At 40.1% G+C, this 70,244-nt stretch overlaps 5 protein-coding genes, 1 long non-coding RNA gene and 1 other non-coding gene across 9 annotated transcripts; 3 read left to right on the forward strand and 4 right to left on the reverse strand.

The window, feature by feature from the left end:
- The first annotated feature begins 4,950 nt into the window (after positions 1 to 4,950).
- Positions 4,951 to 7,084, forward strand: LOC124861272. Its single transcript, XR_007036575.1, has 3 exons — positions 4,951 to 5,057; positions 5,445 to 5,563; positions 7,069 to 7,084. It is a non-coding gene; the product is annotated as an uncharacterized LOC124861272 (long non-coding RNA).
- A 12,258-nt stretch (positions 7,085 to 19,342) lies between these two features.
- LOC124861714 (small integral membrane protein 11-like) lies at positions 19,343 to 22,301 on the reverse strand. 2 transcript variants are annotated; one of them, XM_047355640.1, is made up of 3 exons: positions 22,199 to 22,301; positions 21,533 to 21,739; positions 19,343 to 19,633 (listed from the first exon to the last, which is right to left on the reverse strand). In XM_047355640.1, exons 1-2 carry the CDS (start codon positions 22,211 to 22,213, stop codon positions 21,551 to 21,553), a joined length of 204 nt encoding a protein of 67 aa, XP_047211596.1. In that variant the 5' UTR covers positions 22,214 to 22,301; the 3' UTR covers positions 19,343 to 19,633; positions 21,533 to 21,550. The 2 variants fall into 2 exon arrangements, with proteins under 2 accessions (XP_047211596.1, XP_047211595.1); XM_047355639.1 differs by lacking the exon at positions 22,199 to 22,301 and adding an exon at positions 21,863 to 22,019.
- A 588-nt stretch (positions 22,302 to 22,889) lies between these two features.
- trnas-cga lies at positions 22,890 to 22,971 on the forward strand. Its single transcript has one exon. It is a non-coding gene; the product is annotated as a tRNA-Ser (tRNA).
- A 2,558-nt stretch (positions 22,972 to 25,529) lies between these two features.
- gpr180 (G protein-coupled receptor 180) lies at positions 25,530 to 31,667 on the reverse strand. Its single transcript, XM_047354751.1, has 10 exons — positions 31,427 to 31,667; positions 30,329 to 30,472; positions 30,146 to 30,240; positions 29,943 to 30,048; positions 28,974 to 29,154; positions 27,794 to 27,843; positions 27,500 to 27,657; positions 27,168 to 27,362; positions 27,016 to 27,093; positions 25,530 to 26,928 (listed from the first exon to the last, which is right to left on the reverse strand). Exons 1-10 carry the CDS (start codon positions 31,563 to 31,565, stop codon positions 26,773 to 26,775), a joined length of 1,302 nt encoding a protein of 433 aa, XP_047210707.1. The 5' UTR covers positions 31,566 to 31,667; the 3' UTR covers positions 25,530 to 26,772.
- A 1,062-nt stretch (positions 31,668 to 32,729) lies between these two features.
- Positions 32,730 to 37,511, forward strand: LOC124861887 (dTDP-D-glucose 4,6-dehydratase-like). Its single transcript, XM_047355839.1, has 12 exons — positions 32,730 to 32,963; positions 33,128 to 33,194; positions 35,473 to 35,541; positions 35,644 to 35,734; positions 35,815 to 35,963; positions 36,045 to 36,143; positions 36,224 to 36,283; positions 36,363 to 36,406; positions 36,492 to 36,657; positions 36,740 to 36,795; positions 36,894 to 36,991; positions 37,198 to 37,511. The coding sequence occupies exons 1-12, from the start codon at positions 32,917 to 32,919 to the stop codon at positions 37,284 to 37,286; spliced, it is 1,035 nt and encodes a 344-aa protein (XP_047211795.1). The 5' UTR covers positions 32,730 to 32,916; the 3' UTR covers positions 37,287 to 37,511.
- A 135-nt stretch (positions 37,512 to 37,646) lies between these two features.
- ddx3xb (DEAD-box helicase 3 X-linked b) lies at positions 37,647 to 55,445 on the reverse strand. Of its 2 annotated transcripts, XM_047355837.1 has the most exons (20): positions 54,888 to 55,444; positions 53,184 to 53,226; positions 52,369 to 52,416; positions 52,210 to 52,269; positions 51,745 to 51,930; positions 51,498 to 51,600; positions 51,292 to 51,408; positions 50,287 to 50,386; positions 50,068 to 50,203; positions 49,886 to 49,983; positions 48,994 to 49,092; positions 48,752 to 48,912; positions 48,524 to 48,668; positions 48,262 to 48,406; positions 47,671 to 47,721; positions 46,220 to 46,401; positions 46,004 to 46,121; positions 45,764 to 45,917; positions 45,503 to 45,627; positions 37,647 to 44,396 (listed from the first exon to the last, which is right to left on the reverse strand). In XM_047355837.1, the coding sequence occupies exons 1-20, from the start codon at positions 54,930 to 54,932 to the stop codon at positions 44,317 to 44,319; spliced, it is 2,196 nt and encodes a 731-aa protein (XP_047211793.1). In that variant the 5' UTR covers positions 54,933 to 55,444; the 3' UTR covers positions 37,647 to 44,316. The 2 variants fall into 2 exon arrangements, with proteins under 2 accessions (XP_047211793.1, XP_047211794.1); XM_047355838.1 differs by lacking the exon at positions 47,671 to 47,721 and having other exon boundaries at positions 54,888 to 55,445.
- Positions 55,446 to 62,613: 7,168 nt separating this feature from the next.
- Positions 62,614 to 66,263, reverse strand: LOC124861324 (sodium/myo-inositol cotransporter-like). Its single transcript, XM_047354926.1, has 4 exons — positions 65,430 to 66,263; positions 65,149 to 65,344; positions 64,900 to 65,027; positions 62,614 to 64,818 (listed from the first exon to the last, which is right to left on the reverse strand). Exons 1-4 carry the CDS (start codon positions 66,067 to 66,069, stop codon positions 63,584 to 63,586), a joined length of 2,199 nt encoding a protein of 732 aa, XP_047210882.1. The 5' UTR covers positions 66,070 to 66,263; the 3' UTR covers positions 62,614 to 63,583.
- Between the last annotated feature and the right edge of the window lie 3,981 nt (positions 66,264 to 70,244).

Genomic DNA, 70,244 nt, shown 5'->3' on the forward strand with positions numbered 1-70,244 from the left:
TATGTGCTACTAAATATGAATTTATTATTCCACAAATATCAAAAGCAAAGAGAACAGGCCATGAAAGTGTTTCTTTTACTTACTTTTTGGTAGATGTTTATGGATGTGTTTTTTCTCTTTCAGATATTAGATTAAAAGACAAAAGCAAAATTACCCGCACCAAGAACTACTTCCAAATTCAGCTCACACAGGTTTAAACCAAATGAATTAATTTACATAGATTACCACCTAAACATTTTGCATTGATTTCACTCACTACCTGTAGTCTAGAATATCGTAACGCACTTTTCAGTTGTAACAACAAACCAGCTCATAATCGCCTTGAGTTGGTCCAAAACTCTCCCACAAGATTCCTAGCTGGAACGAGCAGAAGAGCTCACATCACTCTTGTTTTTATGTCTATGTTCTGGTAACCTGCTCATTTTAGGACTCATTTTAAAATCACGGATTTAACGTTCAGGGCCTTGCATGGTCAAGCTCCTTCCTATAGTCTTAATGAACTGTTAAAACCTCATTCTCCACATGAAGGTAGTAGAGCAGTAAGGGAGGAGGACAAAAAGAAAAGCATGAATCAAAATCTTGTTTAAAACAGAGTTAGCAAAAACCAGTTTCTGACCCCACTTCTTCTTGGTAACAAAGTGTTGGACCACTTGTTTGCTGAATATTGGACCATGTGCATGTTGTCAGACGTCACTATGCCTTTCCAACGGCATCGGCCATTTTGTATCCAGGACAGTCCGCTCCGACATATCCCGTCGAACACTACGACTGATATGACGGGGCGTCCCAAGTCTGACGTCACAAGACGCTATATAACAGGGCCTCTATTTTAAACCCCCGCCTCCAGCTGGAGATCGTGACGCAATCACCAACATCTGAAGCATCACCTGGAGAAGAGTCCCAAGTGGATTTCATTTATTCTCTCTCGTTGGTCAATGAACAATTCATAACTGAGTTTTCTGGACTAAGAAGGCCAGAAATCTCACTTTGCCAATTGAAGACGTGAGTTTAACACGTAAATAAAAACACGGAGTTTCGAGGAGACGAACTGCCACCGTGTTTCATCCTAAGTCGACTTTGATGGTTAGATCACGTTTTTCCCTTTCGCCAAGGAGGCCAGAGGACGAAGATTGACCGCTTTTCCTGAAGTTAATTGTGGACGCACAGTAACTTCCAACTTTCCCCTTCCTCTCTCAGCCCCGCTCAGAAGAAAGCCGACAACAAGTAATACCCATCCTTTATTTTCTTTCTTTCTTAGAAGCCCGGGCAGGGTAGAGGAGATTTTTAGTGCAGTTAGAATCTAATGTGTTCTGAATGATATGTGCATGTAACCTTGTTATTGAAACTTTCATGTGCTGTGTTGACATCTGGAAGCCGCTGCGCTCCCAGCTCTGTGCGTGTTTGTGGGGTATTGAACACCTGAGAGTAAGGGCAGGTGCGCTGTGAGACTGGACTGTTAAAATAACCTCAGGGTGAAATTCACCATTTTCTTTGTCTTCAAACTCACTGCTTGCTAGCTTGCCGCCAAAAGTTTTATAACTCTTTGTCTGCTCAGGAGTTGGAGGAGGTTTTATGACTGAGTATAACTGAGTTACAGTGGAGCTGCGCCCCACCCTCCACTCACCACCACACCCCTTTGTCATATTAGCATTTTTGCCATAACTGCTGGTTTAATCCCATTCGCACCCACTGCTGTTTTGCTTTATTTTTGCTTAGTTAGATATTTTACCCCTTTTGTGTAGAACTTTGCATGTTGAGTAGGTGAAAATTATTAAATCGGAAGAACGGATTGTATCAGGCTGTGATTTAATAAATATTCACATAGATAAAGAGAAGGCGTTCTGTGTTTATTTTGTACAAGAGTGATTCGTCAGTCAAGATAAGGTTAAAAGTTACACACGTTTTGGCAGAAACGGTCGATTAAACAGTGACATCTCTGGTAATAGTTATTAATTATTCCAGAGTACTTAACGGTTGTAATTATCAAAGTTGTTGAGCCACAATTACAACACCAGAAACATCTCTGGTCTCGATTCATACATGGCGATTTTGGTTAAGAAATTAATTTTGTCAAATTGTGATTTTTAATTGTAATTATTGATCAAGATTAATCAATCAATAATCATAACTCCCAGCAAAAGCAAGTTGTCTCCTCATCTTTGGGGGAGCAACGTTGCGTCACTTCACCTTAAAGCAAATCAACCAAACATGAAGGTAGTAAAGTATTAAGGGAAACAATTTATATCTGTCTGTATAAAAGCAGAAATTTTTAAGTCAGGATTTTCTCCTATTGTTGTCCGCTAACCAAAGGGGCGTCACCAACAGGATGAACTTAGTCATTCCACAGAGCTGTCAATTAGTCAGCCAATTAGGTCCAATCAGCATCGTTGTGATGCCTTGATTGGCTCTGATCAGACATCAGCAGGTCAAATATAGAAAAACAATGGTTAGATTAATGATCCTTTAATCCTATAATAAAGGTTACCCTTGATGTATGAAATGGTGTGATCTACTTCTAATCCTGCAGCTGAGGCAAGACCAGGTCTTCTCCACCTTCCTACCAGCAGGAACCATGCAGTAATACAGTGGTGGTCCCATAAATCAGTTAGCTCTACCACATGGACACTGAGAAAAATCTACTTTCAGCATATTTATATGAAATTACTACAGATTTTAATTGTTTTAAAATCTGTACTGATGAAAATGTTTCTTAAAATTCTTGAACACAAACATCTGTCTAGTTCGGTGCAGTCGTATCGCTTGAGTTGCTCTAATTTCTCTGTCAGAACATTTTTAATAGTTTTCTTTCAACAGGGAACCATGAAGACCCAGATAGTGGCCGTCCTGCTCCTCGCCCTCTCTGCAACAGAGATCTCTGGGGCTCTGGACTTCTTTCAGAAACATGTTGTCAAAGAAATGGAGCCTGGCGATTGTAATGACAACATGAGAGCAATCAATACAGATATAAGAAGATGCTAAATGATAAATATATTCTTCTTGGACCCTAAAAGAACCCTAGACCAAATATGTACGTCTGCTAAGAATCACCAACACTGAATATAAATCTTCGTTATATTGACTGTCACCATTGTCAAGACAACTACCATGCTGTTGGTCAAGCAATTAGAGTTACAGTCTAATGTAATGAAAAGTGTAAGCCTGATCACTTCGCTGAAGTAGTGAAGGTTGAAAAAAATGACTGCTAATTTTCCACTTTGCTGTGTTAAATGCTGCATATCATTCCTGTACAAGCAGCTACAACTGAGATCTGTAACATTTTGACTGTTTTGTTGTCTGTAGCACATTGTCTTTGACATGAACTTATTACTGTTGAAAAGAACCCATTTGCTGCATTTTGAAAAAAACATTGATAAACAATAAACAAAAGTGGAAAAGAAAAGTAACCACCAGATTGGTCTTTGATGTTCACTTATACATTTTAATGAATTTATCACAGTCGCCTCACAACTGAAAACTGCCAGCAGGTTTTTAGTGGCTTTCAATTGAATCTGATTAAAATGTGTTCCAATGATAAGACTCAGTACAATATTTATTTTTTTGTTGTTTTGCAACCACCGAATCTGAATAAAGCTTCTGGTGAATTTGGTTATTATATCAAATGTTGTCACTAAGATCTACCAACTATTTATTTCCATAAAGCACTTGTTTGTATTGATATGCTAATTAAGTGGGTATAGTGGACTATGAATTTACCTGAACAGAACTGAACATCTAGGTCTTTAGGGTAAACAGCATTGGTTTTGAGGTTAGAAAGGTCACACAGAGTTAATGTCAGGAGGGAGAAACCGAACCATGAAAACAATAACAGAAGCTGCTGTCTTTGCAAGAGAAAATTTACATTTTAAATGTATTTAAATATAATTCTATGCAGGAGAAAAAGCTCTGGCATGTTTAGCATCGACAGGTGCTTTTATTTAACAGTATTTACCACCTTCTATGTGTCAAATGTAAGGTGAAAGTGTTATATGGGTGTTTTTCAATATTTTCAGGTAATAGTGAACCTCTGATCAAAATTTCTTGTTAATGCAATGTTTTATTATCAGTAGGTTCTAAATCTCATGTTAGACAAACAAATGCATTCATTGTTAATTGCTTTTCTTCTTTTGCAAGTAGAAAACATAACTTAATATACAGAAAGAAGGTTTAAACAGCGATAAGAGATTGGGACACAATTATTAAAGGACCCCAAGTTAAACCAGAGACATCTACAGCTACTATTTTCCAGAAAAAGAGTTTCACTGTTAAAAACCATGACAGCTACAACTAATTTCAAGCTTTTGTCACAGGTTAATGCATCATTTAGTGTCCTTGCACAGTCTATGTAGGTTATACATGTGTGTCTGCTGTTGCATCTGTGGCTTTGTGGGCTTCTCAGTCTCAATCATTTGTCCACAAGACGCATTAGAAAACTGTCCTCTATGCATCAGTTTAAACTAGTTCTGCTGTTATAAATGTTAACAGCAGGAACTATAATTCTTTATAAGCATTGAATAAGTCACATCTGGTAATAAACCTAAAGTTTTTTCTAAAGAAAACTATTAAATCAGGTTTGGAGATACATTTTTCTTTTCTCTCTACGTGTGAACAGGCACAGCACCTCGTCTTTGTGGCCAACCACGTTTGTTTCCCCTTTACCTTCTCGGAACGGTAACATACTTTTAGCTGCAGTGTTCCTGCATGGGGGGTTAGCAAATATTACGAGGCGTTTTCTCTTACACTGACATCAAGTTATTCACCCATCGGACCTATTGCATGTTCTTATGACAATTATGGATTATGAATATTAATCATGGTGGAATCAAATATCCAATCAGTTGATTTTAATCTAACTATGCATTATGTGTCCTTCTAGCAACATAATACTTATACCTTTACATGGTATCATGTAGAAAGGGTTTAGTTAAGAAACTCCTCCTTTAAAGGATATATATTCTGACTGCTGACACAAACCTCCCTTTGACAACTGAAAAGGCAGAAGACTTGATTCTTTTGGCTCCTGTTTATCTGGAAAAGGCTCTTCACTCATTTTGGTTCAGGTAAAATTGTCTTTGTTTACCTTTGCAGGTAAATTTTGTTTTTGTTTAACTAAATTAAGTTAAATGTTTCCAACATGAAGATAACATTGAGCAGTATTGTGTGTACCCCAAATACAGCTGGCACAAAAAAAATCAGGAATGTTTTTAAAAACAGAGTATGTGATTGCACGGCATAATTTATCTGCCCTCTTCACATATTCACAGTTTTAAGTGCAAATCCAGACTCTATCAAACTCTGTTAAGGGTTTCTATTGGAATCCACCGGGTCAACGAGGCACTGGCTGTGTCTTGTAACCACCGTTTACCATTTTGACTGCTAGATGCTCTTGAAACAGTCCAATAACACTGCTGCTCTATTCTCAACACCCTTTCTGATATCTCTTCTAGACGTTCCAGCTCCAGGTGCAGCTTTTCAGCCACTGAAAATATTATTTTGGTTGTCATTGCATCAATACTTGGACCACTGCAACTAAACCAGTTAACAGTTTTGCGTTAAGGACAAAAAGGTAGGTGTTCTACTCTTTAAATGTTTGCATTAGACATGTTTACTCCTGTTTTACTAATTTCATTCCAGTTATACAGAATAAATGTCACATTATTTCTCTAAAAAGTTTTGAAATAATTTAACATGCCATTTAACAGAAGAAGGGATATAAACTTTTGTAGCTGTGGTTGTATGTTTAGACTGGTTATCCTGCTGGAAGCAGAACCTTCACTCTAGTCTCAAGTCTTCTGCAGCCTCTAGCAGGTTTTCTTCCAAGATTTCCCTGTATTTCGTTCCCTTCGTATTCCTGTCAGTCCTGATCTGCTTCCTTGTCCCAGCTGAAGAAAAGCCTCCTCACAGCATGACGTTGTCACCACCATGTTTTAAAGTGGGGATGATGCTGAGGTTGATGTGCATTATTAAGTCAAGTCAAGTTTATTTATATAGTGATTTTCAGCAACAAGGCACTCCAGGCGCTGTACATAAGGAAAAACCTTACAATGATGATACAGAAAATCAAACAACAGAGGTGATTAAAAAAATAAAGTGAATATAATGATGGATAAAAAAGTGAAAGGAAAATTGGACTGAAAACTTAACTAATAATGTTTAGATGGTACAGTCAAAGGCCACTCTAAACAAATAGGTTTTTAATCTTGATTTAAAGCAACTTAGGGTTTTGGTGCTTTTACAGTTTTCTGGGAGTTTATTTCAGATTAGTGGAGCATAAGAACTAAAAGCTGCTTCTCCATGTTTGGTTCTGGTTCTGGGTCTGCAGAGTAGATTTGAGCCAGAAGACCTGAGAGGTCTGGGTGGTTGATTCAATGATAACAAGTCTGTAATGTATTTTGGTGCTAAGCCATTCAGTGATTTATAGACTAACAGAAGTATTTTAAAGTCTATTCTCCGAGCTACAGGGAGCCAGTGTAGGGACTTTAGAACCGGGGTGATGTGCTCCACTTTCTTAGTTCTAGTGAGGACGCGGGCAGCAGCGTTCTGGATCAACTGCAGCTGTCTGATCAACTTTTTAGGCAGACCTGTGAAGACACCGTTGCAGTAATAAATTGTACTAAAGATAAACACATGAATTAGTTTTTCATGGTCCTGCTGAGACATTAGTCCTTTAATCCTGGAGATGTTCTTTAGGTGATAGAAGGCCGACCTTGTTACTGTCTTTATGTGCCTCTGAAGGTTCAGGTCTGAGTCCATCACTACACCCAGGTTTCGAGCCTGACTGGTGGTTTCTAGCTGTATTAACTGAAGCTGTGTGCTAACTTTTAAATGCTCTTCCTTTGGTCCAAAAAATAATTACTTTAGTTTTCTTTTTATTCAGCTGAAGAAAATTTTGGCACATCCAAGCACTGATTTCTTCTAAGCATTTACCCAGTGCTTGAATTTATTAGTTTATAATATAACATTATAGTTTTCCTCTAGTTGAGAATCTGACAAGAATACCTTCTCCTAAATCACTTTTTCTAAAGGCCTTTATTTTGTAAGTAAATGATTCTCCTTTTTTCTTTCTTTCAGCAAATAATTATGAAGATCCTGCAATTTTGCCTGCTTGTCTGTTTGCTACCTGTGCAGGCCTTTGCATCAGAGTCCGTGAATAAAACCTGCATGCCTGAAATGGTACAAGACCGGTTTGGACGTTATGAGAAGTTTAAAAAAGAGCACATAGATAAAAAAATGACTACTCAAAAATGTACAGAAGTGATGAACCAGAAGAGGATCTACAACGATGACAACAGCTGCAAGGAGGTCAACACGTTTATTCTTGCTGATGAGAAGAAAGTCAAATCCATTTGTAAGGGTCAAGGCAAAAGTAATTCCACTGAGAGTAAAAAGAAGTTCAGGGTTGTTGTTTGTACAGTCATGAAACGAGCAAAGAAACCTGAGTGTGTATACAAGGGAACACTTCTCACTAACAGGATCATTGTTGTGAGTTGCCAAGATGATTTACCTGTCCACTATGCAGGAGACCACGAGTTTGTTCTCTGATGCTGCCAACAATTCAGATTATAATGAGAAAAATACTTTAAAACTGAGTGCTAGTCTTCTCAGAATAAATGCCTCATAACTTGCTATAGCTTTTAAAGACACTTCTTTTCTCTGGCATCAGCAACATTTAAAGAAACAGCCTCATCTTTCTTTCTTTGATTTGCTTGGCTTCTAAAAACTATTGCATGAACATAATATGTCTTTATAAAGAAGAATAAACAAGCCATTATGAATCCACTGCTTAATAATGAAGCGTGTTGTGTTTATGTTGATTTCCATGCCTCACATAATAATAAAAACTAGACTTTCAGAAAACAAAATGTTGAAATATATCACATGGGAGGCTGGTAATACAATTTATTTAATCAATACAACTCTCCAGTACTATGATTCATACTAGGATGTAACATATAGACATTTTATTTATTATTGCCATAAGCTGAGGCTCCTTTACTACTTATGTTTACTGAGGATGAGGAGGATGAGGAGGATGGAGGAATCATAAACAATTATTGACTTAACAGTTTTTTGCTACAGTGTGAAAAAATGTCAATCTTTACAAAATCTCACCACAAGGTAGGACTCAATAACCTATAAATTAAATTTGGGCTCTCTGATACAGCCCTGGATAGATTTAAATCTTAGCTTGTTCAACACAAATCATTCACATCCCATCCGTCTTTCTTTCTTTGTTGGTGTACCTCAAGGCTCCGTGCTAGGACCGCTCCAGTACCTATTTTTTCTTGGTGGTATTTCTCATAAATATAAGGGTTATTTCCTATGAATAGGATGCAATTTTTTATTGAAATAAAGGAAATCTATGGGTGCCTGACTGCTTTTAACGGCCCAATTTCAATATGCCGTTAAAGGTTTGGACACAACTGCTCTAAATTAAAGGACATTTACAAAGACCAGCGGAGGTTGAACACTAGGGGGCGTCAAAAGCAAGAAGCCAATTGATGTTTTACATTTTTTTTAAACCAGAGCTGGGAAAATCAAATGTCTAAAGCCAAACGCAACTTTCTCAAGTAATTTCTTTATCAGCATTGAACATTTATCGCTCATGGTTAAAAAAAGTCAAAAAATCTTAGTGTGTAATTCAGATTGTGGTATCAACAGTTTAATAGGCTGGTGTTTTGTTGTTTATTTTGTTTGGTTCAAGTTTCATGTTTCTGATACAAAAAGTGAAGCAAATGTCAATTATTGGACACATTAGGAATACATCCAAACTAGAGTATTAAATTATTAAAAATCTAAATATAGAATTGGCTTTTTGGCCTGCATGCAAAACACCATGTGCTGAGGAAAAAGAACACCTCGCTCAAACAGTGAAACATGGTGGAGGCAGCATCATGCTGAGGCGATGCTTTTCTTAGGCAGGGACACTGAAGCTGTTCACAGTTGATGAGAAGATGGATGGAGCTAAAAACAGGACAATCCTGGATGAGAACCTGTTAGAAGCTGCAAAAGACATGATACTGGAGCGAAGTCTTTCACCTGATCTTTATAAGACCTAGTGTCTTCAAACAACCCGATTTGATAGCTTCATCCTCAAGGTATGCAAGATACCTGTCAGTTTTTCAGAGAAGTCATTGTGACATCTGGAGACTCACCTTTGGTTGATTTGTCCCATCAAACAATTGATTGTGAAATAAAAGGCTGCAGTTCCCTCTGCAAATTGCAACTGATTGGTCCGATCACCAAATTTAGGAACGTGTTCCATGAGCTTTTCATCTTTCATCCCATGATCAGTCTAAAGAAGTTAAAACAAGACAGTATGGGTAGATAGGCCCCACCGATGAACACCCAGAATCAAACACATGGCTTGCTACCAGACCTCTGCAGACCTTGATGACATGCTGAGGAGATAATTCAGTCATTTCATTCAGGTGTGTTGGAGCACGGCTGTATCTAAAAGTTGTATTAGGACTGGAGTTGGAGACCCCTGATCTTAGGTAAAACCAGTCAGAATTTACCACAATGTTACTGGAAGACTTGGCCTTAGAAGCTTGAGGAAGAGTTTTCACTACCAAAGTTGTGTGCTTTTCTGGAGCACAAACAAAAATTTTTTCTTGATTGTGTTTGAGAATATTTTCATCCATCCAACTTTTTACAGTCTAAGCACGTATGTAAGATCTGCAGTTCTGTGTGTCAAACTGCTGACCTGATTTCTTATGGATTTAGCAAAATACGGATCCTCCCACCTGAGCTGTAGACATCTAGCATAACCCTTGGCATCTTGAATGCTTCTCTGATTAACACCTTCTTTTTTGGCCTTTTAGCATTGCTCTGTGACATAGTCAAAGCTTTAGAGTTTCATTTATAACCTAAACCTGTTTTAAACTTCTTCACTGACCTGTCTGCTGTGTTCCTTGGTCATCATGATGCTGCATTCTTCTTCTTCTGTGTTGTTTTTTGGCAGTTGGCAAATAACTTGAAGATGTGCATTACCGCCACCAACTGGTATGGAGTGTGGTTCTTCATGGTTTTAAATCTTATTTACTATTACAACAATCAAATTCTATTTATTAATTTAGTGCTTTTGAAAAATCTAATTATAATTTGAATATGTTTGCTACCTAAACTTCTTTGCAAAGTATCTCTCAATATAAAATTTTCTTTAATACCTACAAATTCTCTCCTTAAAATTGTTCTTTCTTGTTCATATTTCTGACACTTCAATATTACATGTTCTATTGTTTCCTCCTCTCCACAATAATCACATTTTCCTGTATTATGTTTCTTTATCTTGAACAATGTAGAATTAAGTCCTGTATGTCCTATTCTTAATCTTGTAATTAATCTTTCCTCTTTTCTACTCCTTCTTCCTGTTCTTACTTCTCCTATCTTGTTGATTCTGTAAAACCATCTTCCTTTCTTTTCTTCATCCCACCTTTTTTGCCACTCTTTCCTGATTCTCTGTTTAATTATATTTCTTGCCTCTGACCTACTAATATGTCAGATTAATATGCTAATATACTAATATGCTGCTGATCCATAAATTATACTTCCATAATCAATATTTGATCTAATTAATCCTGTATAAATTCTTTTTAATGATGTTCGATCTGCTCCCCAATCAATACCAGCCATACATCTCATAATGTTTAATATTCTTTTGCATTTATCTATGATTTTTTCTATATGTACTTTCCATATAATTTTTTCATCAAACCATATACCTAAAAATTTTATATTTTTTACTTGTTCTAAAACTTGATTGTATAATTTTAGTTTTATATTTTCTCTTTTCCTTTTCTGTGTAAACACCATTACTTTTGTTTTTTCTACTGAGAATTTAAATCCCCATTGATTTGCCCATTGTTCTATTCTAATAATCTCATCCTGTATTTTCTTTTCAATAAGTTTGATATTACGACCCCTTTTCCATATAGCTCCATCATCTGCAAATAGTGAGCAACCGACGTCCTTACCAATATTTTTAAATACATCATTTATCATTATAGAAAACAATAACGGACTTATAATACTTCCTTGAGGAGTACCATTATCTATTATATATTTATCTGACAATTCTTGACCAATTCTTACTTGTATTGTTCTATTTGATAAAAAATCTTTAATCCAGTTAAACATTTTTCCAGTAATACCCATTTTATTTAATTTAATTAATAATCCTTCAACCCACATCATGTCATATGCTTTTTCTATATCAAAATACAGCTACTACATTTTCTTTGTTTATTTGTGCTCTCCTAATTTCATATTCTAAACATAATGCAGAGTCATTTGTGCTTCTCCCTTTTCTAAACCCATTTTGATTTCTAGATATATATCCATTAATATTTAAATAATATGTTAATCTATTATTAATCATTTTTTCCATTATTTTACAAATATTTGATGTTAATGCGATTGGTCTATAATTTTCTGGTTTTGTGTTATCTTTTCCTGGTTTATGCTGCATTTATTCTGAAATTAAATTGCACTTCATAAATTAAGGGGTTCCTGAAGAATAGTTGCACTGAATTTTGTTTAGGGTTATCAGAGCAAAGGGAGAAAATGAAAATGTATGCAACATTGTTTAGAAATTAATTCATAAATAAAATGGAAATTGCCATTTTATTGTACAATTATACTCTACTTTGTGTTGGTCTTTCACATACAGTCTCACATACAATATTGTGACACAATACAAGAACAAACCTCTCTGGGGTGATTTTTTCTGTTTGATAAAGGAAAAAATTTCAAAATAGAAATATATCAAGAGTAGCAGCTTGCCTGCGATTTTAATTCAGTTCAATTTAGTTTTTATTTATATAGCGCCAATTCACAACATATGTCGTCTCAAGGCACCTTACAGAGTCAATTCAATCGAATCATACAGATTTCAAGTCAGGTACATACATCGCAATTAATCCTAACTATCGAGCAGTGCCGTCAGATTCAGTTATTTATTCAAATTGGTTACAAAGTTTTTCTATCTAAGGAAGCCCATCAAATTGCATCGAGTCAGTGACTTGTCACTCCTCCTGGATGAGCATGTAGAGACGGTGGACAGTCACTGGCATTGACTTTGCAGCAATCCCTCATACTGAGCATGCATGTAGCGACAGTGGAGAGGAAAAACTCCCTTTTAACAGGAAGAAACCTCCAGCAGAACCAGGCTCAGTGTGAGCGGCCATCTGCCACGATCGACTGGGGGTTTGAGAGAACAGAGCAGAGACACAAAAAGAACACAGAAGCACTGATCCACAAGTACTTTCTATGGGAAGGAAAAGTAAATGTTAGTGGATGTAGTGATCTAGGAAGAAAAAACAGATAAACTCTGAGCCAGTTTTCAAGTTTAGAGTATGAGAGAGAGCACAAACAGTTAGTCACAGTAGAAGCTCAGTTAGCCACTATAACTATAAGCTTTATCAAAAAGGAAAGTTTTAAGCCTAGCCTTAAAAGTAGACAGGGTGTCTGCCTCACGGACTAAAACTGGGAGCTGGTTCACAGGAGAGGAGCCTGATAGCTAAAGGATCTGCCTCCCATTCTACTTCTAGAGACTCTAGGAACCACCAGTAAACCTGCAGTCTGAGAACGAAGTGCTCTGTTAGGAACATATGGACCAATCAGATCTCTGATGTATGATGGAGCTAAATCATTAAGGGCTTTATATGTGAGGAGGAGAATTTTAAATTATATTCAGGATTAAACAGGGAGCCAATGAAAGGAAGCTAAAATAGGAGAAATATGATCTCTCTTTTTCATTTTCATCAGAACTCTTGCTGCAGCATTTTGGATCAGCTGAAGGCTTTTAACTGCATTTTGTGGACATCCTGATAGTAAAGAATAACAGGTCCTTCTCAAAAAATTAGCATATTGTGATAAAGTTCATTATTTTCCATAATGTCATGATGAAAATTTAACATTCATATATTTTAGATTCATTGCACACTAACTGAAATATTTCAGGTCTTTTATTGTCTTAATACGGATGATTTTGGCATACAGCTCATGAAAACCCAAAATTCCTATCTCACAAAATTAGCATATCATTAAAAGGGTCTCTAAACGAGCTATGAACCTAATCATCTGAATCAACAAGTTAACTCTAAACACCTGCAAAAGATTCCTGACGCCTTTAAAACTCCCAGCCTGGTTCATCACTCAAAACCCCAATCATGGGTAAGACTGCCGACCTGACTGTCCAGAAGGCCACTATTGACACCCTCAAGCAAGAGGGTAAGACACAAAAAGAAATTTTTGAACGAATAGGCTGTTCCCAGAGTGCTGTATCAAGGCACCTCAGTGGGAAGTCTGTGGGAAGGAAAAAGTGTGGCAGAAAACGCTGCACAACGAGAAGAGGTGACCGGACCCTGAGGAAGATTGTGGAGAAGGGCCGATTCCAGACCTTGGGGGACCTGCGGAAGCAGTGGACTGAGTCTGGAGTAGAAACATCCAGAGCCACCGTGCACAGGCGTGTTCAGGAAATGGGCTACAGGTGCCGCATTCCCCAGGTCAAGCCACTTTTGAACCAGAAACAGCGGCAGAAGCGCCTGACCTGGGCTACAGAGAAGCAGCACTGGACTGTTGCTCAGTGGTCCAAAGTACTTTTTTCGGATGAAAGCAAATTCTGCATGTCATTCGGAAATCAAGGTGCCAGAGTCTGGAGGAAGACTGGGGAGAAGGAAATGCCAAAATGCCAGAAGTCCAGTGTCAAGTACCCACAGTCAGTGATGGTCTGGGGTGCCGTGTCAGCTGCTGGTGTTGGTCCACTGTGTTTTATCAAGGGCAGGGTCAATGCAGCTAGCTATCAGGAGATTTTGGAGCACTTCATGCTTCCATCTGCTGAAAAGCTTTATGGAGATGAAGATTTCATTTTTCAGCACGACCTGGCACCTGCTCACAGTGCCAAAACCACTGGTAAATGGTTTACTGACCATGGTATCACTGTGCTCAATTGGCCTGCCAACTCTCCTGACCTGAACCCCATAGAGAATCTGTGGGATATTGTGAAGAGAACGTTGAGAGACTCAAGACCCAACACTCTGGATGAGCTAAAGAATCAGAATCAGAATCAGAATCAGAAAAGCTTTATTGCCAAGTACGTTTTTGGACATACAAGGAATTTGTTTTGGCGTAGTCGGTGCAATACAGTACAAATTAAACAGTATAAACATATCTACAATATAATATAAATATACGTGCACAGTTTTAAGTGAGTGAGAGTAAATATAGAGCAGCATAAGATGCAAGAGCAATACAACAGTGCAGGTGATCATTGTGCAAGTATGGCAGTACAAGTAAAGCAGGAGTCCATGCTGAGCGTTAATGTAACACATAGAGTTACATAGAGTTACGGGTGTCCTGTCAGCAAAAAAGGGGGGGTGTGGGGTAAAGGGAGAGTGTCAGGGTGGTTTATGGGCTTTGTTAACCAGGCTGGTGGCAGATGGGAAAAAACTGTTCTTGTGGCGTGAGGTTTTGGTCCGGATGGACCGCAGCCTCCTGCCAGAGGGGAGAGTCTCAAAGAGTCTGTGACCGGGGTGGGAGGGATTAGCCAGAATCGTCCCTGCCCGCTTCAGGGTCCTGGAGGTGTACAGTTCCTGGAGCGACAGTAGACTGCAGCCAATCACCTTCTCAGCAGACCGAATGACACGCTGCAGCCTGCCCTTATCCTTGGCTGTAGCAGTGGCGTACCAGATGGTGATGGAGGAGGTGAGGATGGACTCAATGATGGCTGTGTAGAAGTGCACCATCATAGTCTTCGGCAGGTTGAATTTCTTCAGCTGCCGCAGGAAGAACATCCTCTGCTGGGCTTTCTTGATGAGGGAGCTGATGTTTGGCTCCCACTTGAGATCCTGGGAGATGATGGTTCCCAGGAAGCGGAAAGATTCTACAGTGTCAATTGTGGAGTCACAGAGGGTGATGGGGGCAGGTGGGGCTGGCTTCTGCCTGAGGTCCACAACCATCTCTACTGTCTTTAGAGCGTTGAGCTCAAGGTTGTTCTGGCTGCACCAGTCCAACAGATGGTCCACCTCCCATCTGTACGCAGACTCGTCACCATCAGAGATGAGTCCGATCAGGGTGGTGTCGTCCGCAAACTTCAGAAGCTTGACAGACTGGTGACTGGAGGTGCAGCTGTTGGTGTACAGGGAGAAGAGCAGAGGAGAGAGAACACAGCCTTGGGGGGAACCGGTGCTGATGGTCAGGGAGTCAGAGACGTGCTTCCCCAGCCTCACGCGCTGCTTCCTGTCAGACAGGAAGTCAGTAATCCACCTGCAGGTGGAGTCGGGCACACTCAGCTGGGAGAGCTTCTCCTGGAGCAGAGCTGGAATGATGGTGTTGAAGGCAGAGCTGAAATCCACAAACAGGATCCTGGCATAGGTTCCTGTGGAGTCCAGGTGCCGGAGGATGAAGTGAAGGGCTAGGTTGACTGCATCATCTACAGACCTGTTGGCTCTGTAGGCAAACTGCAGGGGGTCCAGAAGGGGGTCGGTGATGTCTTTTAGGTGTGAGAGCACAAGACGCTCAAAGGACTTCATCACCACAGAGGTCAGGGCGACGGGTCTGAAGTCATTAAGCCCTGTGGTCCTTGGCTTCTTGGGAACAGGGACGATGGTGGAGGACTTGAAGCAGGCTGGCACATGACATGTCTCCAGTGAGGTGTTAAAAATGTCTGTGAAGACTGGAGACAGCTGATCAGCGCAGTGCTTCAGGCTGGCTGGTGAGACAGAATCCGGACCAGCAGCTTTCCGGGGGTTCTGTCTCCTGAAGAGTTTGTTGACGTCCCTCTCCTGGATGGAAAGAGCCGTCCTCGGCGTGGGTAGGGGGTTGGTGGGGGGGAACTTCAGGGTGGGGGTTGGAGGTGCCAAGGCCCCTCTTGAGGTTGGGGAGGTGGGGGTGGTGGATTGTGGCTGCAGCTGTTGGGGGGCGTCGTGGGGGATGGTTGCAGGACTGTCCCTTTGTCTTTCAAAGCGGCAGTAGAACTCGTTCAGGTCGTTGGCGAGGCGTCGGTCGTTGATGGAGTGGGGGGCTTTCGGCTTGTAGTTGGTGATTTGCTTGAGCCCTTTCCAGACAGACGCAGAGTCGTTGGCTGAGAACTGGATTTGGAGCTTCTCAGAGTACAGTCGTTTGGCCTCTTTCACTGCCTTGCCAAACTTGTACTTAGCCTCTCTGTATATGTCTTTGTCCCCACTCCTGAAGTCCTCTTCCTTATCCAGTCTTAACCTTCTGAGTTTAGCTGTGAACCAGGGTTTGTCGTTGTTGTAACTCACCCTGGTGTATGATGGTACACAGCTGTCCTCACAGAAGCTGATGTAGGAAGTCACAGCCTCTGTGTACTCGTCCAGACTGTTGGTAGTAGTCCTGAACACATCCCAGTCTGTACAGCCTAAACACGCCTGGAGATTCTCCACAGCCTCACTGCTCCACTTCCTTGTCGTCCTCACAACAGGTTTGCAGAGCTTTAGTTTCTGCCTGTATGCAGGAATCAGGTGGACCATGATGTGGTCGGATTGGCCCAGTGCAGCACGTGGGACGGCGTGATAAGCGTCTCTGATGGTGGTGTAACAGTGATCCAGAATGTTGTCCTCTCTGGTCGGACATTTAATAAACTGTCTATATTTGGGGAGTTCGTGGGTGAGATTACCTTTGTTAAAGTCGCCAACGACGATTACTAAGGAGTCCGGGTTGGTCCGCTCCACACTCAGTATCTGGTCGGCGAGCATGCGCTGTGCGACCTGCACGTTAGCTTGCGGCGGGATGTAAACACCGACCAGGATGAACGAAGCGAACTCACGGGGGGAATAGAAAGGCTTACAGTTTATGATGAAGGATTCCAGGTCTGGAGAACAGTGCTGCTGAATCACTGTCACGTCGTTGCACCAACCACTGTTGAGGTAAAAACAGATTCCTCCACCTTTCGCTTTGCCGGAGAGTTCCATGTCTCTGTCCGCTCTGTAGAGCTGGAATCCTGCCAGCTGCAGCGCAGAGTCCGGTATTAATCCACACAGCCACGTCTCCGTGAAGCACAAAACTGCAGATGAATAAAAGTCCCTGTTTTTCCCCAACAGCAGTTGTAGTTCCTCAATTTTGTTGGGAAGTGAGCGCACGTTAGAGAGAAATATTCCAGGTAGCGGTGTTCGTAGTCCACGCTGGCGAAGTCGTACCAGCACCCCAGCCCATTTCCCTCTCTTCCGGCGTTTCACCGCGTGAACAAAGGTGAGCGCACCTTTGACCAGAATGTCCAAAAATTCCAGAGCAGTAGGCAGAAAGGCCGCTATTGAAGCATCCTGGGCCTCCATAAGACCTCAGCAGTGCCACAGGCTGATTGCCTCCATGCCACGCTGCATTGAAGCAGTCATTTCTGCAAAAGGATTCCCGACCAAGTATTGAGTGCATAACTGTACATGATTATTTGAAGGTTGACGTTTTTTGTATTAAAAACACTTTTCTTTTATTGGTCGTATGAAATATGCTAATTTTGTGAGATAGGAATTTTGGGTTTTCATGAGCTGTATGCCAAAATCATCCGTATTAGGACAATAAAAGACCTGAAATATTTCAGTTAGTGTGCAATGAATCTAAAATATATGAATGTTAAATTTTCATCATTACATTATGGAAAATAATTAACTTTATCACAATATGCTAATATTTTGAGAAGGACCTGTACAATAGTCCAGCCTTGAAGTAACAAACGCATGGACTAGTTTTTCAGCGTCACTCCTGGGTAGGATATTTCTAATTTTGGCAATGTTCCGGAGGTGAAAGAAGGAAATCCTAGAAACCTGTTTAATAAGGGATTTAAATGACATGTCCTGGTCAAAAATAACACCATGGTTTTTTACTTTATTACTGGAGGTCAATTTAATGCCATCCAGGTTAAGTGATTGACTAAGCAGTTTCTTTTTTAAAGACTCTGGTCCAAAGACGACAACTTCTGTCTTGTCTGAATTTAGAAGCAGAAAATGTAAAGTCATCCAAGTTTTTATGTCTTCAAGACATGCTTGTAGTCTATCAAACTGGTCAGGTTCATCAGGGTTTATGGATAAGTAAAGCTGAATATCATCAGCGTAACAGTGAAAATTTATCCTATGCCTCCTGATAATTTTACCTATTGGAAGCATATACAGTACAGACCAAATGTTTGGACACACCTTCTCATTCAAAGAGTTTTCTTTATTTTCATGACTATGAATATTGTAGCTTCACACTGAAGGCATCAAAACTATGAATTAACACATGTGAAATTATATACTGAACAAAAAAGTGTGAAACAACTGAAAATATGTCTTATATTCTAGGTTCTTCAAAGTAGCCACCTTTTGCTTTGATTACTGCTCCGCACACTCTTGGCATTCTGTTGATGAGCTTCAAGAGGTAGTCACCTGAAATGGTTTTCACTTCACAGGTGTGCCCTGTCAGGTTTAATAGGTGGGATTTCAAGCCTTATAAATGGGGTTGGGACCATCAGTTGTGTGGTGCAGGAGGTGGATACACTACACAGCTGATAGTCCTACTGAATAGACTGTTAGAATTTGTATTATGGCAAGAAAAAAGCAGCTAAGTAAAGAAAAACAAGTGGCCGTCAATACTTTAAGAAATGAAGGTCAGTCAGTCCGAACAATTGGGAAAACTTTGAAAGTGTCCCCAAGTGCAGTCGCAAAAACCATCAAGCGCTACAAAGAAACTGGCTCACATGAGTACCGCCCCAGGAAAGGAAGACCAAGAGTCACCTCTGCGTCACCTCTGCTGCGGACGATAAGTTCATCCGAGTCACCAGCCTCAGAAATCGCAAGTTAACAGCAGCTCAGATTAGAGAACAGGTCAATGCCACACAGAGTTCTAGCAGCAGACACATCTCTAGAACAACTGTTAAGAGGAGACTGTGTGAATCAGGCCTTCATGGTAAAGTAGCTGCTAGGAAACCACTGCTGAGGACAGGTAACAAGCAGAAGAGACTTGTTTGGGCTAAAGAACACAAGGAATGGACATTAGACCAGTGGAAATCTGTGCTTTGGTCTGATGAGTCCAAGGTTGAGATCTTTGGTTCCAACTACCGTGTCTTTGTGCGGCGCAGAAGAGTTGAACGGATGGACTCTACATGCCTTCTTCCCAGAAAATCATATTGTAGAAGTCTTGAATGTTTTTAGCATAACTTATTTAAATACATTAAAATCAAATTAGTACAAGAAACTCATTGTGATTTTAAACACTACAAGTCAGTCATAGTCAATAAAAACAGGTATTTTGGTCATGGCACACATTTTTACAACTAAAGTTTTCTTAAAGAGTATTTCAAACGTTTTCCTAATTAATAAAGAGAAACAAGAAATGGACTCGAAAATCATCATCATGTGGAACAAACATTTTAATATGGTTATAAAAATAAGTGCAAAGTAAAAACTGCTCAGACCTTGAGTGACAACAAGGCAGACAGATGTCTGAGTTAGATATCAGTCATTACAACTTCTCATATCTGCATGGTTTCTGCCTTCTTTTCTTCTTATAAAAACCAGTCAAAGCTGTATAAATAAGGTATTAAACTAGATTGGTTCAACATCCAAGTGCTGAACGGCAAGTCTCCAGAAGAGCAGCATTGCCTCCTCTTGCCAGTTCTCTGCCTCGGTGGAAGAAACTTGATCTAAACAGGAGCAGAGAATAAAAAAAAGTGAACTAAGAGAGTCTACAGGATTTCTACATAGTGCTTTACAAAAGTATTCACACCCGTTAAACTTTTTTTAAGCTTAGGTGGACGAGTTTTGCATCTAGCTCAGGGATGTTTCAGTAGGAACTGGCTGTGCTGCAAATCTGCCTCTAACACCACAAGGCAACCAGACCCATCATACCACCCGTCCAAGCTGCCAAGACATGGAGTTGGCAGTGTGATGGTCTGGGGCCGCTTCGCTGCTACAAGACCTAAATGACGTGCTGTAAATGATAAAACCATGAAATCTGCTTATTGCCAGGAAATACTGAAGGAGAATGTCCGACCATCAGTCTGTAACCTTAAACTCAAGCGTACTTGTGTTACGAAGCACGACAATAATCTAAAGCACTACAGCAAGTCCTCAAATAGAAAAAAACCTCCACAACATGTAGGTTTGCAAGTGGCGTAGTCAAAGTCTGGACTAAAATCTGATAGAGATGCAGTAAAATTATCTTAGACAGTTCAAGCTCACTTGTGGCTGTATGAATTTTTTCCTTCAAACGTGAAAACATCGGAAAACTGCCCCGACTCTGGTTATTTCTGATATTAAAATTTGTTTTAAGACCTAACATGCTTAGGGGTAAATAAAAAAAAAAAGAAATTTTAGGAGGGCAAATACAGCTCTATACAGAACTCTTCAAGTGGCACCTGGTTCAAATTCTGAAAATAAAAATCTCCTATTGAGCACCTTTGCCTGTTTTTTTGAGTTTTATTCAATATCCCTATTAGGTTAACTTAAACGTGTGCACTCAGCTTTCTGGCAAACACACTGGTCTCCTATAAACAGAGGACCTTCTTCCAATGTCCCCCTACATGACTTTGGCAAATTGTGAATGGGAATTTATGGTTTTTGTCCAACAATGGCTTTTCTTCTCGTCAGTCTTCGATGAAGGCCAGATTTGTAGGGTGCAAGACAAATAGATGTTCTGGTGTCTTACAGCCATATGGATATTTTATATAAATTTTAACAGTACTGAAAAATTTAAGCATTATAAATAAACAAAATCTTTCCTTGAAATGCCATAAGTGTAATTTCTGGCGAGGAATAAATTAGAAACACCACATTTATTCCCACTTAAAATGAGCCAAATCACACAGCGTGTCAGATTAGGTCGACATGATCATCAATCAGCATTTAAAAGGTTTGTCCCATTTACTCCTCAGACATTTAGTTTGATGATCCTGACATGAGAGTGAACACTATGGTGAGAACCAAGAGCTGTCTGAAGCCTTCTGTGTGATGAGGGATTAAAAGAGGACATTCAATAGGCTGTAGCCTATTGAATGGACATTCAAAACAGCTTCCTACATGCTCAGGTCTGGCTATCCAAACAAGTTCACCCTGAAACCACAAGATACTAAAAGAAGTCTCTAGGAGCCCTAAAATGTCACCACAGAACCTGAAGCAGGTTCTTGATACTGTTGATATGAAAGTGATTGCTTGAACAATCAGTATTGTGGGAGGTGAGCATGGAGGAAACTGCTCTCTGCAAAGTTTTATAAATAACTAGAAGACATCCACCTTACAGATGGGGCCCTTATAGCAGAATGAGTGCAGTCCATAGCTCTGATTACATTCAGAAATCGGCCACAGTTTAGGGGAACTTTCTATATCTAATCAAAATACGGATGAGCCGTCCCATATGGCTGGCATGGCCCGGCTCAGGAGCGACTGTCAAATATCCGACCGCTCCCTCTGAAAAGTTCTGGTTCAAAGGACCGCAGCGTTGCACTTCAACTGCCACTGGAGACACACGGTTCCCCCTGGTTTGTGGCTCATAAAGTGTGAAAAAAACTTAAGGACATTGAATGCATAACCGTAAAATGCTATACCGGTTTCTCTGGTTGTTCTCAGTCCTCCTTCGAGTTGTTGATGAACTCCTGCGACTGCTGGGCCAATCTCCTCCTCTCAGCCTGCTGCTTCTTCAGGGCCTCATCCGCTTTCCTGCTCTGGTAAATCTTGACCCCGGCAAAGCCCAAACACAGCAGCAGTGTCTTCAGGGCCAGGATGTAGAAGAGGAGGGGGACATTGTCCAAAGCCTGGGTACAGATCAAGTCAATCTTTTAAAAGGTTGCTGATGAGTTATTAACTGATGAAGAAATCTCTGGAAGAGTCAGGGAAGCAGGAGAAGAAGTGTTTTCACCCTCCCCCCTGTTATCCACCTGAGCTGTCTGCTGGAGGGGGGAGTTAATCTGGTCCCAGAAAGGGGAGACTGTGTGAAAGAGAGAAGCAGCTGCACACCACACCATGCGCACCATACTACAGACTTATCAGAGACCAGATGACCTTCACAACATCTGACACTGTAGCGTTTTGAAAAAAAACAGCAGCTATGTTTGGTTAGCTATGGAGCTACGCAGCAGCTATGGAAACATTAGCATTCTGTTTAGCAACAATTACAACGCAGTATAAATCACAGGCAGCTTTTAAGTAAGCTAACATGCTTAGCTAAAAGGTGAAAGTTATGATTTAAATAAACGTATATTTATCATACTTACCTTCCAGTTGATCATCTTCGTTGCTGTGATGTTCTCACTAGTCGAGTACTATTAAATATCCGTCTGAAGAAGGCGGAGCTTAGACTGATAAACCAATAGAAAAGTAGTTTATCTGTGGCGTCATCGGTGATGCCTTCATGACAAATGAGAAAATTAATAATTTTATTTGGAGCAGCTGTTACAATGCTCGCAACCTGTTGTTACCAATCATAGTTAGTGATAGTATAACATACTGACGTCAGCACCGATAACTTATCAAGCGTACTAAAGTATTTTTCAAGTCTAGTTCGCCTTTACTCATTTAGCAACAGCTTTTACCAACTAACATTGAATGCTTCCCAACCTCCACCTACAAAGTGTGTAACTAATTTCAGATACATCACTGGGGCAGGGTTGAAGGCTCTACAACGCAAGTAGCTATAGACTTAAACAGTAACGAGGTAAGGTGACATGCTACAACCAAAGATAAAAAAAGTTGTCGTTTCGTCCTCTAGTTTTAACCAAATAAATTTAAGATTACCCTCAGAAACACGTGTTGCATCTGGCCAAACAATACGTTTGTCCATCAGCGTATGGTTTAAACAGTTGTCCTTACATGGTAACAACTGAGGATGCCAAACGTACAACCAATCATTAGCTGTGGATAGTGCTAGTATTTAATACGGACGTGATGACGTATAGGGCATGCGTAGTCACGGTGGCCGAGAGGTTAAGGCGTTGGACTCGAAATCCAATGGGGTTTCCCCGCACAGGTTCGAATCCTGTTCGTGACGATGTTTCATTTATTTTTATTTTTTTCTACATATAAACCATTATTGGTTTTGATTTAATGTAGGCTTTGAGTATTTTGTGCTTACATATCTGCGATCGGCGGTACCGAGTCAGTTTTTCAGTTTTTGGCCTTATATAAAGTATTACAGCATTACAAGTACGCCTTGTTGCATTAATTTGATGTATATTATAACTGTAAATGAAAAAGTAGTTCACACTATATAAAATGGGATTTTTTTAAATTCTCAAAGTCTGGATAAGTATGGAAAAACATGAGCTTTTTGTGCCTTTTTCCCCTATCTTATTCCTTGAAGGTTGTGTCCATCCATCCATCTATTCTTCCACCATCAGTTCATTATTCATCTGTTGATCTAACTAGTCAACCATTATCCACACGTCTGTTGTTTTTACTGTTTCTGTATTTAACTGTCCTGTGTCACCTTGACATTTTAGTTTTGCATAACTTTGGTTGTGGTTCATGCAAATTGCATTTAGATTTTTTTTTTCCTTTGTGTCAAAATGTTGCACACTAATTAATCATTCAGTGTGGATTTTGCGAGTTATTTTATTCTTCACAACTGTTAAAGACATACAAATGATCAATGAAAGCTCCTTCCCGCAGGCCTGCTGCGGTAGGAGAGCCCACTGAATATGAGACGCCCTCTGTTGGCGAACTGCTGCCACTACATGCTTCTTTTGTATCTATCAACAACAGAAATGGAGCCTGATGAACTATTTACATAAAACAGAATTGTTGTATTAAAATAAAATAAACCAACAGGTAGAGGGAATGTAACTATATTTAATCTATTCTGTCACAAAAATCCCTTAAAAATGTCATCTTGTGTTGTTAATCTAACAATTTCTATAACTGGTTGGAAAAAATACACTTTCTTTACCTTACCTTTAATACGTTTGCACAAGAACAAAACAATTATCAAAACCAGTGTTATTTTCTTCCAGTCCCAGGTTTAGATAATTTCCCCCGGATCTGAAATATGGGATATTAAAATAATCTATTTTTTGCTGAAGTTTTTTTTTTTCTCCTTTTTTTTTGCAAAAACATGGACTTCTGCCTCAAACTTCAGCTTCTAATTCACTAAATCCCATTAAAGGTCTTCTCAAGGAACTTTACGTTCAATCGAATCATACAGATTCCAAGTTAAATACACACTTTCTAGTTGATCCCAGTTATCAAACAAAGCAGTCAGGGGGTTACGATTTCAGGAAATTAATATATATTTGATATGTATGTTGAGGACTGAATTTTAAAATATAAAAAAAACCCTGAAAAATAAAGGTTTATACTTATTTCTATTGCAGTCCTTGAAGAATTGTTTTTCTTGTGTCTCCAAGGGATTCTGGTAGAACACAAAATCAATGTACTCCAGAGCGTTAAAGCTTTACCAGTAGAGAATACCTGCAACGAATAAAAACAGTCTCGAAAGCATAGAGAAAGATTCTCCCACCTGAGCGGAGAAAGTCTGCAGCTCTTCCAGAGTTACCGCCTGTTGTCACCTGTTTTCATCATATCCTTTTAATGTCATTAATCCTATTGAACTCATTACAGTTGGCATGTTTACAGGTTTATTTCCACAGGTAACAAATGATTTAAGACATTCAAGTTTGAAAAGATGCATTTGAATAATTACAAAACTAACAATTTAATAACCTACTGAATGCTAGATTGTCATTGTGCTGCAGTATAAAACATAATGCAATGATTGACACATGCACTGTTTTAGTGCAAAGCAACATGAAAGACCATTTTGCACATTTATAACAGGTAACTGACAAAGGCTTTACATTCAAGTATATCTTTAATGATCATGTAGAAGCTTATCAGCCTCTTTGACCAAACAGTGGGGAGCACTGGTGGCGCAGGATTCTTTCTTTTTTACTGCTTATAAAAATAAATCAAGCCTAAAACTGTACAGTAAACAATGATTTGGAATCACTTAAAAAACTAGATGAATAAATACTAAAGCTGTCAGTTTCTCACTTGGCACCTGTTCTCCAGGTTTATGCTTCTATTATGTGTCAGTCTCAAACTAAATAACGGGATTAGATCCCATCAGGCTCTATTTTGACACACAAATAAGTCAGATTTCCTACATTAGAAGAAAGAAACTAAAAATCACTGGAATGTATTCACACAGTGTTAAAACAGATTCTTAGTAAACTCCTGATTTCTGCTATTTAGAGTCATGCAGTATGAGCAGCTACAGAGTGAATGTAGTTTAAATTAACCTTAATTATGGAAACTTAAACATGCATCAACCTGCAGCTAAAACAGATGCAGGTCTGTTTAAAACAAGAATGTTGATCCTGTCTAGACTGATCCATCTCTTTGGCAAATTAGGAGCTTCGTTAAGTTCAAACACGGGCTGCTTCTTGTTATTTGAGCTAACGTACACTAAATAAATCCCTGCGTCTCTATGCAGCGCCCTGCAAGACTCTTCATACCCCCTCATGTTTTCCTCAAGTTCCCACAAACTACAATGGATTTTATGTGATAGACCAACAAAAAGAAGAACATGACTGAAACGGAGGAAGATGATTGGGAAAAGTGGCGTGTGTTTGCATCTGGTCCCCTTAACCCCGATACCCTAAAATACATTCCACTGTCTTCACAAGTCACATAATTAGTAATTATATCACTGTATAAATCCAGCTGTTCTCTGAAGGCCTCAGAAGTTTCAGAACTAGGCTAGGAGAAGACAGCATTCATCAGAGAGGCAGCCAAGAGGCCAATGGTATCTCTGGAGGAGCTGCAGAGATGCACAGCTCAGATATGGGAATCTACCGACATGACAAATGTTGGTGGTGCTCTCCACAAATGTGCTCTTTACAGAAAAGTGGCGAGAAGACCCTAAGAGTTCCTGTTTGCCATTTGCTACAAGGCATGTAAAACACTTCTTGCAAACGTGCAAGAAGGGTCAAACAAGAACAGAATCTAACTTTTTGGTGGCAAAATGATATGCATGTTGGGGAACTAACACCCTGAACACACAATCCCTGTGGTGGAACATGGCGGAGGCAGCATCATCATGCTGTGGGGACGCTTTTCTTCAGAACAGACAGGAAAGCTGGTCAGGATTGATGGAGGAGGCTAAATGCAGGGCAATCCTGGAAGAAAATCTGGAAGGGGCTGAAAAACACTTGATACTGGGGTGGAAGTTCACCTTCCAGCAACACAACAACCCTAAACATACAGCCAGGGCTGTTCATCTGTGGTAAAACCTCACTCACCGTGTATTTTCCTTCTACTTCACTGTTATGCACTTCCTCAATCTCGGTCAGTCTATCACATAACATCCAAATAAAATACACTGAAGTTTATGGTCATAAAATATGACAAAGGGGTCTGAATATTGTTGCAAGGCACCATATCTCCGTGCAGACATTCAGAGCAGAATACCACAGCTCCATTCATGGCTAATTTGCAGCTAGGACCTTTCAAATAATCTAATATCAGCTTGTGATTTTGCACTGTCCCAAGTTAATCCCCACTAGCTGATGCATGCTTGGCCATGCATCTTTGAATACCAGAGACCCTCAAAGAGGTTTTGCACCGAACCTTTCCTCCAGCCACAGGCTCCAGTTAGAAGTCAGAGGTAGTATGTTGCAGTAAATACTGCCGTCCTGCTACGGTTCAATAGTAGATATAATTTGAGACAGATGACAGTGCAGGAGAACGGTTCCCGCAGCGTCTGAGCACCTCCTCTGACAGAGACGGAGGTTTGTTTGAGGAGAAGCTTCAGTCCTCAACCTAAGCTCAGAATCTGGGACTGCAGTTGTGCTCATAAGCGCCCCCTGTGGTTGGTTCTGGACATGGTGAGCGGCAAAGAGACGGAGGAGAGGGAGGACACCTCCCAGTAGAGTGAGCGAGACAGGAAGAGCTGGTACAGGATCACCATGGAGATGGACTGGCAGAGGATCACGCCGATAGTGATGACCTACAGAGGAAGGTGATGACACAGGTAATGAAGACCTATTTCAGGTAAAAGAAAACTTAAATATCTGGAAGTTCTGATGTTTCGCACCTTCTCCCTCTGGTGGTCGTTGAAGATCACAGACATAAGAATGAGGACGGGGTGACAGAGGAACCACAGGAAGCAGCCCTGCAGAGAGAAGACAGCCTTACGGTTATATGGCTGTTAGGTTTGGCGGCAGCTGTGGTGCTCAGTGTCGTCACCTTGGCAAAGCTGAGGTAGAAGTCTCTCTTCAAGGTGCTTCTCTCTGTGGAGATGATCTGGTAGAGGACAGAGGCCAGCAGGAGGGAGAGGCCCACTCTCAGAGCCACGAGGAGGAGACCTGCTAGACTCTGCTGGGTGTGGTAGCTGTGATGTTCATGTGCCTCAGAGTACTGCTCCCACAGCAGCAGCACTCCCTGGGAACCACAGATCAGGCCACATGAGTCTAAGCCACTACCATTAAGCTACAAAATGATATTCTTAGGTGATAATTAATATATTTGATCCGATCAATAAATAAAACCTTGAAAACCAACCAGGTAATCCTACGTACCTGTGTGACCATTCCCCCAACAGCTACGGCCGTCGAAGCTGGGGACCGTTCCCACTGCAGGGGTCTGGACTGAGGCTTCCTGCCTCGACTCAGAGTCCAGCCCATACACAGGCTCAGTAACATGTACAGCATGGAAACCTGGGACACCATATCCCAGACTGCTCGGCGAAAGAAAGAAGTGTAGAGAAGATGTGACTGAATACGTTTAATTGGTAAATATCTCCATCTGGGAGCTGGATCTTTATCAATGTGATGTGTGAGTGTTAATGTGAGGTATGGAGCAACATAACATACACTCTGCCAGACTGCCCATCAGAGGGACGCCAGCACCATCTCTGCAGTACCTGCAGGAAACAGGACACCAGATTACAGCATTACACATAGTGTAATATCTCAAACCTTTATTTCTTGTAATGTTGATGATTATGGCCTACAGATAATGAAAAGCATAAATTCTGCCTCTCGTAAACGTTTAATATTGTGAAAATGTTAAATATTGGAACCTCATGGTGTCTTCCTATTCAGCTACTTAACTCTATACACCTGCAAAGGTTTCCTGAGCCTCTAAATGGTCTCTCACTCTGGGTCATGGGCGACACAATCATGGTGAAGACTGCTGACTGGACAGATGTCCAGAAGACAATCATTGACACCCTCCACAGGGAGGGAAAGCCACAAAAGGTCATTGCTGAAGAAGCTGGTTGTCCACAGAGTTCTGTATCCAAGCGTATTCATAGAAAGTTGAGTGGAAGAAAAAAGTGCAGTAAAAACGGTTGCACTGGCAACAGGGAGAACCGCAACCATGAAAGGATTGTCAAGCAAAATCCATTCAAGAATTTGGGGGAGCTTCACAAGGATTGCAATGAGGCTGGAGTCAGAGCATCAAGAGCAGCTACACACTGATGGCTTCTATATACGGGTTACAAACATCTCACCTGGGCTAAGGAGAAAAAGAACTGGACTGTTGCGCAGTGGTCCATAGTCCTTTTTTCAAAGTAAAGTTTGCATTTCATTTGGAAAACAAGGAGGAAAGAAGGAGAGGCACAGAATCCATGTAGCTTTAAGTCCACTGTAACGATTCCACAGTGAGTGATGGTTTGAGGTGCTGATTTTGATCCACTGGGTTTTCTGAAGTCCACAGCCAGCAAAGCCATCTACCAGGATATTTTAGAGCACTTCATGGTTCCCTCTGCTGACAAGCTATATGGAGATGCTGATCTCTGTTACTACGAGAAAGATGAGAGACACCAGACCCAACAATGCAGATGACCTGAAGGCTGCATTCAAAGTAACCTGGGCTTCCTAAACACCTGAGCAGAACCACAGGCTGATCACTTCCATGCCGCGCTGCATTGATGCAGTAATGCATGCAAAAACAGCCCCAACCAAGTAATATAACACATAATGTTTAGAAACCAGACATTTCTGTTGAAAATATGCAGATCAGTTAGAAGAGCGCTGAGGCCTGTCCGACCTGGCCAGGTGGATGTAGTTGCAGAGAGCGGAGCAGCCTTGTAGAGTCAGCGCCATTGTCAGAACCTTGAGAACGGTGTGCATGGGGCCCCCTTTCTTCAGGGCCTGATATAAAGGCTGGATGTAGATGCAGCAAGCGATGAAGTAGGCGAGCAGCAAGAGAAAGTAGAAACTGTGCAGACCTGAGAAAGGACAACCAGCAGACGAATCAGAAACATCTCACAGATCATTGTTCGGTTCAACACCTGAAAATGGAAGCAGTGGCAGAATTAGAAAAAAAGAAAGACATTTTTAAAGGAATTTCCAGTTAAAATTTACACGAGCCATGTAAAGGACACAGCAAACATTCGGTAGAAGGTGTTCTGGTCAGATAAGACCAGAATTTCACTTTCTGTGCTTCAGCTTTCACAGCCCACCACCTTCAATGCACCAGCCGCACTTTAAAGCATGGTGGTGGCAGTATTATGCTGTGGTGATGGTTTTCTTCATCAGGGACAGCGAAGCTGTAAGAGTTGATGGGTAGATAGAAAGAGCTAAAAACAGGCCAATCCTAGAGCAAAACCTGTTAGAGGCTGTAAAGCAGGTGGAGGTTCACCTTTTAGCAGAAAAACCATAAGCTTATGGTTATTTATTATAAGCTTATTTATGTATTAAAATGGTCTAATCAAAGTCCAGACATAGACATGTAAAGCTGGTAGAGACATATCCCAGAAGACGTGCCGATGAAACTGCAGCCAGAATTGTTTCTCCAAAGCCTCGACTCAGAGGAGCTGAATACAAACACAAGACATGCTTTTCAGGTTTTTATTTCCGAAGAAAAGAAAATGTTGAAAACCATGCATTACTTTCCTTCCCCCTCCCAGTGCTCTACTTTGTGTTTCATCATTCAAAGTGTCTAAATGTGGGGAAATTAAAGCGGAGGAGGACCACTCTCCTGTGTAAGTGGCATTAGAGTTGAGGGCTGTCTGACCTGCTTCCTCTGCGCTGAAGTGATCCAGCGGGTTCCCAGCAGAGTCGGGATTGAACAGCAGGAGAGTGAAGCTGAGATCTGAGTAGGCGGGAGTTACTGAGCTTTCCTGGAGAGAAAACAGACACAGATACGGAAATATTCACCAATCCTTTCAGCTGTGTTTCGGCCTTATGTCTTTAGAAATTGCCAGTGCCCCCAGTTACCTCACACGTGTATCTGTCAGCAAACAGGACCTGCCAGGCTGTGGGCGAAGACTGACGAGGGATCGTCTGGTTGCGTTCTTCCTGGTTGAGGGGAACTGAAACAGGTGGTGGTGAGAAAATTAAAACAATATGACGTCATCACTTTTAAAGATCATGATTATACTATTAAACTGGGATACTTACTGGTAAAGTGGGCCTTGCTGAGTCGCTGGGAGCAGCTCAGGTTGTCCAGGTCCGAGTCCATGTCCTGGAACAGCAGCAGTTTGGCCTCTTTCTCTCCTGCCAGGGGTGGATTGTCCAGTCGACACACCAACAAACCGTTGTCACCTGGTAAAATGAAACAATTAAATAAAATAATAGACACTTTCTATACATTTTATGTATTTTTTCATTTAGTAAAAAATAGGGTTTAAATAAAATAACGACTCCATGAACATCAGTCAGATTAGTTAAGCAGTTGTTTATGGCAAAGTGAGACTAAACCTGAAATAAACAGTTTCTATGGTAATCCTGTCATTTTGTGCTTCATAGGAACAGAAACATCATCTACCCATAATGTTTTTCTTCATTTATTTCAGTCCTCCTTTTATAACGATAAAAGTCTCTCCTTTGGTTCTTTTGAAAACAAATAAAAACAAACTACGTTTGTTTTCCATCTCAAATATGCAAATTTCATTATTTCATATTTTTTTTATTTTATACTATTTTCCGAGCCAGAGAGCGACAAAAATTGCAGGATTTATTCTGATCAATTTTTATGTCCTTGTCCAAAGTTATAAAGTAGTTCAATTATGTTTTCAATCTATTTCTACCCCCCTCAACCCATATTGGCAAACTGGTAGTACATGAAAAATATCTTCACTTAGAAAACAATAAGATGAACATTTGAAGGGATGGGGAAAAAAAAGAAAAACAACGTTAATTAGGATGACAATTAAAAAAAATAATTTTGAAGTTGAGCTATTTAGTTTAAAACGTATAAAAGATTTGAATAGAAAAGAATACAGAATTTGCATGAAAACAGCAAAAGTTACGCAGAAATATAATAAAAAATAAAAAATCCCAGGAGCCGTAAGAGCTGTCCGAAGGTGATGATAATCACTGCAGACATTACTAGTTATAGTTAATGATTACTTAGTTACACCCCCTATATGTAGATAAGGCGTGAAAACCAAACCGAATTAAATGAACAAACGCTCATTGTCCCAGCGGGAGATGAGCGGCCTCTGCCCGTGTTGGAGTGACACGTTAGCGGCCGCAGCTGAACGTCAGCACCGTTACCTTGGTACATGAATTTGGTGATGAACTGGCCATTTTCCTGCCTCGCAGCTTCGCTCCTGAAGAGCCCCTTCACAGTTTTCCCTGAAGCCTCCAGGCTGATGAGCAGCGCGGCTGCGAGGGTCGCTGTCAAACGTGACATTTTTCCAGGTTTGCGGTGAAGCGATAACGAGAAATAAACGTCGGCTAATTAGTTCATTGAGCCACGAAGCCAGAAGTAAAACTGCGGCGTCGAGCTAACTATAGCTAGCAAGGGCTAAACCGGAAGTGCAGGTCAAAATAAAAGCTTATAGTGGTGTAAGTGAAATATCTCACTCTGTTTCCAGGTTTACTGCACATTTTATAGGACTAAATTATATAATTGTCCATACATACATTTACAGAATTTGCAGTTAATTTTGACTATTTTAAGTAGAAATCCAAAGATTCACTACAAATTTACTGCAGTTAAAAGGTTAGGCTTTATGTGTAAACCACGAAAATGGATAGCCAGATGGAAATATGGATGGGTGGATAATGGAAAAATGATTGGTTGGATAAATACAATATTTAGACAATTGGTGCAGGATATAAATAATATCAAAAATATTACAATCTGTCATTTAAATTTCATACTTTGCTAAGGAATCATGTTATCCTCACGCAAAAAAATACTAATTTAAAAATGAGCAACTGTTGAGAAAGAATATGTTTAAAAATATACTCAGGGAGCAAAGACTTTTCACAAGAGGACCAAATACTTAAAGTAAAAGAGACAGGGAAAAAAACACAAATGATGAATATACTTTAGTTAGTTCACGCCGATCGGTCGGCACTTTTATTTTTATTTATTTATTTATTTCAGACAATGATTTCAGACAATGACAAACAACAGTAAATAAATAAATCAATTTCAGAAATGCTTATAACAAACAAACAAATATCCAAATACCATACAAAGAAGTGTTTGGTAAACATTAAATTAAATTAAATTTCCAGTTCCAAATAAATTAAATTAACTTAAACACAAATAGAAACCAGTAAAATAAACATTTTCCAACAAGCAAACTTGTCAGTATATTTAACCTGAGATCTGACATTGATTATTAATTAATATAAATTGTCTGAAAAGACACTGAGATTCTTATTTTGAAAAGAATACCGGAACATCAAGCAAACATTTTAGCTAATTTAAAATGGCTTGCCTTGTTTCCTTTGGACTGACAGTTGGATTGACTTGGAATTCACCCAATCAAACCGTGGGAGAGTTCTTACGTCATAATTTCTACCCAATCAGATTGTGGTGAGCAGCCTCCATGAACGAAGACGTTTGCCTACTTTCAACGTGTCAACACTGCCGTCAAAGGGTTTATAATTGTCGTACATCGCACGATCTTTCTATTAAATGGAAGAAAACAAGGAACCTCTGTCTCACTAGTCAGTTTGTTGTAATCTGTCACAAAATGAGGTTTTTATTGATAAAGTTGAGATGACAGCATGAGGAAGACCGGAAGATGGACTTTAACAGAACGGTTCTGGTGACAGGAGGCTCTGGATTCATGTAGGTCAACATTAAAACCGATAAAAGCTGAACTACATAAGGAACCTTATGCTTTAGGTTTCTGTTATCAGACTATACGAATGTGAAACGCAAACCTAATGTTAGGAGTGCATGCCGATGCTCTAAACTTGAACTGGTGCTTTAAATGTTCTCTATATTCGCAGTGGCTCTCATCTGGTGTGTACGCTGGTCGCCAGTTACCCTGCATGGAGGATTATTAATCTGGATATTGTAAGTCTTGCTCATAACTCTGCAGAAACAGTGACCTTTCCACATCCAGTCACGACCACTAAGTAAAAGGTCTTCCAGTGGGATTTTATGTGCTAGACCAACACAAAGGGGTGCACAGTTGTGAGGCGGCAGGGAAATAATACACGGTTTGATCAGTTTGCTCATTTAGCAACAGAAATTGTTGCCATTTATTTCTTTGTAATGCAGTTTAAGGTATATGAGATTGGATAGGAAGCATCTGGGAAGAGCAACTTTCTACAGACTCTCAATAGGATTTATGTCTGGACTTTGACTGGGCCATTCTAACACACAAATATATTTTGATGTAAACCAGGTTGTTGTCCTCCCGGGAGGTGAACCTCCACCCCGGTCTTGACTCTTTTGCTGCTTCCGTCTGGTTTTCCTCCAGGATTGACCTATGTTTTGCCAGACCCATCATCCCATCAACTATAAACAGCTTACCTGTCCCTGCTGAAGAAACATCCCCACACCATAACGCTGCCATCACCATGTTTTAGCATGGAGATGGTGTGTTCCTGTGATGTGCACCGTTAGTTTTCTGCCACACTATTTTACATGTAGGACATAAAGATCATGTATTTGCAAACAGCAAATGTGTTTTCTGATCAGCGTTACTGTCCCATCTGATGAAAAGCATCCTCACAGTATAATGCTACCATACAATCACCGGCCACTTTGTTAGGTACACCTTGCTGGTACCGGGTTGGACCCCCTTTTGCCTTCAGAACTGCCTTAATCCTTCATGGCATAGATTCAACAAGGTACTAGAAACATTCCTCAGAGAGTTTGGTCCATATTGACATGATAGCATCACACAGATGCTGCAGATTTGTCGGCTGCACATCCATGATGCGAATCTCCCGTTCCACCACATCCCAAAGGTGCTCTATTGGATTGAAATGGTGACTGTGGAGACCATTTGAGTCCAGTGAACTCATTGTCATGTTCAAGAAACTAGTCTGAGATGATTCGTGCTTTATGACATGGCGCGTTATCCTGCTGGAAGTAACCATCAGAAGATGGGTACACTGTGGTCATAAAGGGATGGACATGGTCAGCAACAATACTCAGGTAGGCTGTGGCGTTGACACGATGCTTAATTGGTACCAAGGGGCCCAAAGTGTGCCATAAAAAATATCCCCCAAACCATTACACCACCACCACCAGCCTGAGTCATTGATACAAGGCACGATGGATCCATGCTTTCATGTTGTTGATGCCTAATTCTGACCTGACCATCTGAATGTCGCAGCATAAGTCGAGACTCATCAGACAAGGTAACGTTTTTCCAATCTTCTATTGTCCAATTTTGGTGAGCCTGTGTGAATTGTAGCCTCAGTTTCCTGTTCTTAGCTGACAGGAGTGGCACCCGGTGTGGTCTTCTGCTGCTGTAGCCCATCCGCCTCAAGGTTCGACGTGTTGTGCGTTCAGAGATGCTCTTCTGCATGCCTTGGTTGTAACGAGTGGTTATTTGAGTTAATGTTGCCTTTCTATCAGCTGGAACCAGTCTGGACATTCTATGACCTCTGGCATCAACAAGGCATTTGTTCCCACAGAACTGCAGATCACTGGATATTTTCTCTTTTTCGGACCATTCTCTGTAAAACCCTAGAGATGGTAATGCGTGAAAATCCCAGAAGATCAGCAGGTTCTGAAATACTCCATCTGGCACCAACAACCATGCCACGTTCAAAGTCACTTAAATCACCTTTCTTCCCCATTCTGATGCTCGGTTTGACCTGCAGCAGATCGTCTTGACCATGTCTACATGCCTAAACGCACTGAGTTGCTGCCACGTGATTGGCTGATTAGAAATGTGAATTAACGATCAGTTGGACAGGGGTACCTAATAAAGGGTCCAGTGAGTGTACTTTGCTATAAAAGGGTAAAACATACTGAAGACCTTGTATTCCTTTCTATCCATTTCAAAATTTCACACTACTCTGTTGATGGATCACATAAAATATATTTTATGCATTTGTGGCTTTAACATGACAAAATGTGGAACATTTTAAAGTAGGGGTGTCCAAAGTGTACCTTTTTGCAATGATTGACACATCGCCCTCCCCCCAAAAAAAAATATTATTTTTGAATGTTTAGTTTGTGGTTGAGCAGGTAGGTTTTTCAACAGGCCAAAAGGTTTCACCACTTGTTTAAAGCTTTATGAGTCCTTTCGTATGTTCTGTATGTTTATATTTTCATGCATCACAGTTGTCAAAGAATTGTTGAAAGAATGTAGATCCATCTCATGTTGCAGTTGGATTACTGCTGCAGTCCCAGGAGTCTGGAAGGGGTTGAAAACAGAACCAACTACACTTTTATTCAGGTAAAATCTGACATTTTTTAAAATCTCACAATATTTATTGGAAAAAAAATTACACATGAAATACATTAACAATGATGTATTCTGTATCTGCATTCTGAACAGGGAGATGTGTGTAACCCACACTTGGTAAATCACATTTTCATGACTGAAAACATTGATGTCATCTTTCACCTGGCAGCCAAAACTCATGTCGGTAAGCAGCCACTGTTCAGATTCCAGTTCATGAGCAGATCAATCCCAGTTCTTTGAAATTGCACTTCTTTCCTCCCCCAGAGTCCTCGTTTGAGTGCCCTTCCATTTTCCAGCGGGTCAACGTGGACGGAACCAGAGTTTTACTGGACGCTGCCCATCGAGCTCGACACCAGCCGCTGCGCTTTATCTACGTCAGCACGGATGAAGTGTACGGGACCAGTCTGGATGAGGTTAGCGAGGTTTTTAAGCTTGTTTTCTGCCACATCAGGTCTGTTTATATTGTGGATAATTGTTTCTTGCTTTCCTTTCAGGCGTTTGATGAGAGCAGCCCACTGAGGCCAACCAATCCGTATGCAGCTACTAAAGCAGCTGCAGAGTATCTGGTCAGGTCCTACTGGGACAAATATAAGGTAAACCAGCTTAGGTCTGCAGTCTTGCCCTGTTTGGAAATCTGATTGGGATCAGTATCATCTTGCTTTTGTTTTGCCAGTTTCCCATCATCATTACCAGGAGCAACAACATCTACGGGCCCAGGCAGTTCACTGAGAAGGTATCGTGACCCACTCCACAAGTATTTAAGAGAATTATGGCACAATCTGTACATTTTAATTTTGTTCCAAATGTTTTAGGTTATTCCTAGGTTTCTCACCTTGCTGCAGAACAACAAGAAATGGTGTGTTTAAACTTACCGAGCAATGCAACACAGGACTCCCACTATTTTTGCATTGGATGATAATTTGTTCCCCTTCCTGCTGCAGCACCATTCAGGGAACCCTGCCTATATCCCGGCACTTTCTGTTCATCAGCGACGCCATCCAGGCCTTCCTGCTGGTTCTGGAAAAAGGGACGGTGGGAGATGTCTACAATGTGGGAACAAGCTTTGAGATTCCCATCATCCAACTGGCACGGGAACTTGTTAGGATGGTGGGTTTCATGTATTTAGTTTCATGAACTTTTTAAGATGCATCAAGTCGGTTTCAGTCACAACAGTTTCTAAACGTTTCAGGTGAAGAATGAGACTGAATCTGAAGTAAATGAGTGGACCGAGTTTGTCGCCAGCAGGTTAGTAAATTATATTGGTAGAAAGCTTTTTCATACTTTCAGGGAATAAATTCACACAGAAGATTTAATACTCAGAGTTTTGTTTCATGATCCTGTAGGCCACAGGTCGACCTTCGTTACCCAATCAGGAGTGACAAGCTGCAGCAGCTAGGCTGGAAAGCAGAGGTGTCCTGGGCTGAAGGCATCAGACAAACAGGTTCAATAATCCACAAACGGTGTATAATAACATGGCACAGATGGTGGGTTCCTACAGTTTCCATGACAAAAGACCATAGTTTTAGGATAGGATGAACATGTAGATGGAAGAGGGATGGATGTCCAGACTGTAGAAATACTGACATATAGGTTCTCTTCTGTAATCGCTCACTTACCTGTCTTGTTTTGTGTGCGCATGTCTTGTAGTGAAATGGTATCACGACAACCCAGACTTCTGGTTGGACATCAACAAGGACCAGCGAATCAGAAGAGAGCTTGATGCCTCCAAAACATGACCAAGCGTAGCTCTCCCTGCCTCGACCGACAGGAAGACATCCGTCCTTCTCCATGAGATTTGTTAAACACCTATGGCTGATTATTCAGCTCAGGAAAACTTATTTTTACTGAATGTTTTATCTACTGGACCATCAGGCCTTGAAGGCTGAGCCTCCCTGTAATTAAACGGTTCATGTTTGTAGAATAAATTATTTTTGCTCCTGTTAAGACGAGCATTTCTCTTATATTGTGCTTCCCAGGTTATTTATCACAGCACTTGTTAACACTATGGGTAAACTTTGCCCCACGAAGCTTGACAAAGGGTTATGGAGGTGAAGCGACCAACATATGCAGCATGAAAAAAACAACCCAAAGACTGGTCACATCTGCAAATCCAAACCTTTAATTGTGGTAAAATCGGAATAGTTGCACAGTTTTTTTTTTTTTTTTTCTTCGTGCAGTGCTCTTCATGCACACTTGCTAAACTAATACATAAAGCAAATACTAACTAACTACCAGGCTGGTGCTTCTGCTAGATCACATCGAGTGGTCTGGCCAATCAGTAATGAAGACAGCACTGGACTCCCAAGTCTTTTAAACCCACCCGCTAAAACAATCATTCATAAACATACTTCCGCTTTATTTATTTGCAGTCTTTTTAAACAGAGAAAGTCACAACAAGGTTGTTCTTGTGCAATTAGTTTGCTCAAAAAAAAAACAAAGTGTTAAAAAAAAAAAAGCCAATTTTTTTTCCTGACTGGCCAGAAACTCCTGTGTCAGCATTAATGCACTGTTGCCTGAAAATATGCAAATCACAACAACATAGCAATAGAACCACAGTCAACTCTGCGTGATGGAGACTTTAAAGACGGCCACTTGCCAAACATTCACAACGAGGGTTTTAACAACGAGGAAAACGAATACAATCCCACAAAAAAAAAAAAGACACTAAAAAGTAAAACTGACTTGAAGAGAATCTTGATCCTTTTTTTGTACTGCATGTTATTTTTTTTATTTTATTTTTTATTTTTTTACAAAATGGTCTTTAATCATATTTTAATTATTTTTAATCCAAACCTTGGCATATTTGGAATTTAATCAAATCTGTTTGCCAATTAAAGATTATTTCTTCCTAATATTAGCGACGGAGCCTGTCGCACTAACAGGTTTATGGATCATAAATATGACTTAAGGTAACCTGCGCGGGGCGTTTCACTTCATATGTCACAGTAACGTGCGATACGACGGCCAGTGCTTCACTTGTAATATTATTGTTGACAAAGACACGGTTTTATGCAGTCCTCGTTTTAATTTTGGCTTAACTTCATCGAGTTTTTTATTTATTTTTTATTTTAGGACATTTTTACTTTAAATTTTTGATTATAATAAACATGCTATGGCCAAGACTCCTAATATCAACCTTAAATACACAAACAGTGATGGTAATAAACTAAAACTTTGGTTTTAGGGTGATTCTGAAGAAAGGAGGGGGGGGATTTTTTTTAAGAGGTACCTGAATGCCTCAGGTTCCACATGTAAATATGGAAATAAACGAGTGATTTTGGCACTCTTTAAAAGAAAGCACAAACCAGCACTTCCTGTTACAGTGACATAATGAGTGTGAAACCCCCACTCATTGCATCTTTTTACATTAAAAAGCTCACACTACCCCAGAAAAATAGAGATTTCTTTTTTTCCCCCACTCATACCAATGACATTCAACATTCAAGTGCCAGTGTTTTTGTTTACTGTCTTTTGGTCAAGTCACTTTGTAAAACATCAACTTTTGTATTAGGCTTATAAAAATAAACATATCGCCCCAAAAATGCTTGATAAATTACACAAACTAGCAGCGAAAGTAGACTCAAGAACTCGGCAAACAGTTGAATCCTACAGTTGCTGTTGACTGGAGCTCCACCTGGTCCCATGAAAAAAATAAAATAAAATAGAAACTGTTTCCTATCTGAAAGGACCTTTGCTTACAACAAACAAGCCACATTAAACTGTGGGCAAACCTTGCCTGACTGTGCTACACGACGAAGACTTTCAGTCGTAAAACCTCTCAGAGTCGTCAAGGACGTGTGCTACATTAGACTCAACATAAACAAGCTTTAACCTAACAGTATTTTCTGCAAAACTCTGTTGGGATTTAAAGTTATTTTACAACAGGGAGGCCTGCAGGCCGCAGCAATGGGAGCATAGCACCATTAATTGTTCTTCATGTCTTTGAAAGCAACTCCTGCTAATAACTTAGAGAGCACAGAGTCATCAGCGTACATGATGAGCGCATCAGGAACAAACTTAGCTATCTGCTCCCTTAGGGCTGGGTATCCACCACTAATATAAGGCATCAATGGGTTTTAGAAACGACATTAAAAAATAAAGTGCTGGATTTGTAAATGAGGATTTTAAAAGAAAAAACGAGTGTCATATCTTCCCAGTGCACCCAGAGTAACACTGAGCGGAAAAAATAAATGCCTGCTATTCTGCATAGGTACAGGTCAACAGTAAAAACTCGATGCTTTACAGGTTGCAATGACTGCCATTAGCATGTTAGCATGCTAGCAGTTTCTAATTAGCAAGCAATACAACAGGGATTAGCAGATGTTTAATCTTTTAAAGTGCTTTATGTGTTGCTGATAATGCCGGAAATTATAGCAAGCCACTAGGAATCAGCCCGGTACGACTAGGATTAACGTGACAACCAACATTCCCGAATAAATGTGGCTAAAAAGCCAAGAATCTGTTTGAAATGTAACATTAACGACACAAAATAAGAAATGTAAATGTTTGAGCAGCACTGGAATTAATTTGTTGGTTTGTGCCGGATTTGTGTCTGAATGAGCTTGTGCCAAGTAACTGCAGATGGTACAAACAATCTATTGTAGTATGAGAGCAAAACCTACCAGTAATCGCATTACCTACCAATATTGACATTCATGAAACTCAAGGAGAAACTAATTTATCTTTTGTTAAAAAGGCATGAAATGAGTCCACCAGCCATGATGAAGACAAGCTCTCTGTATGCCCCTCTGGTTGTTGTGATCGTACCTTGAGGTAGTCAATCTGTGACATTCACATGCAGAGATGTAACATTTACACACCTACAGTTTTATATTTAGGGAGCAGGAGTATGGATTTCATATCCAACTGAAAACATACCCAGCCCTAACCAATGTATGAACCAGTAATTCAGTCATTACAAGGCACTATGCACATTTTGGAAATTGGACACTACATTAGCACACGACCTGCTAATAGTTTTTATTTAAATTTAGCAGACAAAGAAAAAAGGTTTTAAAAACTAAAAATCTTTGAGTACATAATCTAAACAAACAGAAGTTTACTTCACTTTGGTAGAAATTCTAGTGCCCAGCAGTATTATCAAGGTTTGAGATTTGGGGCACAGTGTTAATTAAGCGTTGCTCTAGCTTGATTTTGTTTGTAAATACATCTACCAGTAAATTTTGCTCTTAAGACGCACATGCATTGCATATCTGACTAATATTTCACAGGAGTGGCCTATCAACCTAAAAACTAAACATTTATCTTCCATTGGTTACCATTTACAAAAACAATTGTATCAAAACATGCAGCTGCCAACAAAGTGCTTATTCCTTTATTGCCCCCTAGTGGTCAGTAGAAGGCACAGCAATTTCTATAACCTGCACTGATCTCAATCAGGGGACGTGATCCAAGCATTTATGATAATACACAAGTGTAAGTGGCTGCATGAAAAGCCTGCTTAAATGCAGCAGCCGCTTTGGATTCAAGTAACAAATGCCAACAGTATCCGTACTCAAACAATAACTATATCAACGGTAACGCAGCTCACAGCAAGGTCAAAGATTGAGGCTGGTTGTGCAGAATTTTCCCAACATAGTGGTTAGCTTCAGGGAGTCGGCTAAGTTGAGGATTTGGAGGATTGTCCTCAATTTCGGTCAATTTTATCATCGTGGTAGACACGGTTTGAAGTTGGGCAGCTGCACGACTAAACTTCTGCATGTAGAGATGACCGCAAATCATTAAACATGCAACTTAAACTCAAGTTTATGTTTTACAGTTGATTGTCATTAGCAACATATTGTACCTTTATAGATTCTAACTCGGTGCTGGTTGTTTGCTCATACCAAGCAGCTGTTCTTTGAAGAAATTTAATATGGAGACTATCAACCATTGCTGCAAGAAAGAAAAACCCTGATAGGCTAAAATCTTAGACTGAGCCACCTCTAAGTGTTGTAGCTCTTAATATAATCAGTCGGACTTCAAGGTCCATTTATTTGACAAATGAAGCTGAGAATGGAGCCTAAATTTTTGTTGTTTTTTTTGTTTTTTAAATAAATGGATCTAAAGAGCAACTAATAAGACATGGTGGAGTGCGACGTTGCATCCTGTAACAGCTGTCTCCTGTACTCAATGGAAAACTCATTACATCCTGGCTGAACAGATGCGAGGGAACTGGAGCTAAACAATTACTGGAAATTTTTTGATTCAAAGGTCAAAACAGAAGAGAAATAAAAGCAACAGGACTGGAAAATCTGGTATTTATCACTAAAGCCTGCTTTAGATTCATATCAGTCTGCTCAGTATTTGAACTTCTTGACCAAAAAAACAACAACACTTGCATATGTTTTATTGTCTTGGTCTGGCTTTGTCAGAGGCAGTGGGCAACTTAGGAAGTTATGAGCACAAATTAGTGAACTGTTTTGCTGTTAACGTTATTAATCTCGATCCACCGCCCACTGAACAAAGCTTTCCAGACAGTCTGGTCCATGTTGAGTGACCAGTTTTACACACTCCTAATCCTTCACACTTTCTGTGGAAATCCCCCTCTGTTTTGTTTTAAGATTCAAACTATTTACATGTATTTTTCATCAAGTAAATAAAATGTAGATATTTAAGGTGCAGAGTCGGCTTTCTCGTTGAGATTTCTATCTGCAACAGAGCTAAGCAGGACTTCCCAGAGATCAGATTGCTCACGTGAACGCAACTTTTCCACCAGCACATTGTGGCTGCTCTGACTCATGCTGCGACACACTGAACTGGGCTGTGCATTTACCAGTTCAAGAAGGGCTAATGTTCAGCAGACACTAACCTGAGGTTTGGTGCAATATTTGGAAACATCCTGCAGCCAGCGAGTAGCAGCTGTATGTCTGTTCAGTGCCTTCATAGGAAAAAAAATGGGCCTTAAAAACAAGGTGTGGGTGTTTTTAATGCATGGTGGTGGCAAAATTTAGATTTATACGTAGCTTAGTGTGCACAGCTCGTCAGTCGCTGCAGCATGTGGCCATTATGTGCTCTGGAAACGCAGCATTACATCTTCAGGAAGCCCCAGTTGTCATTGCAGTAAAAACGAGTAATTCCAACACTTTATACTTCAACAGATTTCAAGGAGCGAACGAAATAATAAAACACTGGAAAGATTTATTTAGGAGAAGGCTTTTCGTTTAACTCTCCAGGATAGAGTGAGCATGTTTTTTTGTTTTTTTGTTTTTTACTTACTTTTGAGAGTTGCAAGAAGTATTAAAAAAAAATAAATAAAACAAGACTGAGGTTTGAGGTGGAAGCAGATTCGGTTTCCCAAGAGTATGTTGACACTAAGAGTCGGATAAAGAAACACAAAATTTACTTTGATACTTTAACATTACCGAGAGCCTCCTGGACCAACTTTTACTTGCTTTCATTAACCGTTTCACCAGGTACAGTAACTTTAATGCTGTCAGTGGTATTTCTGCTGATGCACAAACAGTATTCTTTTTGGTCTGTGGGCAACAATTAGTGACACAAAGGCTGTGGGAAACCAAGCCGCAAGCTCTGACCAGAGCTCTGGATTTGACGCACGGGTCGAAGAAACTAGAGTATTTTCCCATAAAACCTACAACCAAGCTGAGCGCATAGTTTCACCTACACAGAAAATGTGTTTGCAGAGGGAAACTTCAGGGAAACAGTTCATCAGATACTTCTGGTGAATTTTACATCTAGAGGACATGAGGAGTTTTAACTTTCCTCATTTCATCTGTTTTAGTTTTTGTTTTGTGTTTTTTTTTTTTTTTTTTGCCAAGGTTTGATTCAGTTCAAGCCTAGTTTGTTTCCATCCAAATGGGAATGAAGAAGTGCGTGTTTAAACCCACACATGACATTAAATACAGTAACCTTTAAACTATACTTGCAGCCAGTTAGGTATTATAGTGAGAAAAGCAACATACATAGAGTTTAAAATTCTTAAAGGCACAGTACAGAAACAAAAAGATTCTCTACATTGTTGGTTGGAACTGAAGAAATCAAGTTTTAACAACTGCCATCTAGTGGGCAAAACTCACGTTTCACTAGTAGGGTGATCCAGTTTGTCGTTTTCTTCATCAGACAAAAGTAACTCAAATATCGATGCTTTAAAAAGTGGAAAAACTGGATGTTCTACCATTTAAATGAAGGAGAACAAAGTTTCTATGTCTGAATTTCTACAGAAACGTTTTGCTATGCCGTCTCACCCAGCTCCATGTTTTAGAAAGTTTTTGGCCGGTGATTTACAACGTGGCCATGCATTAAATACAAAGTTACACAGGGAGCCTGCCTGACTGTGGGTAAATGGAGACAAAACAACAAAAAACACATGAAGCTCAAACTTCAAATCTAAAAGATCACAAAAAGGATGCTGCCCTGCCTAGAGATGTCTGTAAGTCTTAATGCATCCTATGCTTGGGGCTTTGAGAACAACTTCAACTTCGTTGGGAAGTAACCACAAAAAAAACCTCAAGAATCCTTTATAAAAGTGGCCACCATCATAAAGAGAGATCAAAAAAAAAAAAAAAAAAGACAAAATGTAGATGGAAAGCACAATAGAAATCTAAAGCTAATAATAAAAGACATGACTGACTGGGACTAGAAGGAGGGGATATATAAATGAGTATAAATAGTTTAATAACATGCATGTAGGTTCTAGGGAATAATAGAGGTGACACGACGGATGGGGTGTAGATGACATGGTTGGGGAAATGATGGAAAGGGCATTAAAGAAGGAAAGAAAGATGAGTAAAGGTGGAATGGAGACACCTAGTTGCCCCACCAGTCGACTTGTGAGTGCGAGTAATTTCCTCCATACCCGTCGCTTGTGTAGAAGTTCCCAAAACCACCTGCGAATGTGAGCAAACACTTTAATCAAGGACAGGAACTTGCTAGTACTGAATGTACAGTCGGAAATCTTCCCACATTTTCTAACGTTGCAACAAATTTCAAAAGGATCTGTCTTTCAGACAGTAGACCAACACAAAGCAGAGCATAATAATAAAGTGGAAGGAATTTTTAAAAATCTGAAAAGCCTCCTTTATCTAGTGCAACAACTGCCTGCAGACGTCACCTACTGTTCCTAATTTTAATCTCAGTATAAATGCAGCTGTTCTCTGAAGGCCTCAGAGCTTTGTTGGAGAACATCAGTGAACACATAGCATCATGGAGGCCCAGGAACACGGCAGACAGGTCAGGCAGAACGTTGTGGAAACATTTCCAGCAGGGTCAGGTTTTACATATTTTTTTGCGGCAGTAGAGGCCTTTATTTTTTTAATTTTTCAGAGAGTAGGCAGACAGGAAATGAGGAGAGAGAGAGGGAAGACAATCGGCAAAGGTCTCCGGGTCCGGGACTCGAACCCGGGACAGCAGCTTCGAGGACTGTAACCTCTATACATGGGTCGCATGTTTAACCCCTACACCACCAGCGCCACGCCCAGAGTAAGGTTTTCAAACATCATCCCAAGCTTTGAACATCTCATGAAGCCTGAGATGTTCTCTGAGACTCTGCAGAGATCCACACTACGTTTAGAACTGAGCCCTCAATAAACAGCTGAGGCCAAACTCTCAACTTTTCGGCACGCATGCAAAACGCTGTGTGGTGAAAGAAACACCTCCAACAAACCACCCCTACAATGAAACACGGCGGTGGCAGAATCATGCTATTAACTATTACTTTCTTGAGCAGGAGCAAGGAAACTGGTCAGAGTTGATAGGAAGATGGAAAACCTGTTACAGGCTGGAAAACACCTGAGACCAGGGTGAAGACACAGCCTTTAGATAGCCGATATATTGACTCAGAGGGGCTGAATGAGTTTAAAACCATGCATCATTTTTTTCTACAATAATTATGCAGTATTTTGTCGCTCCATCACATAACACTGAAATAAAATACACTAACATTTATGACTGAAAGGTTGTAAAAACCTCTGCAAAGCACAACAACAGTCCTTACCTCCACCAAAGCCACGGTTTCCTCCATGTCCTTGCTGGCCGCGTCCTCCTCGCCCCCCAAAACCTCCTACGCTGCCTCCAGCAGCTGTCTGGCGATAATCCCGAGCTCCAAAACCACCAGAGAACCTGGTGATGACATCAAATCCAACATAAATGCGAATGCAGTTAGACTAAAATGTGATTTTTCTGATGCTTTTATTTCAAAACAATGCCAACATGGATAAGACTGTTATCCAATTTAAAGAGGAAAGCTAATAAGCACCTCTTAGAGCGCCCCCTGTTGCTACTCTTGTGCTGGTGTTCATAGGCCAAGCTCTCCAGCCATGAGGGAACCTCTTGTTTAGCCTCTACTAGGATATCCAGCAGATCCTTTGTGATGTTCCCGTTTTTGTCATTGAAGAATGATGTGGCCAGGCCTGCAGAGAACACAGATTGATTCAAATTTGTTACGCCAGTAGGAGTTAAATCAGTTTTATAAGAAGCAACGTAGGTGCTCACTAACCCAGGTTTCCGACTCGCCCCGTACGTCCAATACGATGGACATACTCCTCTATGTCACTTGGAAGGTCAAAGTTAATAACGTGTTTCACATTGGAGATGTCCAGACCTCGAGCTGCAACCTGAGGGGCAACATGAGCAAAAACATTCAGAAAATAATCCTGTACGCGCTACAGTCCGCTCACACAGAAATATAATCTGCAGGATTAGTTTTACTGACCGCGGTAGCAACCAGAATGGGGCACTTTCCCGATCTGAACTGGTTCAGGGCCTCCTCACGGTCTCTCTGGGAACGGTCGCCGTGAATGCTGGTGCAGGCGTAGCCCTCCCGGTACAGGAAGTCCTCCAAGGCGTCAGCTCCTTTCTTTGTTTCCACAAAAACGAGGGTCAGAGAGTCCTTACCTGGTTAGCAAAGACGAAAGAAAAATGCCTGCAGTTAAAAACTACATTTAAACTTTGGGTGCTTGAAAAGGTGAATGCAAGAAACTAAACTTTCAAAGTGTGATGCAATTTGTAGCACTGACCTGACCAATTATGATTAAACTGTGTGCCAATATGAATGCCGAACTGAAGCACAAGCAGACGAACTTCATCTAATGCTAGAAATTGAATCTATACTTAAACACAATGTGCCATAAGGCTTGATATACATGCAAGATACTGATCATGGGAGTGACATGGAATAAATGAAACAGAAATACCTGCAGTGGCATGAAAACATGTTGCTGTACAAAGTTTAAAAAGACATGAGCTCAAGAGTTGAAATCTGGATTGATTAGATGTAGCATCACACCTCTAATATTGCATAGATGCAAAGGTTAACTGTGAATTCATGGCAGATTTTCTACACTGGTCAGAGTTTAAATATGAAACGTGCTAAATACCACTGGATGGATACATGGACGGACTACAGGCTAAAGTATGGATTAACCACATGGATAATGGGCCAGAAGGCAAATGGACACAGGATGGACAAATGAAATGGTAATGGACAGTTGGTTTCAACTTTTAGACCAGATGTTGCAGACTAACATCTGGGAATACTAAGATTTTACCTGAGGCTCTTTTTTCTCTATATTTTTCCAGGTGTGGAAATTCAAATTCCAGATTTTTCTGCCCGATTGTGTAGGAGAGCCCTGCTAGATAAAAGGGTCCCCCGGTGGGTGGTGTGATACGTGCAGGTTCGTTTGGGTAAAACTGAGCAACACATTAAACTTTAAATGCTTTTCTCTAAACAGAAAGAAGAAAAACAAGAAAAGGATGCTGTGCAGACCAAAATAATGAAAGTTTTCATGCAGGAGCGATTAAAGCCATTGATGGCAAGACTTGGTCAAAGTGCCGTTAGTCCCATTGGTTTCCTCTACTACCAGGACTTGTTTGCCTGAATTACACCCACAACATGACCAGATTCTCTCCATCAAAGCTACGGGTCTGACATGAAGGTACCACAGAAACACACTGTGCATAAAGATGCCACATCTTAAAACAAAAAACAAGAAAAAAAAAGTAAAAGGCTTGTGTATTTCAGACTCGACTCATGAGGTGATACACAAAGCCTCAATTAAATGAATAAACGATTCTACATCCACAAAAACGTATAAAATGAGGTCAAGCAAACTTATCCAAAGTATGAAATGACAGATTTATATAAGTCTTAAGTGTTGATCTTACCGGGTTTCTCTACGTTGTCTCCAGTATTGTCCTGTACCTCGCTGGGGATTACTTGGGATAAAACCACATCAAAGTTTATAACTAATATTCCTGATCTGAGTGAGCTTTAATGCCTCATCTGCACTAAATCACACTAACTAATGCAAGAAAACACATTTCCTCTCCAACAATACCAACATCTTAGAAATCTAAAAGCTAATTCAACAATTTAAATTGCATCTCTACCATCTTTCACTGCTACTACCAATAAACGGATATTTCTATTTTTTAGAGATGTTACGAAGGTAAAACATGCGTAAAACAGAGCTGAAGGTAAAAGGTCGCGCTGGTTTGCCAAGACGAGACGCGTAACAATGCAATGGAGTGAGATGGGTAAGTACAGAACAAGCTGTTTATGTGCGCTTACAGAAGCTTAACAGATGCAGAACACTACATTCAGACAGATAAGCGATCGGTTTAAGATGCTTTCTGTATATTTACGAAGCTGAAAGGTTTGGCACCTCTGATCAGAAAATCTTGCTATGTTCACCAATTTATTCTCATGCAAAACTTCACATCTTGCAAATTAAAACCCTAATAAAAATTTCGAACCTGTAGCACTGAGCAGGTCCAAGAGGAAAGACCTCTTATCGCTCTCTTCAACCCACACAACCTTCTGTGTGATGTTCTCCGAGGTCGAACCCACTCTGCCCACTGCCAGGAAGATGTAATCCTCCAGAAAATCTCTCGCTAGGATCTGCAGAAGAAGCAAAAAAGCTAATTTCCTCTCCTGAAGCGTCCTCCTGATTCAGCAAGTCAGCTCTGGCAGCCGCTTAGGGACTGAACTGAGAATTGGGAGTCACAACAAACGCACCTGAATCTCTTTAGGAAACGTAGCGCTGAACATCAAGGTCTGTCTGATGCCTTTATGTGGCATGGTGTCCTGTTCCACGATGCGTCTTATCTGTGGTTCAAAGCCCATGTCCAGCATGCGATCTGCCTCATCTAGGACCAGGTAGCTAAAGCAAAAGCAGACGTTTGAGGACATGGAGCATCCAGAATGTCTTTCATCGTTCACTTCTTCCTTTGGGTCCAATCTTACTTGCAGTAGTCCAGTCCAATCTTGCCTCTCTCCATCATATCCACCAATCTACCAGGTGTTGCTACCAGTAGGTGGCAGCCTCTCTCCAGGTCTCTGATCTGCTGGCCAATGTCTGCCCCTCCGTACACGACACAGGGGCGCACTTTGGAGCGGTAAGAAAACTGGAAAGCAAAATATACATCATTTATTCACTTCCCACCTCTTTACTTCACTGTAGCTTGTGAGGAAGTTGTTTTACATACCTTCCTGGCTTCATCGTATATCTGCAGTGCCAGTTCTCTGGTTGGAGCCAGCACCAGCGCGATGGGGTACTGCTTACGCCGGCCATACTTTCCATTGTCCTGCAACATAACTCAGACATTAGGTTTCCAACAGTCAGCAGCTGTTTGTTTTTTTTAGCTCAGGCTGGTCAAGAACAGCCCAGGACGCAGGATTGAATTCATGATAATGATACGTGTATGTATACGTCTGACCCCAACTGTATTCAGAAGCTTGGAAAACATTGTAAACAAGCTGTGGGATCCTGTTGATATAACTTCTGGGTACAGGTCCTTTTCAGTGGTTCTCAGCCCTGGTCTTCAGGGCTCCAGATGACTGCAGCACCTCCTTAGCATGCTTTGAGTGCTCCAAAAGCCAAAAATGACTTCACAAAGAGCTCACAGGAAAGAAATATCAATCACTGTACAACCAAGTACGGTAGTTCAAGGGTCTTCCTGGGGTTTGGATGGACCTTATTTACTGCAATTTTCCCAGCTTGGATCATCATTGCAGATACAAACAACTGGGTGAAACGTTAAAACTGCTTTCTTATTTATTAATCTTGTATTTTAGATTCTGGTTTTGATTTGATGGGCACCACAGGCTGCATTGTTGTTGTGCCACCAAAGTTTCATTTTAAATAGGAGTCCCTACTTTACAAAGAAGAGTAAAAAACAAAAAAAAAACAACAGGCTGACTGCCATTTTAAACTTGATCTCCATCTTAAAAAACCTGTTGGTTTAATAAATTAAAAGACTCCACCAAAACAAAACATTTATCACTTCAACTACAGTTTTAAAATAATTTACATTAATAGCCATTTAAGGAGTTCTAAGAAGATAATCTGGAATAAAATGTTGGAGTAGATTTTCTCACCTGTCCTGAGGCTTTGGCTGCATTCAGAGCTTCTCCGGGTCCGTCTGTGAAGATCTGGCTGAGAATCGGAAGCAGGAACGCTGCAGTCTTTCCAGATCCTGACAACACAAAGTCCAACTCATCCAGTAACGCAAACAGGGACAGTGCGATCTCAGTCTATGCTTAATGCAACATGTTGTTACCCGTCTGTGCGCAGGCCATCAGGTCTCTCTTGGACTTCACTATAGGAATGGCATATTTCTGCACGGGAGTTGGTCTGGTGTAGCGGCTCAGAGCGATGTTGCTCATAACAATCTCACCCATGTCGACATCTTGGAACTATCAGAACATAAAATGAGACTTATTTATTATTTTTATTGAATGTTTTATTGTCTGATTTCATCTAAATAGCAGCGGCGTACGCTGTCGATGTGGTGAGGGGAGTTCTGTCCTGTGGCCTCAACGGGAATGTCGTCATATTTCTCAAAGTTGATCCCAGTGTTGCTGCCGGAGAAAAGCTCGCTGCAGAGATGTGGAACAGGACATGGTTGAGGTTGACATTTTTATCAGTTACATGAATTTATTTGATCATCTCAGAGAGCCTTGGAAAAGTATTCACACACCTTAAACCTTTCTACAACTTGTCATGATACAATTCAGCTCAAAAGGTTGATACTACCTTTGGAGCGTATATGATCAGCTATTTTTAGGTGTTCCAACAGGTTCTCAATCAGAATCTGGCCTTTGACTGGGCCATTTTGACACACGAACATGTTTAATCTATTGTAGCTCTGGCTGTCTGTCACGTTGTTGTCCTTCTCATGGTTTCACAGCCCCCATTAGGTTTATCTTCCAGGATTGTCCTGTAATCAGCTCCATCCATCTTACCATCAACTCTGACCAGCTTCCCTGTCCCTGATGAAGTAAAGCATCTCCATAGCTCCATGCTGCCACCAGCATCTTTCACTGTGGGGATGGTGTGTAAGGCTGATGATCTTTCTGAGTTTTCTCCTTACACACACACACACACAGCATTTTGCATGTAGGCCAGCAAGTTCTAGTTTTATCCCATTTGACCAGTGCACCTTCTGCCAAGAAACTGTATCCCTCATTAATTCAGATAATCAAGATCAAGACTTACAGATACTGGACGTGCCATCAATTAATAGGTTTATTTGTTAAGTCTAAACCTTGAAACACTTTGAAACAATAGTAGCGAGTTACACCTATGCTTTCACAGTGTTACGCTGTAAATCAGTGGTTCCCAAGACTTACTCTCCTTCATATGTTGTACCTGTTAACATGAGGCTTTTTGTACATTTGTAAAGTTAGTTATTGTCTTCAGTTAAATCTCAAATGCTAACCCTAACTCATCACCAGGAACACAAACCCACCCACAGGAAGTTTAAGCGATCCAGCAGACTCACTGTTCAAGGCGTTCGTTACGCGGCAGCGGCTTGGACCAGTCTCCATCGTCCCTTGCCTCCTCCACCCAGCGGCTGTTTCCTCCTCCGCCGCCGCCACCAAATCCACCGTGTTCGAACCTGAGCACCACAAACAAACAGTAAAGTTGAGTCTAATGCTTCCGGTTTTCTTTTCTGGTGCTGTATTAAATAGCAGTTGTAGCGCCTACCTTCCTCTGCTGGCGTTGCCTCTGTCATTAAAGAACGCAGACTTTCCTCGGTTGTTGCCAAAGCTGCTATAAGCTTCTTTGGTTGTGTTCCAGCTACCAGCATCTATTACGAGACAAAACGAAAATCTATCAGGAGAATTTTTATAGGAAACTTTAACAGTAACGTCGAACAGCTGAATTAAGAAGCATTTTTTCATTTGACGTATTAGAAAAGCCATCCTCTGCATCACCTTGATGTCACACCTACCGAAGCTTATGGGCTGTGCCGGGGTAATGGGGTTAAATGACCCCCCCCTGTTGCCGCGGAAACCGCCTCCCGCAACGCCGCCCCGACCCCGCTCCATGCGTGGCGGGCCGCGGTTGAACGTGTTGCCAGTCATGCGGTTGTCGTGGTAGCCGTTGACAAAGTTGTTGCGCCCTGCATCCCAACCATCTAAGGAGAGAGAGAATTAGAGAATATCGCTCCATGCAAGACATTAAATACTACATCTGCAGGACTTTTAAAATTAATTATCATTTATCAAAACACTGGACAAGTTAAAATTATTTTTGGTATTTCAACAAGTTAGATACAATATTAAATGAAGCGATGAGAGACAACCTGAGATTTTCTTTAAATTATAGACCTATGAAATTCAGATGCATTTCCGGCAACCACAACACACTACAAGCTAAATTAATCCCAGTTTGGTTTATGTTCAGAGTTACTTACAGTTTGCTGCGGGCGCTATGGTGTAGGCCCCTGGTCGTCCAGCAGCAAAAGCGTTTCCCACTGCACAGGACAAGGTCTGTTTTTTTATTGTGTTTAGGGTCAGTGACTAAAGCATTTGTTCGTAAAGTTCCAGGGTAACAAATACAACGATATTCTCACCATTCTTGGATGCATCTTTGTTCCGTAAATGTGGAGGAATGTATCGCCCTGGGACAAACAATCAGAAAACCCAGTGATTATTAAAAACAACCTTTGGTTTTATATACAGTGCATCTAAAAAGATTGGCAACATAGAAGAGGAGACTATCTTAAATCATCTCTGAACTTTCTCCACCTTTATTGTGACCTGTACAACTCAATTAGAAAACATATTAAAATCTTCTAGAGGGGAATAAAGACTAAAAATACATTGCAGGTGTGCAGGCCCTATGATACACTGGCTATGTGGCTCTAGTCAGGATGAAGCAACCCATTTAACCTCACGTTAAATAGGAGTCGGTACACATCTACTAGACAAGAGGCATCAGACACAGCCAGGAACATACACTGTGCACAGGAGATGCCATCACAATCTGTTAGGTATGGAGCATTTTTGCACAGAACAGCAGGCAAATATCATGTAGTTATTCAGTTGAGTTGCACAAGTGGTTGATCAAAACAAAAAAGATGGAAAACACCATCTCATTTTTCTACATCACAAAAACATGGCATTTTTAACAGGCAATACAGACACTAACTTCTACTGAAAGCTGGCAATATTGAGAAATCCAATATAATCCTTATCCAAATCGTAGGTCATTCAAAAATCTTCACGGACTTAATTGCAACGGGTACCTGAGGCCTTAAATTAAGTTGAAACTGTCAACCTTTGGGACATTGTTTTACTGCTCATTTACTGGAGATAAAATTTAAAAATAAAAATAAAAAAAAGCAGAGAATGGCAAAAAAACATGTCTGCTGCCTACTATTAGTACCTCCGCCTTGTCCATCTGGAGCACTCAAGTCTAGGACAGCAAGCTGCAGAACCAGAACAGAAACAAATGGACTCGTTACACAACCAAAAACGTGACAAAGCTAAAATGTTATTTTAACAAACTGAAATTCTAGTTTAACCAACATTAAGAAACATTTAAATAAAGACATTTCTGTTCTCACATTTGTTTTATTACCTGCAATGGAGACTTGAAAAACTAATTGGTTAAAGCAATTTCCTTTTAATCTGCTAATTGTCTACTGGAGGATGGTTGGTTATATGCCTCTGATAGAGAATATCTATCAGCATGCCTTATTCTGGTTTCATCAGGGGACAGAGTGTCGAATATGGCGATATTCAACGGTCTTAAACAAGATCGGAAACAAGTAGTTGGAACAGAGTGCAATAAACAACCATTTAGAGGATAAAAAGTTGAATTGCTTATTTATAATGCAGTTAAATTCAACTATATGTACGATTACAGCAATTTTATGATTACTGGGCTGCATAATTACCAAACAGCCCAGAATAAAACGGAAAATCAATGATTATCAAGGGTAGGCAAATATGGAAGGATGGGGAAAACCGAGTCGGCACAAAAATAATTACAATTTTGAGATTGTGAAGTAAGCAATTTAAAATATCCTCCTGATATGCCTAATCTGAAATTAAATGTTAAATTTTAAAAATAAAATATATATATATATATATATATATATATATATATATATATATATATATTCTCCCTAATTTCTGTTTGTTACAAATTCCTACACATGAAACTTGGAAAATATCTCAAGCACATTTGATTTACATTACAACATTAAGCTTAAGAATGACTTTACAAAACGATCTGAGCCACAGATACTTAAATAAAAATTAAAAATTAAAAACAGACAAAAGAAATTGGCATCAATCTCATTGCTGCTCAAAATAAAATATTTTTTTCTAGTCATTTGCTTTTGTAGAGGAGAGGATGATATTCTGAATTTTTTTTTTCCAAATGCAGCTTTTTATTTATTTTGCATCCTTATAAAAGTGTTATAAATGTGCGTATCTGCTACAAAAACATTTTCTGGGCTTTTTATAATCAAAATATAATTTAAGTACATGCAGTACTTTTCTGTTGCTATCCAAACTGCCTGACCAGACAGCAACGTTTTTGATGACGCAGAAGAAATTTTCTGAACGGGTAAACACCATCAAGAACATATCACTGGTTATATCTTTAATAACCGGGATTTCAGGCGTAAAAGCCCTAATTATTTATTTGCAAGGCTCACATTGGCACCATTTCCTCGTACCTCCATTTTATCCCTGTATTAAGCTGCAAGACAAAACGCAGTGAACATAATAGCTCAAAGGTGCGTTGAATATGTTCAACACGGAGAACCTAACGGGATTCGAGTGATGTTTCGCTTTGCAATAATAAAACATTTTTCTCCAATAAACAACATGAATATATTACACTAATTTTAACGGCTGGTTTCATTAAATTTAAAGCTACAGCGCATAAAAAAAAATAATGTGTTTAAGTCTCCGAGCGGAGCCGCTACCAAGTGAGCTATTCAAGCGCACCCCGAGCTAACTAGCACGATAGCATCTCGCTAACGGTGCCAGGCTAGCCGGCGAGCTAATGTTTATCCCCGGCTGCTGTCCCACTTTCCATGAAACGCTTCTGACATACCAAACTGACGCGGCTTACCTGCTGCTCTAGACCGTGGGCATTTTCGACGGCCACATGACTCATAACTATTGAATATGGAGGAAAAATGTTGGCGTTGAAAAAAGGACCTCTTTGTTTGCCGGGTTTTGATGTTTTGTTTTGGCTTCTTTGCCTCTAGCCTGTTTCTGTGGTTACGGCTAATTGTCAGTTATTTAATTTGCTTAGCAGTTCTATTTAACTCTGCAAAAATGCTGCTGCCGAATTTGAAGGGATAGCAAATGCCTCTTTTTAGGCGTCAAAGATTGATACTTGATGCAAACCCAGCTGCGTCGGTTTGTTCTTCGGCTGAGGCAGAGAAGCGGTCCTCGGTCTGGCAAGCTAGCACAGTTAAAACATACACAGACATCCGGTAATTTCAAAACAAAATACGACCAACGTAAAAAAAAAAAATATATATATATATATACTGTAAAAAAAAAAGGATAAAATATGCATGTAAATTGTTCAGTTAATAACACGATTTACTTAATTATAACCTTGGCTATGATTAACTAAAATCTGTTTTGTTTTGTTTAAAAATGTCTAGCTTCCGTGTTTCTCGTTAGTCAACAATTGCAGACTTGACCAACATCTCCAAAATGCTATTTTCCAGAAATCGCGAGGTTTTAAAGACATTGTCTCGCGATAAAAACCACATTTACTCTTAGAGCAAATTGTATTTCACAAAGGACAATTAGATTAATTACTTAATTAATTTAAGCAAATCAGTTAAATTCTAACTAATGAATATCATTTTGCTCATGTGGTTTGACCTCTCATGTTAAAAAGAAACAAAAAAGGAATTGTAGTGTAGTGAAAAACCTTTCCAACTTTCTCTAACAATCTGGCATGTTTACCAGACAATCTCAGCTAAAAAGTGCTGTGCAATGGGAACGACTGTATCCAGGTGAAGAAGTTTAGCTTCTTTGACTTTCCAAATAGTGCTGTACCATTGCTAGCTAAAGCTGGTCTCACACTCACTCCCACTGAGTTGATCTGTTATAAATCCACCCATTAGATTAGTCAGACTACATTTCAAGCTATGCAGCAGTTATATAACCTCCAATGGCCACATAGAGATTTACCCACATAAAAAATAATAAATTTAAATTTGAAACCGGCTTGCTGGTGCTACAGTTGCATCTTAATAAATTACAATATCTGTGAAAAGTTAATTATTTTCAACAAATCACTATATTCCTATATATACTCATACATTATATATAATTCATTAAACACAGACTGATATATTTCACATGTCTATTTGTCCTATGCAAATGGAAAAAAAACAAAATGCACCTTAATAAACTCACTTAACAAGGAAAACGGTGAAAATCAATCAAGTGGTACTTTAATAAGTTCTTGCCAGAACTGAGAACGGACAGAGAATACAAAGGAGTGTCTTGGTCCGCCCGTTCTGCCCCAGACAGGGAGTTACAATACTTTAATAGTTCTCACACAGCTGAAAATGTAATTCACAACACAGGAGACAAGAAAATAAAACAGTCCTTGAACATCAGATATCTAAAGGGGGTCAGCACGATGTGAAGCCCTGGAGAAAAGAAAGGTATCTTATCTTGGGAAAACAAAACCTCCATATCAGGGGAAGGCCCTGCATTTCAGGTGCCTCGAAGTGTGGAATGCTGACCTGACAAGAGTAGATCTGGTTTGAAATGGACATTTCATAGACAATGAGCTGATTTAGGGAACACATAAGAAGAACAGATGATATCCCGATGATATCCAGAGGTAACCCAGTTTAGAAAGTGTTGATATGTTTATCAGTGAGGTTAACCAGGATGGCCTATTTGAATTTTTCCACCTAATATTGGTGATTATGGCTTATGGCTACTTAAAATCCCACATTTTATTTCTAGGAAAATAAGAATATTTCAGGCCAGTTTAAAAAAAAAGATTTTTAATATAGAAATCGTATGTCATCTCCACAATCATGGGGAAGACTGCTGACTTGACAGATGTCCAGCAGAGAGTCACTGACACCCTTGACAAGGAGGGTAACTCCAAAAAGGGCATTTTTATAGGAGCTGATTGTTTACAGAGTGCTTTATCCAAGCATCTTCATAGAAAGTTGAGTGGAAGGAAAATTGTGGTTTAAAACAAGTAAGATGGATAACAGCACTGTGATAATACTAAAGCAAAGCCCATTCTTAAGATTAGGAGAGATTCACAAGGATCCTAGGGCCATCATGCACAGATGTATCCAGGACATGAGATCCAACTGTTACATTCCTTGTGGTAAGCCCTTACTGAACCAGATACAATACAAAAGGAGAAAAAGAACCACACTGTTGCTCTTTGATCCAAAGTCCCCTTATATCAAATGAAAGTAAAGTTAGACATTAAGGTCCTAGAGTCTGGAGGAAGAGTGGAGAGGTACAGAATCTAAGATGCTTCAAGTCCAGTGTGAAGTTTCCACAGTAATTAATGCAAAATGAGCCCCAACCAACTAATGGAGTTCAAACCAAAATTCAGAATGAAAGACTCACCCTCGCCGTCTTCACCGTCCAATGACTTCCCCGTGCGTCTCCCGACCTTCCAATCAGCATCCTGTCCGCCTGATTCATCATCCAATCACCTTCCGACGCTTTGTTTTTAAAGGACCTTCGGCTGTGTTCCTCCTCGCTTGTCAGCTGAGCTCATCCCTCCTCCACCCCACCATCTTCCTTCACATCTAGTCCTGGCTTCCTCGCTCCCTGGCCGCCAATCCACCACCTGTGTCGGATCAGGGGTAAGACATCTCTAAATCTAAGCCCTACAAATGATCATCTTAGCTCATATCATTCACAGCATTCATGTCTTCCTCTCAGGTCCGAGCACCAAAGATATAATAATGTAATTTCACATCATTAAAACTTTTCTAATTGCCAACCCTCTCTTTGTGAGTCTTTTCAGATTGAGTTGAGTACAGATACTGCAAAGAACATGGGCATACTTTTCAGTGGGCTGAAATCTTAGCATTAGATTCTCTTTTTATTTGCAATTATTTTATGCAATATTCTCATTCCTGGCTGTCCTGTAGCTGTACGCTAGCTATATCTCTGTGTGTAAAATAGGCTAAAGATTTATGTATTTTCTCTTTTAATTGAATTACCGATATAAAGTAACTTTTCAGAGATCTTCCAGTTTACTGAGATCCACATGTGCAGTATATGTTTGCATCAGCTGTGCTACTTTTTCTGAAGTTTTCTGAGTCTGTTTATTTTTTATATAATATGTATGGGACCTTTGCTGACACACATTCATAAAGCACAGTCTGACTATTGTTCCCTAAGGTTGTGTAGCATTTGAACTGTTACATTTGCACTTCAGGCCTTTTTTGGGTCAACCAAACCAAGTTGACTCCAGGTAGTGGTTGAGATAAATTTAAAGCTATGTCAATTCCAAGCAACTTGTTGGTTTTACACCACAAATAGAAACTCTATGTGCTCTTTAATATGTTATTGCAGTATGCTTGTTAAATATTTGGGAAATGGGAGACATGTAAAAAAACCAGCAAACACAAGGACTGAACAATCTTAAATTAGCTTAAAAAGATGTTAATGGACATCCAGTGTTTGGAGAGATTAGCACACAAATATACACGAGGAGCTTATTAAGGATCCAGAGACTGGGACCACAGTTTTCAGGAACTCCATTGGTCACAAATTCCACTGCAATTGATTGAAATCTTGAAAATTGGTTGACCTTGCTGCTATGTGCTACAGAAGAAATATGTAGTGTGCAGACCCATCTTAGGTTTGCCAGTTAACACCTAATTGGTTTGAAGAAGTCTTGGCAGGTGATGCTGTGGTCAGATGAGACCAAGCCTAAGCTTGTTGGTATCAACCTAACCTGTGATGCTTGGAGGAAGAAAATTGTCAAATATATCCCAAAGAAAATCATCCCTGCAGTCAAGCACGGAGGTGGAAGCATTATGCTTTGTGGCTGTTTTGCTACAAGACAATTTCAATATAACTAAAGGCCAATCTTTGATCAGAACCCCCCTTCCTTCACCTAGAACACTGAAAATGTGTCTCCCAGTAGGACAAGATCTAACATTAAGGCAACAAAGGTGTAGTTGCAGAAGGAGCACACTGACGTTTGGTGTGGCCTGGCCATTCTTCAGACCTAAAGCCAACAGAAAATGTGTAGATGTCGGTGAATCCTCAAGTTGCCAAGTGTCAACGCAGAAACCAAAAGGATTAAGAGAGTTTCTGTAAAGAGGAGTGGGACAAACCCATGCGTGAGATGAGTACAACCTGGTGACAGACTGCAAGAATCATCTAACCACTGTGGTTGCCTATACAAGTTTGTCCACCAAGCAGTGAGCTGCTGGTCCATTAAATGTAGCAGCCTGTTTTGTGTCAGAGTTATCTATAGGGAAATTTTCTTTGTACGAGCTAAATTAAGCCATAACCAGAACTGCAAGGGTAAAAACCAAAAGACACAGATTATTTCTTGTGTTTAAACCAACCAGTAACTTTCCATTGCTGGTCTGTAAATTTCCAATGTTGAAGGGAGCTGCTGTTGTGTGATTGGGTGGCGGTGTCTTGATGTTGGAGGTTTTCTAGACTGTTTGGAGATTGTTTTACTCACCATGACCCGATGTTTCATGGTTGTTGGGTTTTCTTAGATGGAAACTCTGCTTTAGCATGCATTAAGAACAAAAACATGACAATTAATAAGCCCAAAAGCAATATATTTGTAAGGAAATCCTGAGAGAAGTATGAAATGAAAAGTGTTTCCCAGAATGAAAGTGAACTAGACTCGTTCATCCCACCACACAGTGCTAAAAGTACAAAAGAAAAGTGGAGGATGGATGAGATGTGCGTACCCAAATAAGTCCATGCATTTCAACCTGTTCATAGAAACCCAATGTTGTTATTTAATATTTCCCTGTCAGAACATCAGATCAAATATCTTCAGGATGTCCTGTTTTCTCTTCTTAACTGAGACCAGTTAAACTATTTAAAATTAAATAAACAAAAAAAATATTCTAGGAAAAAAGTTTATTTGATTGACTTGTACGTTTGCCTCTCACTCCATGAAAGGTCAAATTTAAAGCGAGTGCACCGAAAAAAGTGATCAACACTAAATGTAACATGTTTGTTTTTATTGTGTGAGGCATTCTGGAAAATATTTCAAATGTTGTAAGTAATAAGACCAAAACATGAACTAATTTTAATAAAACAATTCATATCAGGGTTACAGTTTTAACATGGTGTTATGCAATTATGTTATTTAAACTTACTTACATGGAATTTAATGTATAGTAAATACCTGGTAAGGTCACCTGTCGTCAGGTTTTACATCAGTTCTTAGAAAATTACACAGTACTTGAATAAAGTGCTTTTACAAAATGTACAAAAAATCTTTAAAATTAATTATTTAGGCTCACTCAGTGCAATTTTCCCCAATCTCTTCATCTGCTTGGGCTCTAAAATACTAGTAGAAAACATCAGTTCCATGGTTAAAAGTAAAAGAAAGAAAAGATTAACGCTTAAAAACATGAAAAAGTGGCACACAAGAATAAAAAGGTACAAATAGAGACTTTTAATACATGTCAGCTGCATTTACATTCATGTGCCTTGTTATTTTAGGAATTTGATTCCCAAGCATTAAATATCCTAGTTAAATTTAATCTAATTTGGAAACTAAACACACTTTTGCACTTTTCCATAGCTCTAATTGCTGCTGAACCCTATTTACTGTAACTTCTGTTTAATGCCTACAGGTCAGCATACAGTACATGATGTCAGAAAACATTACTGTTCACCTCATATAGAAAACTACGTAATTCGCTAGCAAATGTTTAGAGGGATTGGCCTCAGAAACTACAACTTACCTACGAGCAATGCACATTGCTGTTGTAAAATACATGTAAAATAATATGGCCTGGTTATTTTCAATTCATAAACTCACACTAATGGTGTCTGGCCTGCAGCCTACACTCCACGGTGTGTAGCAGCCATTAATCTACAGTCGGTGTAGCAATTTGTCAAGTGTATAACAACTTTTTCAAGCCCATAATGTAATAACATATTGCCCAAAGTGTAAAAAATTATTACATTATTGGTGTAGCATTACAAAAAATGTAATAGTGATGCAACACATTCAGGTTGCATGACCTATCTCCCCTTCTGAATGAGTGATCTTACTACCAAATGCAATTCACAGTAATTAATTAAATGTTACTCCATATATGAAATTATGAATTTACATCTCTAAGCAAACAAACAATATTGTAAGTTAATATTTCATACCACAGATATCTAATATAAGGGAAAGGAAGTGCCGCATTGCATTTTCCTAGATGAATGAACATGAGGATTATACCATCCACTATACCTATTCAAAGGGTAGAATCCATAAAAACAGCAAAAAAGATATTTTATTTCCAATTAATCAGTCATATTAATGTACTATTTATATATTTTACCATTATTGGCAGCTGGCATTTATAATTTTAAATGGATTATTTTACTGCTGGGAATAACATCATAAGTTCTTATAATTTTGGCAGGTATTTACATTATTGGCCGGGTATTAAATTATTGCTTTCTACAATGTGCAGTGCCCATCAATCCTTTTCAAATCCTTTCTGCTCTTGAGCCTCGGCTACTTTATTAAAACTACCCGAAGCTAAAGACGAATCTTTTCTGTCTCATCTTAGCCTGACACATCTAGCCTCGCATCTTAGCCTGACACATCTAGTGTGCGTAATTAGGCAATAGATACTCATTAATTGACATTCTGCAACCGATGTGTGCTACCCTTTAGGAAATGCCACATGTTGATGTGCTTTTGGGCAATGCATTTTACCCCAAGTTCCCTACCGATCTGCGTATCGGTGTATGAATGTGGTCACATCTGTGAATGCGATTAGATAAATGTGGCTATAGTGTAAAGTGCTTTGAGTGGTTGGTGTGACAAGAAAAGTGCTATATAACGTCAGTCCATTTATTATTTATATAGACTGAACACACTAAGGAATGTATGCTAACATCACTGACAGGAAATGTCTGGCGACCCCTAGGTCGTTAAATTTGATGCACTTCTGTTAAAGAACGCACAAAAATGGAGTGCCTCAACCTTCTGTAATCTTCCATACATTTCATTAGCTAACTACATGCTACAGTGCTAGCATAAAAAATACAGTCATCTATACTACAGCTCTGTGTAGACACTGGGTCTAACATGTTCAGTTTTTGGGCTACATGGCTGAATAAATTGAGCTGATTTGGTCAAAATGGAGCGAAGTTCAAATCCATGAGATTGCCACCAATGCAATAAGGCAACAGTGAGTTGTAGCTTACAGCTTACAGCGCTGTGATATCCAGCCCCAACATGAATGGTTAAAGAAGAATTTTAAAAAGTTTTAAGTATCACTTGGAAATATTGCAATCTAAAGTCATGTAAATGCATTCCTCACTATACCACGTGTTATAATAAGCTTGAATTCAGGTGGGAAACCAAATATTAAGCCAATAAATCCATCTAGAGAACAGAACTTCTGTGCAATTTGTGAACTCAAACCACTGCTTTGCTCACCAATCATGGCACGATATTACGCCCCTCAACATGTATTAGAACCTCTGTTAATGTTGAGCTTAGAAATACTTATTTTTTTACAAAATCACTGATGTAAAACACTGTATATTGTTATAAACCCAAAAGATAAAAGGATTTTTCATGTTTTCCTTATTGAAAAAAAAGGCATATGATGTTTATTGTGGTCAATTGTTTTCTATTTTATTGGCCTAGAAAAAATGTGTAGTCTTCCCAGCATTAAGAACAAATTTTAGGTCACTTGTTCTTTAAAAATGCTGTCTCTGCTTAGCCAAGTTTAATGAATGGGCTTTTGAGTAAAAGTCATTGGATGTTTGTGCTCCTGCTTACTCTGAAACTAAAGTTAAAGCAAAGGGCGCTTTAAATTAAAGACAAATATTGTGTTCAGTACCTAACATTTTCCATTTTATGATGATTTTAATTGGTAGGTGAAAATCTAACTCTTAAAAGTGTCCATCTGCATCAACTGTCTTTGTAAGGGGACCAAATTTGTACCATGCAAACATTGTCTTCAGGGGCCACACAAAATAATTCCAAGGGCCTCATTTGGCCCCCAGGCAGCACTTTGGACAATATCTAGAAGATTTTAAACAGTGTCCCATGCCTTTCGGCTGTCTGCAGTATATATATGACGTGACACAAAGGCCATTTTTTTGAGTAACATTTCAGAATGAGAAAGACAAGAGAACATCAGAACTTATAACACATCTTTACCAACGCTGTACCTGCACAAAAATATGCCAAATTGTCCCAAAAGCGATACAATCTAATGGTTCTGCTTGACGTTAAACTTGGTTGAGAAACCAAATGCATCAAGTGGAACCCACTGGCAAAAGCAGAATCTCAAAACAAACTTATCTGATGGTCATTTAGCTGTTAGTTATGTTAGCAGCTTGTAGTATTGTTTTCCTGACTTTTTTCTTTACCCTGAAAGCATCATGTTGCACATATTTGTACATATTTGCACATGCATGTTGCAAAGAAAATGTTTTAGATGCAAAAAAGCTAATCTTTGCTATCACAATCAGCATATACCAAGTGATTAATAAGTGATAAATAAAAAAATTAATTGTGGTCCAGGATAGAAGTTCTGATCATCGTGTTTCCTTGTTTGCCCTGCTCTTTGCCTATAAGGAGAAATACCCAAATAGAAAGATCCCAATAGAGCAAATCAACACCAGTAATGTGTTTAGTATCATTTTGGTTCCTGGAGGTTCATAAAGAAGCTCATCTACAATCTTCTCCTGCTCTTGAGCTGTTATGACCTGGGTTTGTGAAGATTTCTCTTGGAGCCCACAAATACGCTCAAAAATATTCATACATTTCCCGTTTTCCATTAATACTCCCTCTCTCCCAAAATGGCACTCCTCTCCCCCTTCCACATCCTTCCCTTCTCTCATTTCTCCCTCATTCTCCAGTCTAGCTTCAGACAGATTATAGCAGCCATTCTGGAGTGGGGAGTGGGCTGGGATAATGTAACTACTGGTCGACTGAGTGTTTTCATTATTACAATCAGTGCTGTTGAGCTTGTTTTGGTGGCCGTGGAACGTTTCTTCACCAACAACACCATTTCCATTTTCAGTTGTGTGATCTAGAAGATTAAGGTTGTTAAGGTCTTCTTTACCTTGTTCTATTTCCGGTGTTTTTTGCTTCCTTCTCTGCTTTAACCCCCACAGAGTGGTTGTTCCTATTTGTTCTTTTTCTGGTGGAGGAGTGTAGAGACTCACAACGACCATCACCAAAGCTGATACCCAAAATAAGAAGGCTGCCACATACATGAAATGGATATCTTTGATGAAGGACGGTCGCTTGTCAGGCTGGTCGCAGTGTGGTTCTCTGTAAACAAAGCCTAAAATCAACCGCAGTGCTCCGAGAGATAAGCCTACCACTCCACCCCAAAAGGCACCTGTTTCATTACAGCGATGCCACAGGATACCAAGCAAGAATTGCGCCGCCACAGGGGGAGTTAAATAGTCGCATACTTCTTGGATATAATAGAACATTTGTCCTCCTTGCATTTCAATGATAACTGGCACCCAAGCAATGCTGATGGTCACCATAAAGATGACAAAAAGCCTGCCGGTTGTCACCAGTTCCTTGGACGAAGCCTCCTTTCGCAACATTTTGTAAATATCCAGCGTGAATATGGTGCTTGCGGAGTTGAAAATAGAGTCCAAGTCGCTCATCAGAGCAGCGATCATGACTGCCATCATCAAGCCGCGGCAACCAACAGGCATCAAAGACATGACGAGCCGAGGGTATGCCACGTTGCTGCAGCCGGCTGCAGAACCGCACACCTCCATGCAGTGTTCTGGACTGATGCACGCCAACTCGTCAGCAAAGAAGACCCTGGAAATCATCCCTGGAATTAAGATGGTATACATATCAGGAAATTACGGATTCTGCAGTTTGGATTTTAGTTTAGGCAATAAGATGGCTCTACCTGGGATAACGATGATAAACATGGGGAGAATTTTGAGGAAGCCTGCCATGATGGTAGACCCTTTGGCATGACCAATGTTTTTCGCAGCCAGAACCCGCTGCACGATCACCTGATCTGTACACCAGTACCTGAAATGTATAGTGAGAAATTTTCTGTTTTGAAGTTGTATAACCAGGAAAGCAACCTTTAAAAAGCAAAAAAAAAAAAAATCATAGTGGTATAAGAATCAAATGTAAAAGAAGAACGTACCAGATTGAGGCAGGGGTCTGACCAAGCAAGAAACCAGGCCAAGGCAGGTCTGGATCTTTTGGGCCTCGCAGGATTTTCAGAGCATCTGGTTTAGGGTGGAGATGATGTTCGCAGGATGCAGAATATGTCAGATTAGGTGAAGACAGAAGAATGGCAGTGATGTTTGGACTGGCCTGCATGTACTTGGTTCTCAGCCCTAAAAGGGACAAAGATAGCCAAGGTTTAGAATTTATACTTTAGTCATAAATTGATAAAAAGGTTTAAATCTATGGAAAAATAACCTTCAAGGCCTCCAACTTTGACGAAGCTGATGCCTGTAAGACAGAGCGCTCCGGCGATCATCAGAAATGCTTGGATTGTGTCTGTGTAGATGACAGCAACCAGACCTCCAGTGACTGTCAGCACAGCTGTCATGGCAATGAGGAGGATGATGGAAAGATAAAGGTTCCACCCCAAGGACTCCTGAATGAACAAGGCCCCTGAATAGAGGTCCACAGACAACTTGGTGAAGATGTAAAGCACAAGAGACAAAGCAGCAAAATAAACCTTCAGGCGCCTTCCTCCGTATCGTTTGGACAGGTATTCTGGCATGGTGTAGACTCCACACTGAATGTACACAGGGATGAACACCCAGCCCAGTAACTGCAGCAGTAGTAGAGCGTTGAATTCCCACGCAGCCACACCGAAACCGCTAGCAGCGCCCGACCCGGCTAGTCCGATGAAATGCTCACTTCCTATGTTGCTGACAAAGAGAGATGCTCCCACAGCGGCCCAGTTCATGGAGCGACCAGCCAGGAAGTAGCCGCTCACTGTGCCTTGATTGGCTTTTCGCATCGCCAGGAAGCCAATTCCAAGCACCAGGATGAAGTAGACGACTACAACCACAATGTCTGCTGCTTCCATGGTGGCATTAGTAGCCATGTTTGAAGACTTATTAGATCCTTTAAATTAAGTCACTTTTGAGCTAATCAGGCTAAATTTTAATCTACATTTAAAGAGTTTTGAAATCCTTAACCTTGCATTAAACAATGTTAAAAATGAATTTGAAATTTCCAAAAATCACAATCAGGACAGGAATCACATCTAAGAATCTAATTGCGTAATTATGAAGCCAATATCCGCGTTGGAAACTCAGTGCAACTTGACATTTATCATTTTGCTGAAAGGTTCAACAACAGTGAAATGAAATCTCAGGAGAAAATTAACATCCTGCAAGAAAAACAAACACAGATATTGAATTACGTTTAGTAACATCACTTAGGTCCAAGCATTGCACCAAACCCCTCCTGTGAATCCTGTAAAGTGGTCCAAATCAATAGTTTAAAAGGATTTTATTTAAACGTTGGCTGGTTTCTCACTCAGTTTAGGTGCAATTCTACTACCAGTGGGACAGGGATAAAGATTTATAATAGCTATAATAAATAGTGCTAAGGTGGCCTTGCATGAGAATGAGTGTTTGATTTTCATGTTTGCAGCCAATCACGGAGCTATGCTCTGTAGGTGTTAAGTATAAAGGTCTTGAAACAAAAAGATGATTTGTTATGTATAAAGCAGCAATAGGTGGAGTGTGTATCTGTTTTATTTTTATAATCTGTTCATTGATGGTAGTTGTGTAAATTTATGTCACTCGGCTACAAGAGGGAGTTCTGAAGCTATTTTCATGTAAAAAAAGATATTTTGTCACAGCACTGTACATGAACTGAGAGCTACTCTTACAGTAAAGATGGAGGTTTTAGGCTGCTTTTCTAATTTACAACAAAAAAACAAAATTTGTTATCATCCCTACCTGTGAAAAAACAATATTCTTTGCTCGCAAAAAACGTTACGATGTTTCGATAATAATCAGACAGCACAAGAGGAAGTGTGAGGGGATTTCCATGTAATTTTTACACAACACTGTGACTCATTTTTTTATTAAACTGAAAATGACGGCTGAAGTATAGTTTTTGAAATGATTGTAGCTAGCTAAGCTGGAGTGGTAAGGCTAGCTTTTTTTTAAACAGCAAAAACAGGTGGATATTCAGCACTATTGTTTGAGTTTTTCTTTCTCTGTAACAGCACTACAAAAAACAACATTTTGTTTAACTTCAGAAGTTTTTTTATGTTGCAATGTCGATCAGGCACCACAAAAGGGAGTTTTAAAGTAATTTCCATGTAAAACAAAATTATTATTACTTTTCTAACTTCCTGTTGTAGCTAGATGTGCTGCAGTCCTAATGCTAGCTTTAATGTAAACCCAAACAACTGGTGGAGATTTAGTTGGGACTGTTTTACTGTCATTTCTGTTCTCCTCTATAACAGTGCTACATGTAATATTAAGATTTTAAAGAAGCAACTCCCAAACATGGGTATATTGCCATAAAAAAATAATAAAAATATCACTAAAAAGATAAAAATAAAATAATTATTGTTGGGATTGGTGTTTAGACCATGGTTTTCCAACATGGCGTTTTAGCAACTTTAACTGGCAAATCTTTTGAGTTTAAACAAAATAAAATAACTAAATCCTAGAGAGTAGTCTAATAGTTTATGACAAGACACTTATGATTCTGCTTTAAATTTGCTATTTTGTTGCATACAATTAACTTACTGGAGAATATATAAACATATCATAACAAATTCACTCTTAATTAATTATCATTTTCATTGAATAATGCAACACTTCAAGGAGACCAAGTGGGAAACTAACAGCGAAACTTATTATTTAAAGATGTGCTTTAATTTTCTTGATTTAGGGATGAAACAACGATGGAAAACCAGTAGGTCAAAACCACACTGAACACAGTGAACTAATATGAGACCTACCTTCCTTTCAGTTGCTTCCAACAGTGTGTTTAAGAGAAAGTTTACAGGTGGACCGGTTGGAGCCCCTCTGTGCTGGGGACTACTGGGTCGCCCAGATTGTTAAGAGCTCCGCCCACAGCTTCGTCACCTGAGTAGGCGGTGAGGACGGTGGGAGGATATGGTCCATGATGCTGTGGGTCCTGAGAAAGTTTTTATTTCTGCGGTCAGGAAAGTGAACACGCAAACGGAAAACTCCACGTCACCTTTAGTTTTATGGAAATTAAAGCACAGCTGCGTCTAAACGGCTTCCTCAGCATTAAAGTGTCCTGTTGTCTTCATCTAAAAGAAATGCATTAGGGTAAATAAAAAATTCAAAAAAACCGAAGCACTTGAAAAAAGTTAGGCAAATGGACGCGCTGCTTTCAGTTTTAGTTGATTTTAAAGCAAACAACTCCACATCAGAGACGCAATCAGCTGTGCAGCCAGCTCAACAACTGTCTTTCAAACGCAATGCGCCCCCTAGTGTTAACTGCCACACACACACACACACGCATATATATATATATATATATATATATATATATATATATAGCTGCTCAAAAAAATAAAGCGGACATTTAAACAGCACAATATAACTCCAAGTAAATCAAACTTCTGTGAAATCAAACTGTCCACGTAGGAAGCAACACTTTCACATGCTGTTGTGCAAAAAGAATAGACAACAGGGGGAAATCTTTGGAGATAAACAAGACACATTTAATAAAGGAGTGGTTCTGCAGGTGGGGACCACAGACCACTTCTCAGTACCGATGCTTTCTGGCTGATGTTTTGGTCACTTTTGAATGTTGGTGATGCTTTCATACTGGTGGTAGCATGAGACAGACTCTACAACCCACACAAGTGGCTCAGGTAGTGCAGCTCATCCAGGACGGCACATCAATGCGAGCTGTGGCAAGAAGGTTTACTGTCTCTGTCAGCGTAGTGTCCAGAGCCTGGAGGCACTACCTGGAGACAGGCCAGTACACCAGGAGACGTGGAGGAGGCCATAGGAGGGCAACAACCCAGCAGCAGGATCGCTACCTCCGCCTTTGAGCAAGGAGGAACAGGAGGAGCACTACCAGAGCCCTGCAGAATGACCTCCAGCAGGCCACAAATGTGCATGTGTCTGCACAAAGGGTTAGAAACCGACTCCATGAGGACGGTATGAGGGCCCAACGTCCACAAAAGGGGGTTGTGCTCACAGCCCAACACCGTGCAGGATGCTTGGCATTTGCCAGAGAACACCAGGTTTGGCAAATTCACCACTGGCGCCCTGAGCTCTTCACAGATGAAAGCAGCTTCACACTGAGCACATGTGACAGACGTGACAGAGTCTGGAGACACCGTGGAGAGCGATCTGCTGCCTGCAACATCCTTCAGCATGACTGGTTTGGCAGTGGGTCAGTAATGGTTTAGGGTGGCATTTCTTTGGAGGGTCACATGGCCCTCCATGTGCTCGCCAGAGGTAGCCTGACTGCCATTAGGTACCGAGATGAGATCCTCAGACCTCTTGTGAGACCATATGCTGGTGCGGTTGGTCCTGGGTTCCTCCTAATGCAGGACAATGCTAGACCTCATGTGGCTGGAGTGTGTCAGCAGTTCCTGCAAGATGAAGACATTGAAGCTATGGACTGGCCCGCCCGTTCCCCAGACCTGAATCCGATTGAGCACATCTGGGACATCATGTCTCGCTCCATCCACCAACGTCACGTTGCACCACAAACTGTCCAGGAGTTGGTGGATGCTTTAGTCCAGGTCTGGGAGGAGATCCCTCAGGAGATCATCCACCATCTCATCAGGAGCATGCCCAGGCGTTGTAGGGAGGTCATACAGACACGTGGAGGTCACACACAATACTGAGCCTCATTTTGACTTGTTTTAAGGACATTACATCAAAGTTGGATCAGTCTGTAGTGTGTTTTTCCACTTTGATTTTGTGTGTGACTCCAAATCCAGGCCTCCATTGGTGAATAAATTTGATTTCCATTGATGATTTTTGTTCTATTTTGTTGTCAGCACATTCAACTTTGTACAGAACAAAGTATTCAATGAGAATATTTCAGTAGATTAGCTTAGTTAGTCATCTAGCTGCTTTACCTTCCTAGTGCTTTAATGATTTGAACTACAAACCTAAAGAATAACTGCCAAAATTATAAATCAGAATCAGTAATAAATAGTATTTTCATTAAAATGATCCAGATTACTTTGTTTTAAAGATGTTGGATCCATAAATGAGGGCAATATAAAAAAAGAATATAGGCTGAGCTGTTTGT

Source organism: Girardinichthys multiradiatus, chromosome 24 (genome assembly GCF_021462225.1).
Source record: "Girardinichthys multiradiatus isolate DD_20200921_A chromosome 24, DD_fGirMul_XY1, whole genome shotgun sequence".
NCBI lineage: Eukaryota > Metazoa > Chordata > Actinopteri > Cyprinodontiformes > Goodeidae > Girardinichthys > Girardinichthys multiradiatus.

Bases quoted from the DNA above. Each gene is read 5' to 3' on its own strand.
- LOC124861324 (XM_047354926.1), bottom strand. From the start codon at position 66,069: ATGGCTACTAATGCCACCATGGAAGCAGCAGACATTGTGGTTGTAGTC. The intron at 65,345-65,429 runs GTTATTTTTCCA...TGTCCCTTTTAG, and splicing joins CAAAGTTGGAGGCCTTGAAG to GGCTGAGAACCAAGTACATG. The intron at 65,028-65,148 runs GTACGTTCTTCT...TATACATTTCAG, and splicing joins CAGACCCCTGCCTCAATCTG to GTACTGGTGTACAGATCAGG.
- gpr180 (XM_047354751.1), bottom strand. From the start codon at position 31,565: ATGTCACGTTTGACAGCGACCCTCGCAGCCGCGCTGCTCATCAGCCTG. The intron at 30,049-30,145 runs GTAACTGGGGGC...TTTTCTCTCCAG, and splicing joins CTGACAGATACACGTGTGAG to GAAAGCTCAGTAACTCCCGC. The intron at 27,658-27,793 runs GTATGTTATGTT...TTCGCCGAGCAG, and splicing joins GATGGGCAGTCTGGCAGAGT to TCTGGGATATGGTGTCCCAG.
- LOC124861714 (XM_047355639.1), bottom strand. From the start codon at position 21,958: ATGGTGCGCATGGTGTGGTGTGCAGCTGCTTCTCTCTTTCACACAGTC. The intron at 21,740-21,862 runs GTGGATAACAGG...ATCTGTACCCAG, and splicing joins CCCTCCAGCAGACAGCTCAG to GCTTTGGACAATGTCCCCCT.
- LOC124861887 (XM_047355839.1), top strand. From the start codon at position 32,917: ATGGACTTTAACAGAACGGTTCTGGTGACAGGAGGCTCTGGATTCAT. The intron at 35,542-35,643 runs GTAAAATCTGAC...CATTCTGAACAG, and splicing joins CCAACTACACTTTTATTCAG to GGAGATGTGTGTAACCCACA. The intron at 36,144-36,223 runs GTAAACCAGCTT...TTGTTTTGCCAG, and splicing joins CCTACTGGGACAAATATAAG to TTTCCCATCATCATTACCAG.
- ddx3xb (XM_047355837.1), bottom strand. From the start codon at position 54,932: ATGAGTCATGTGGCCGTCGAAAATGCCCACGGTCTAGAGCAGCAG. The intron at 53,227-54,887 runs GTAAGCCGCGTC...CTGGTTCTGCAG, and splicing joins CCCACGGTCTAGAGCAGCAG to CTTGCTGTCCTAGACTTGAG. The intron at 50,204-50,286 runs GTACGCCGCTGC...ATGTTCTGATAG, and splicing joins CCCCTCACCACATCGACAGC to TTCCAAGATGTCGACATGGG.